The 70,652-nt window shown below is 44.4% G+C and overlaps 2 protein-coding genes across 3 annotated transcripts; both read left to right on the top strand.

Annotated features, from left to right (window-relative positions):
• The first annotated feature begins 10,698 nt into the window (after positions 1-10,698).
• On the top strand, positions 10,699-41,783 carry SMARCAL1 (SWI/SNF related, matrix associated, actin dependent regulator of chromatin, subfamily a like 1). 2 transcript variants are annotated; one of them, XM_026054192.1, is made up of 17 exons: positions 10,699-10,714; positions 11,356-12,335; positions 13,025-13,075; positions 14,709-14,966; positions 15,524-15,574; positions 19,496-19,672; positions 20,802-20,914; positions 21,774-21,932; positions 23,522-23,587; positions 29,252-29,392; positions 34,840-35,058; positions 35,869-35,939; positions 38,204-38,306; positions 38,482-38,664; positions 39,214-39,314; positions 40,765-40,861; positions 41,538-41,783. In XM_026054192.1, the coding sequence occupies exons 2-17, from the start codon at positions 11,459-11,461 to the stop codon at positions 41,742-41,744; spliced, it is 2,874 nt and encodes a 957-aa protein (XP_025909977.1). In that variant the 5' UTR covers positions 10,699-10,714; positions 11,356-11,458; the 3' UTR covers positions 41,745-41,783. The 2 variants fall into 2 exon arrangements, with proteins under 2 accessions (XP_025909977.1, XP_025909970.1); XM_026054185.1 differs by having other exon boundaries at positions 19,496-19,679; positions 20,764-20,914.
• Positions 41,784-46,133: 4,350 nt separating this feature from the next.
• RPL37A (ribosomal protein L37a) lies at positions 46,134-48,121 on the top strand. The gene is made up of 4 exons (XM_026034944.1): positions 46,134-46,153; positions 46,348-46,476; positions 47,331-47,413; positions 47,970-48,121. The coding sequence occupies exons 1-4, from the start codon at positions 46,151-46,153 to the stop codon at positions 48,031-48,033; spliced, it is 279 nt and encodes a 92-aa protein (XP_025890729.1). The 5' UTR covers positions 46,134-46,150; the 3' UTR covers positions 48,034-48,121.
• Positions 48,122-70,652: the final 22,531 nt, after the last annotated feature.

Raw genomic sequence — 70,652 nt, 5'->3', positions numbered from 1 at the left:
GTTTTGCTGGAGATGAAAGCAGAGAGAAATGCAAGAACAGTGAGTGGGAAAGGTTAATGGATTTACACCAGTGGAAACAGGAGTTGATTTTTGACCCTTGCACTTCTAAGACGGGTTCCCCAGCACTAGATCAGCAGATAAACCTTGGCCTGAAAGGGAGATCTCAGCSTGGCACCTGGACGAGATACAGCGTTTGAATGACAACTCAAGCACCACCGTGACACACTCTCCCAGGGCTTTAAGAACATGTGAAGCGGAGACTCTATTACCTCAAAGTGATGGCCTAGATTTACTGCTTCCTAATGGACTTCATGTTAATTAAGGGGAGATTTCAAAAGCATATACGTTTTCCTGCCGAGATAATTAATTGATTTAGAATAAGATTTATGTAGTTAAGGGGGGTTATAATTACATTTTATGGTGGAGAGAAGGATGTTGCTAGGTGCTGAACACCTTCTGGATGGTGCTGAGTGGCTGGGTTTCCCAGGGGGCTGGAAGGAGTTGGAAATCCTCTTGGTTCCCCGGTGTTGTACAGCTGCTAAGGGCTTGGCTCTGGTAGACTGAGGTATTTGGTATCTCACAGGTAAGTCCTCTGAACAGAAACCCTCAAAAATACCTGTGTCAGAGGCAGTTTGCATGCAGGCAGCTCTTCGCTGCTGTTGAAAGGGCTTCTCCTTCCTATGAGACTTCACCTCTCTTCRTTGATGGTTTTTAGCCCTCAAATCTGATGCAGATCATTGTGGTGATGGGCTGGCTCCAATATCAGCCTTTTTTTCCTTCAGATTAATTTGTTTTCTCTGCACCTTTCTCCCAGAAACTTGCTGTCATTGAAGAAGAGTAGAAAAATACAAGATATTACTCTGGGAAATATTTTCCTCCCTTTTACCCAAAACTCATGAAAAAAAAATGAGCATAAAAATGACCTTCCCTTCCTGGGATCTGTTTCCTGGGAGGTCAGATGAGTTGCAGTTGGTGTCTGCCTGGGCTGGACGCAAGCCAGCAGCTGCCCTGCGAGTATCACTAAAGCCCTAGCCTTGGCAGTCAGTGAAGAGGTTTGGAGACCAAGGCCACAACAGRTCCCAGCCCCACAGAAACCCTGAGCTTGTCCAGCCTCCTCATTTCTTCCTGCTGACCAGAGACTCTCCACTCCCCCAACCAGGATGCTAATTTTGAGCATCTCTCTGTTTCCATCATCTCCACGTGCCTTGTCTTTACCAAAACAGGATCCCCTGTCCTGTGAGCCCTTTCCTCCCCACCATCCTCCTTCCTCATCATGTCCCCTGACCAGGATCTTGGCTCCTCTGGTCCCAGGTGTGGCTCCTCTGGAGCATCTTACCACACACTCAGGCCTTCTTGACTAAGGGCTTGGATAAACACCTGACCCTGAAAGCATTTAAGCTATGTGAGGAAGCACTAAAAATTCTTTGATTTCTACATGGAAACTGAGGCATGGGAAGCAAAAACCACCTCTCATTTGGGAGAGGAAACCCTCATTCAAGTCAACAAMAAACCACTAGGTGGGAAGCTATTTCACTTCATAACAAGACTCTTCTGTGAGCAATTTGCACATTCTCGTGTCACGTGCAAAAAAGCACAAACACAGAGCGAAAATCTATTTCTCTTGCCTCTCTCTATGACTGAATAACCACAGAACCTTTGTTGTGTGGAACTTTGACTGCTGTTACTTATTGTCCCCTGGAAACAGGCAGCTGGTGGCCCACAGCTCCTCTGCTGCGGCCTCCTGAGTGGAGGATTACATCCATCGGGGGACACGCACAGCAGGAACGGCAGAGTGACTAAGCGCCAAAGATCTGGTGTTTGTGTGGAAACTGGCAATGAGAAGGCAGAAAGGACACCCTGGAGGATACATAGTGCCTTAGCATAAAGCAAGTTTCCAGCGTGTTCTAAAATTGAAGGTTTCCACATGGAAGACACCGCCCGAACTTGAACCTTGTGATCTCCGAAGACAGCACAAGCTACGTGAGTTGAGGCAAAGCCCTGATACTCTTGTGTCTGCCCCGTGGAATGACTTGTTAATGGAACTAGGGATCAAAAATATAGGAGATCTTAGCACAAAAAGCTCCCAGTTTCTTTTCTCTAAGGCAGAGCTATTCCTGGGGTGGCACTGGCAACATACACTCCCATGAAATTGCTGTCCTGATAAGAACTCAAGTCCTGATGTGCCAGGAAACAAAAATCAATCTCCTGCTCTCTTCCCTGACCACCTCCTTTCTACATTTTTCTTCTTGATTCATTTTTATTTTCACTGCTATAAATTTTCCAGGTCAGTGCTATGTTCCTTGCTTGTGTGATCTTTGCATACCAGCAGACTTATGTGGAGAGAGGAGTGGAGACCAAGTGCAAGCCCATCCATCCTGCTGACACTTTTATTTAGCTAGTTTCTTTCCCCATCTGCCATTGCTCAACTCCCTGTGTGCAATTGTGTGGAGGGAGAGGGAAAGGAGATGGGTTACTGCTAGAGCCACTGAAGTCTCCAGTCTAAGGTCCCTCCTCTCCTTGCTCCAGCCCTGCTATCCATCCCTTCTCTAGCTCTCTCATGTGGCCTTTGGGGAAAAAAAAAATATATATATATATATATATATCAAATAAAAGTAATGAAGGGATTTAAGTGCTGGTACAAGATGCCAGGGTGACAGTCAGGAAGCTGGAGCCATCTGCTAAGCCCAGACTGAGCACTGGTGGCAAAGCCAGCCGTGCGGCTGCCTTGCTGCCGGCTGCATCAGGGCTTTCCCAAGCTAAAAACACCAGCATCCRCAGCCTGAGCTGGGCTCTCCGGCTGCAGGCACACACAGAAGCACTTTGTCTGTGGCTTGGGCATAGAAGGGGACACTTACCATGCACTAACTATTAATATTTCATAGCCCTGATGACCAGCGAGAGGAGAGGCAGGAGTGTTTCTCTAGGCTCACAGTTAACCATGCCCTTCCTTCCGAACGCGCCAGCTCAGGCTAATCATGGCACAAAGTCTTGAAAGACTTGGACTGAGACCTTGATTATTCCACTTAGTGTGTATCTGCTGTGACAACTTCTGGCAGCTGTTAAATATCTCACCCATTAAATCATTCAGATAGAGGATTTTCATTTTCCAGCAATCCCTTCTTCTCTTCTAGGAACTAAGCCTCAGGAACTCATGACCCACCAGGTATTTGCAAAGTGGCATGCGTGCAAAATGCACTTCTTTTATAGCCGTGTTGCTATCACGTAGCGAGCTTGTTCCTGGAATGAGCATTGCTTAGGAGTTGTCAATACTTTAATCTGATTTACACAAGCTGTGTTCTCTCTTTCTTCCCTCAAATGAGCACTAATAAGTTCTCAACCTGGACAAATCCCAGATAGCAGGATCAGTACATTGCAATACATCAACTTTGTTGGTGAAATCAGGGATGAAGCAGGGACAACAGAAAATGTTTCTCCCGTTTGTTCATTTTTAATTGTTTGCAAATGGCCGGGTGCCTCTGAAGCATGACCGTGCCCTGTAGGAATACACTCAATTGCTTATATTACTGGACTCCAATTAGGGAGTTAGTGAAAGTCTGAAAAATTTCCAAAAAAAAAAAGTTATTTTCATCCATGTGAATCTTTAATGCCACATGGTGCCATGCCCATAAATAAAAACCTGAGAGTATGTGGATATTCAGAAGTAATTACCAGATATTTTTTTTTTTGTCAAGATATCCAAGTTCAGGCTCCACTGAATGATTTTCAAGATCTGATCTTTACTTGTTGGTGCACTGAAAACTATTTGCGGGGCAAATGAGGGGTTAGTCTTTGTCCTCCAGGACTCAGATGTYACTTCACAACCATATGATGTATCAGATGTTGCTAGACATGAATGTCACTGCTTTTAGCCTCAAAATCTAGCAGCATGATGCCGTGCTGTGATGCAGTCACAGTCAGCATCTTGATTTTATTTGTGTATTGCTTTGCAATTCTCTCCAGGAGGGCTAAGGGTCCAATTCTGCAAACGACTCTGCAAAAGAAGAGTCAGCTCCAAAACTGCTTGCAAACTTGGACCCTTAAAATCCAACAGCAGCATTCTCAGAACATGGGCAGCRCCATCCGCCCTAACGAAGTTGTATGGAAATAATGGCAATTTTCAAACTTTTTGTGACCTCAGAGGCAATGCTTGATTTCTCTGTGTTGCGGGCAATCCAGGTGGACAACAGGGAAAGAAGCAAGAGACTTGCTGAAAACCCAGCTGCTGAGCTTTGATTTTCCAGGTCAATACATTTCCAAATCTTTTTTTTTTTTTTTCACTGATATTGAGAAGGAGAAAACCTCACTCTTCCACAGTCTTAAATCTACCTTAGGCAAGATCTTTTTTAAAGGAATTTATTGCTTGCATGTGTGGAGTGTGACTGGGAGACCCACGGTGACCCCATGCCTCTGCATTATCCTCCAGTTTAAGGAAACTCCATAATAACGAGGAGAGTTTCCTCACTATCCTGCCAGTCCATGGTAGAGCTGCTAAATCAGAGTCTACATAGCAAAGCTGGGTTCTGTGACAGGGATGTCTGTTTTCTAGGAACTACATCAAGAATCTCACACAAACTCATTTCACATATATCAGTGAGGAGCCTTCAGACAGCAAGAGCTTTTATTCCTCATAAACCTGAAGCAAATGCAGGATAAGAATTCCTCATTGACCTTTGAAGCATTTCTGTCTTCAAGAACAGCATCATCTCAGATTAAGAAATTAAAACGTAAAACCACTCTATCAGCAAATATATATCTATGCATTAATATGCATAGATATGTATGTCAACTCAATGTGTATATTGTCTGTGTATGTGTGTGCACCTTTACATGACAACAGATCCAATGAGACAACTTTTGCACTGATCTACTTTCTTAATACAAGAGCTATAGAGAAGTCACTGAATCTGAAAGATGGAAAACAAAATGAACCACCAGAAGTAACTGTTGTATAAAAGAAATGAAATTTATTGCTTCAAGATAATACTCAAGATCAACTAGCTTATGGGGTTAACATATGGACATCTCCTATAAAATGCACTTTCACATAAAATGTGGATCTGCTCCATTGTAGAGACAAAAGAAAAGACTTAATGGACAACCTTATTGAATGGGAYCAGTAGTTCCAATACTGTTGCATAATGAAGCTAAATCTCACAATCTTTCTTTTTTTTTCTTTTTTTTCTCTGTTTTGTGTTTTTATGTTTTTAAATCCTTCTAACTAGAGCTGGTCAGAAAAAAACAGCAGTCTGTTGAGTTCAGGAGTAACACCGAGTTTAAGTGAACTTCCTGTGGGTCTCCAGCGATCTCACTCGGGGTGYTTCTCATGGTGAAGCTCATGATGTTGCATAAAATTGAGCTACAGTGTCAAACTATGTCAAATGGGAGCTCCTAATTGAAAATGGACATATTGGAACACATGAAAAACGCAGAAACTGTTCCTTGTTGTACAGCATAGACCATCTATTTGCTGTACCAGCCCCTGGAGTGGTTTATGCCACTTTCTTCCTTGAGCTGTTTATGCCACTTTCTTCTCCCCCATCACCCTACAGTCAGCCTTTTAAAGCTGAAAGTGGCTGTAAATCTTTCTAAATGCCAGAGGATCGTTTGCAAAAACATTATCCATCTTAACATCATGTCAAATTTCTGAATGCGAATGACTTCTTCAGTGGGAACAGGCCTATAACTTAGAGTGCTTCTCATTTCCTGAAGCACTGGAATTGTGCTGCTCCCTAATGTTATTTTATTAAGATGCGATTTGTCATCATATTGCTGAAAACAAGATAAAATGCAGGCTAATTAAATTCCTTATTTAACTTGATGAGCATCTGCTTTCCATAGTCACATTTTTTAAGCAGAACCTTTACATCCGTTTCTTAGGATCTGAGATGAAATAGAGAAATACCCCACCCCTAAGAAGACATGTGCATTCCTATTGCTCACAACCCTTGMTATTTATGACAGATGTATAGCAATGCCCAGGCACAGACGCCCACTGTGCCTCATGAGCACGTTGTCCTAACACTTCAAGTGCACTTTCTGTTGTGGAATAATTGCTATCCCAAGGAGCCCAGTGGAAGWCACTGAGACAAGCTGGGAGCGAATACTGCAGCTGACAGCAAGTGTTTTCTAGATCTGGCTGCAAAAAATATACCGAATTTAACGAAAAAATACATTGCGAAACCCTTTTCTATAGCAGGTGAGATCCTCAACATAAAAGAAAACCATCTCTATTGGAGGAGAAGGCTTAATAATAAGCTTAACTTAAAGCTAAGTGTGCACTGCTTGCTAAGGCCAGAATCTGGCCACTTTTCCATACATTTTCCATGTATTTCACTCATGGAGGTTTCCTAGATGAGAGCTGCCTACATTATTGGATGAGTGAAGACCAAGGCAGAGGTCTGAGTCCACTGCACTGAGTCCACGTTCCTTATTAAAGCAGTGGTGCTGTTTATATGGTGGATAGGGGCACATGGTTATACCAGAATCCATCTCAGGACCAGGGTTTTAGGACTGTCTGTGACTTGCTGGGGCTGTCTTTTGGAAAAGCCTTYGGAATCAGCCCATACAACCCACACAAGTCCAGAGTTGCTTTGCCAATATCTCTTGGTCTGCAGCAGGCTTTGAGGCCCTCCAAGGAGAGACATTGCTGCTGTGCAAGGGCAAAGGACCATTAATATTACATTGGTGGTTAATTATTTAGCATCAGTAACCTCTGAAGCTCCTGCTTTAAGGATTTATCTCTATCTCTGGATCTCACATGCACCAGGAAGAGAAAGGRCAGAGAACCGTGGGTAGTTTTAACAAACAGAAGCCCAGAAGTTGGCTTCACATCCATACTAAAGCTATAGGATTAGCTGCTTATTCTAAGCTTGAAAAGCAGGCCAGTAAATTAAGCTCCAGGATAGAATTGAGAGTGCAAGTTTTGTTTCTTTAGCCTGGTTTCCTACATAAACAAAGCTTACACAATTAGGTTCTCTGTGTGTATATGTGGGCCTCCCTTTTTAACTTTGCATCCTTCAGCCAGTTCAGAGAAACAAAACAAAGCAAAAAGAAAAAAAAAACAGTTGTGTAGACCAGAGGGATCTATGCGAGCCTGAACTCAAATTTATAAGACATTGAGGGGTCCATATTGCTATTGCTCCCCAGAACTGGATCACACTTCACTTTGGATTAAATGATGGTGAGACAGAGGCTTTGGAAACCCTGTTTGCACTTTGATGTAGGATTTTGTTGTTGTTGTTGTTTTCTTTTAAATCTTTGTTCCAGGTGCCAAAGAACTGTCGAGCACACCTGGGCTGCGTCCCCTAAGAGCCTAAGAGCTGGCTGGACCTTGCAGCAGCCGTGTGAGCGCGGTGGAGGCCTGGCAGCAAAGCGAGGGCCATGTGCTGGGCAGGCCATTGCTCTGGACTGGAGCTGCGGAGAGGAATCCGGCCAAGAAGGACAGACGGCAGAGAAGAGCCCCTGCAATCTGTTGGAGGGGCTGTATAATAAACAAGAGCAGGAAGGCTTCAACACGCCAGGGAAGAGCAAGCTGGGTAGATAAAGGCAGCTGCTTCAAAAGCGGGAAGGGTGAGTAATTTTCTTTGCACTATCTGGCCAAGGAGCAGGGAAAGGGGACAGGTCTTCACTGCATTGGCTGTCAGAGTTGGGGAGCAATCCTCAGATGCTAGAAATGCTCACAGAAAAATCTTTGCAGGTTCCCTTTCATCAGGGTTTTAAGGGTGACTCTCCAAAATTCAAATTTTTATCCTTGGTGATACAAAGATGCTCAAAGGGCTTGAATCGGGGTTGAGCTGTGATGGTAGCTGGGCTGTCAAATGGAGAGGCAGGTCAGAGWCCTTGATGTGCTGAGGTGGAGAGTTAAGTGGACAGGATTAACAAGTAATAATAAAAAAAATAAATCCAGGGAGAACTGCCATGGGTGAACATGGGGTCAGCCACTGTGCCCAGGTCAAGCCCTGAACCCAACCACCCATGGGAGCTCTGAGCTGGGRCTCTGGCTTCTCATTAGGAAGACTAGACCCTGCTGAGGACCCCAGACCAGAGAAGAAGGAACATGGCCCCTCAGCCATGGTTGGGTGCTGCAGAAAGTGTTCAGCTCAGACCCTAGCCACCCAGGGGACATGGTTTTCCTAAAGAGAAGAAGCTGTGTCAGTACAGAGACCTTTCCTGCCTTCTCTTTCCCAAGACCTTCTTTGGAGATCCAACCTGTGCTTTCTCAGTCTCTGTTCTCTTGACTGGTTTTAGCTGGGAAGAAGCTGATAAGGCCTTTGGGTTTGGGCTTAATTTCCCTAAAGTGTGTGAGTATAAGTACAGTACTAGCTAGTTGAAGGCTAGTGTGCATGGCTGGCAATGGTGTTGCTGAGCTCATTGTGGGATTCTGAACCTGAGGGCTGTTATTGCAACCTGAACTCTGTGTTTCCATTTATGTCCCCAGGCCAGGGCTGGTGAGGAGATGCAGCAGTGACAACCACAAAGGTGCGTTTGAAAGGGGATGGGGCAGATTGTGCACGTTCAGCACAAGAGCAAGTGCGAGAGCAGCTCAGAAGATATCCTCAGAGGAAGAACTGAGATATGCAAGTGCGAGAGCAGCTCAGAAGATATCCTCAGAGGAAGAACTGAGATATACCAGAACAGTTCCAGGATCCTGAGCTACTAATATTTCAGATATTGGCTGCTGTTTGTGCAAATGTATGATACGTGGCCAGGCAATTTTGGTTTCTTTTGGCAGCAAATAATCAGGAYCAACCAGTCTAGACCATGAGAGGACCACTACACTTTGAGTATGATTCAAATGATGTTTCCATCACCTGGTGAGAACAGTCCTGAGAAGCCTGTTTCCCTGAGCCTTTTTGTGCTAGCTGATTTAGTTCCGAGGAAGTTGGAGAACCATCCTGCCTAGGAGAGCTGGGATCTGATCATGCACCCTCCCTGACCTARTATGTGGAGGGTGAATCCAAACCGTTGCTGGAAGCATGTTCTTATTGGAAGGACACCTGGAGCGCTACCAACAAGCTGCTTGCAAATGGCCTCTCATTTTGTAGGTCTGTTCTCTGCATGGCTGGACTGTTCCTTGTGCCTTGCTGAAGTTGTGCCATATGGAGCAAATGCTTCAACGTCTGTCCATGTGTCTGCCTGACCGTGCAACCCAAGAGCTCTTCTCCTCCCTGCAAATGATGCTTTTATCTCATTGTCCTCAAGAGGACAGTCCCACTACAGGCTTTTCTCCACCTTTCCCAAGCCTATTTTTTCCCAGCTCTCCCAAAGTGTAAGGACCATCACCAGAGCTCTGGAACTGGCTGCTGGGGAGAGAGAAAGTGGCTTGCAGGGTTATCTCTGTGCTTCATCCCTCTCTTGCCTATATGTGACACTGGAATTGGGTTTAGCTTTGAGCAGTGCAAAGTGTGACCAAAAAAAAAAAAAAAAAAGAAAGCAAAAAAAAATCTCTCATCCCTTCCTTTCTTCTCTCTGCCATTTAGGCAGCTTGAGTCTGGGGAAAAAAGGCAACTGCGGAGGATCTGAAATGAGCCTGCAGGACTGAGCATCCTCTCCTGCCACGCTCTGCAGGACATGCAGCTGCCTTCTGGAGGGCAGGCCAAACTTTTACTCTTTTCATGCCTTCCTGAGCGAAGCCAACACAAAACCCTGGGTGCAGATCTCTGCTCAGCACCGTGGCTTTCCTTCAAAGCTGCTCGCTTGCTCATGCTCACGTGTGTGTGATTGCTGGGTGAATAACAGCACTCCCAGGCTGTGCGGTTTGTCAAGCCTCACCTCACCCTCGCTGCCTGCCTTGTTTTCCGCAGGCTGATGCGCTCCTGACTAATGGCAGTCACTGCTTCTTAATCAGAAAGCAATTTAAGGATAACCTTTTTTTTTTTCTTTTTTTTTTTTTAATTAACAGTGGGAAGAAGAATGAATAAATAAACTGTGAAGCAGCCAGCTGGCGGCTACGTCCCTCGTGGAGAGGTCTGTCAAGGGAGAGAAAACGTCACCTGGGGACAGGGAGGGCGGGTTGGAGGGCTGCGGTAGAGGCGGGAAGGGTCTGAGGTGCTTCCCAGAGACTTTCAATTCAGCTGCAGCCCTGTGGTCGCTCATGGGGGAACTGCCTTGAAACACGCAGGACGGACACCGGGCGCTATACATTTCAGCCCAGTGTATAATTAAAACCCYGAGAAGCTTTTTTAATCAGCATTTTTAAATGGATGCAAATAATTAGCTCATTGTGAGGTTGCTGCCACAGTACTCCATGTGTTAACCTTATTTTCAAGAGCGGCAACTTGTGATGCCTGGCAGCCTGAATGGCTACAGACAGGGGCACCACGCAGGGCAAAGCGATGGCCCATGGTGAGCAGGAGAGCCCAGGCATCCCGCACGTTGATACGAGCGAGGCCCGAGCGAGAAGGGGCTGCTGCGACCCCAGCCTCACACCTCGGGCCCCAGAGCTGCGCTTGGCGCCCCTAAGATGGCGCGGGTAGCGAAGACTACATTTCCCAGCGTGCCTGGCGGCCCCGCGGTGCACCTATTTCCGGCGTGCAACGCGCGGCGGGGTGTTTTTGACCTGCGGAGCGGGGGCTGTCGGGAGTTGTAGTCCATGTGGCTGCGCGCCGGTCGGCGGGAAAGCGCGGCCTCTGCGGCCGGTGGGTGTGCGGGCGCCCGCGGGGCCGGCCGGGCCGCAGCGCAGCCCGGGGCCATGTGCGGCGGCGCGGCCTGCGGGGTGGGTGCCGGGCGAGCGGGGCCCGGGCTGCGGGCGGGGCTGAGGGTGTTGGGAGGGGAGCGGGGCTGGAGCGAGCCGCGCAGCGCAGGGGAGGAGGGCAGAGGATGGAGGCTGGAGCTGGGCGTAGTGAGGCCTTATGGTGCCCCTCAGAAGGGCCCWGAGCGGCAAGAGGAGCTTCCTCAAGGCAGAGGATGAGCCTGTCCCTTGTGCTAAGTGTGTGTGTCTGGGAGCGGCCCATCGGCAAAGATGGGCTCAGGTCCCCTCTTTCATGTGCCAAAAAAATGAAATATTTCCTACCTAAATCTGTACAGAGATTAGTAGTTTGGCCTCCATTTTTAGGGCAGCTTCTGTGCTGCAGGGTCTCCCTGTGCTTGGCCCTTTCACCTGAATGGCTAAGAGCAGGAGTTGGGAGGGATGGGGCCCCAAGTGGGCACGGAGCCCTGTCAGGGGGATTCCCCTTTCCACACATCCCCTCTCTGCAGAGCTGCCCTGCAAAACCCAACAGCCACTGTCAGCATCTGCTTGCAGTTGATGGCTCAGCATTGCTCGGGCATCTTTGCGGCTGTTGTGTAGGATCAGTTACAGTAATACCTGATCGCTAGTGATATTGACYAAATTGAAGCTCCTTTTCTCTTTTTTAGCTGTACTTTTATAGGCTGGCWTCCAATCCTGTGAAGAAGCAACTGCCCCGTGATTAACTGCTGATCCAGTTTTGATTAAGGATTATTGTTTGAGTTGTTGAAGATGTCATCAGGCCTCACGGAGGAGCARAAGAGAAGGATTGAGGAGAACCGCCAGAAGGCCTTGGCTAGGAGAGCAGARAGACTAGCAGCTCAGAAGGGAGGGCAGGTGGGGAGCACTGGACCTCACCTGAAAGAGCACAGTCTAAGYAATCACGGAAACTTGAAGCAAGAAAATGATCATGTCAGGTTCATTAGCCAGCACCAAYGGAATCCAAACTGTCCTGTGGAGCAGAAGAACCATCTTCATAAAGATGTTAATCATTACACTGCAAAGCAACAGATGGCTGGTTCATACAGAGAGCAACCAAAGGACGCGGAACAGCGTTCAGAGGACGCGGAACAAGCGAGCGGTGYTAAACAATTCCCTACAACGATCCCAAATTCTCGGAGTTGTTCCCAYCAGTGGAACTCAGATGCTGATGGCCAGAAACATGGTCAACAAGCTTTAATTAATCTTGGTACATTCCAGCAGTTCAAATACTGTCCATCTTTCAAAAACCCTRCAGAGCCACCTCAGCCTAGATTAACTGATAACTGGCACCCTGGTGATATTAAAGATTTACCAAGTCAGAACAAATCTGCCATTAAATGTGTTTTGCCACCAAGCAGCACCACTCCAAGCGGTTCAAAAATGCTAATAAACACGGGCAGGTCAGAAAGGGAGCCGGGAGGTGGTGTCTCTCAGGCCAGTGGTAAGATGCAGAGGTTGACCAGCTCTGCAGGTGCATGCTCTGCACCTGAAGGTGCCTCTCACAAGAGAGCACCCACTGTTGCMAAAGGAAAGTGTGTGAAGTATGGGGAAGACCGATTCCAAGTTGAAATAGGGTATAATGCCGAACTCATTGGTGTGTTTAAGAAGATACCAAGCAAAAACTATGGTAAGAATTGACTGTTTGTTCGTATCTCTGCTTTACATTGGATCAAAGCTGCAGCATCTGCTGGGCCATAGTTGATATCTGCTTTTAGCAATGCATCTGCTGCTCGGGTGGAATATGGAATATTAATGAGGGACTGGAGAAGTAAAGGCAGTTGAAATTGGAAAGAAATTAAGGCACTAAATAGCTTGAGCTTGGATTTAGCCAAGAAATCAGAAATCCTGCTTTATGAATCATATTCTGAGATGTTTAGTGGTGCCAGCTGGTCAGGATCTTTTGGGAATGATGAAAGAGAAGTTACTCATAAATTAGTGTGGAGAAAATGGTCGGTTTGACTTCAGCTGCAGTTTGGAGTTGGTGCACTGATTCTGATAAAGTGAGTAGCTGACTATAGTAAACCCTGCACCTTTTCTGTTTGTTCTTGATTATTGTTATTATTACAGTTATTATATTTTTCTCCTTTCCACACATTGCTGTTTTCTGTTAATGTCAGTTGCATTCTTCCCATGTTAGTATCAATGTGCTCTCTGCCTTTTTGGGGGGCCGTATATCTGTAAACCTGGGCATGCTGTTCAGATGTGTGTGTGGAAATGTTTTGAATGAACGAATGGATTGTGTGTCTTGCCTGGCACAAACGTGTCACAGGACTACTTTCTTCTAACCTAAATGATTCATATTCTGCCCTATTTTAGATCCTACTACGAAAAAGTGGAATTTCAGCCTGGAAGATTACAGCAGTTTCAGTAAGTAGACAGATTGCTGAATGATTTAAAAAAAAAAAAAAAAAAAAAAAAGATTCAAGTCTTGCTCCCTACTTTCCCAACCCTAATTATTATTTGGCTTTGCCATTGTCTGGAGTAATAAAAGAGATAACATTGTATTAAAACAGAATGCCCACCTTTTAGGTATCTGGCTCATAACATTTTACTGAGACTTGGTTGTTAATTAAAATAACCTTTTTTTTTTTTTTTTTGATGTAATCTACATGTCAGGCATAGTGGGTTTTTTTTTTTGTTGTTTTGTTTTGTTTTGTTTTGTTCCCCCTCCCCCGCCACTTACTAACTGAATATTTCAGGATGCAGCAAGTCTGATCATAGGAAAACAACACAGTTGTGCAGGTGCTCCATATGAGTTTATATGGAGAACTAAGTGTTCCTGTGGCTGATACTTATTTTGTGAGTCTGGTCAAGTATTTTCTTTGTAAACACCACTTTATATTTTATCTTGTTTTATTTTATTTTGTTTTATTTTACTGTTTTGGGTGTCAGAAGAAGAGAAAAAAAGGGCAGCTGTTTAGGGCCCTGGGTGAGGCTGAATACGAAGTTGCCTTTGTTTGGCATAACAAGAGTGGCTTTATAGTTTTCTCTCCTGACATTTTGTTCTGGAAAGATTGAGAGATGATACAAGGCACACACTTCAGGTAAGCTTTTCAAAAGCCCATCATATTGAAGCCTGTGATAAATCACTATTGATTTCAGTGGGAACAGAATTAGACCTGTGTTGAGCACTTTGAAAAACCCACAGTTGAGTGCTGGTATTTTAGCTTCCCATGTGGGTTGCCACACATTTATAATTTAAATGCTTCTGGTTTGCTTGAAATGTATCAAGTACAGATGAGAGCAAGTCTCTGCACCAAGTATCTTGCAAATGAAGGGGATGGGTTTTAGAAATTACCTGAGGCTTTTCTTTCCTTAAAGATATCAAAAGTATGAGTTTTCTACAGAAAATCCCTGATGACAAGTATAAGACAATGTGATCAGCCCTACCTATCATTATAGCATGGGGAAAAAATACCCTGGGGGATGAGGACTGATTTAAAAGGGTCTTGGTCTGAACTTGTCAGTCTTTAAATGAAAAAGCAGTTATTTTTAAACTTTAGGCTGTTAGTTTTTTTCTTATTGTTATTTGGTCCCATAGTAAATTTCTTTCTTTATGCTACAAACATGCACTCAAGTATAGAAACAGATAAAGGATTTTTAAAAGTTAAAAAAAAATGCATTTTCCAGCTTCTGTCAATACTAGGAACTAGGAATTGTAGAGGTGGGATCTAGCTACCTGCTGCTAAAACAGGGACATTCAGAATCTTTTGTTTGATACAGTGGGAGTAGAAAATCTACTTCAGTGGCCTCTGCTGTAAACAAGACTTTCATTTGATGCTCTGAATCTTATCTTTGGAATGGGAATTTCCAAGAGCTGTGTTCGATCTGCAAGTAAATTATTTTAAAGTTTGATAAAATCCAAATGATTTGTTCATGTTCATGAAGGTCTGTTGTCCTCATGTACCTTCTTTTCCTGAAGTGTCCTGTGCATCTCTAGTCTATTCGTGGTCTTAGTTACTCATTCTTTCCTCTGCATCCTGTGTTTTTTTTTCCCTAGTTGAAGCAGCAAATCAGCTTTCCTCAGTAATTTTGGTACCATTAGAAGGAGAAAATGCTGGAAACTTGATGTCAAACTCTCATTTCATCAGCAGAACTGATACGAAATCGCTTKTGAAGATCTGCAACAACTGGAAGAAACCCTCAGCCCTTGTCAAAGGCAAATGTGTGCTGATCTCCCGCCTCCGTTTTGAGGTAGATATTGGGTATTCTGCAGAAGTGATTGGAGTGTTCAAACAGATGAATTCCAGAAATTATGGTGAGTGTTTTTTGTTCCTTTAATCTGGGGAGATTTGGGGTTGGGTCCCCCTGGAGCTCTGTGAGAATGACAGAGGAGAGAAATTGCACAAATTCTTGCCTGTGCGGTGTGTTATGCTCAGAGGGCTACCTCTTTCATATCTTCCTTTATACAATGCTGAGAACATCCTTTATAGGGTATGGAGAAACAAATGAAAGTGACTGTGTTACTAACTGTAATCAGTCTCGATAGAAACCTTCATGTGCTGCCTTCATGCCTTCTCACAGTGAGAAGAAAGTGGTTACTGAAGTCCTTGGGCAGATGGGCTAATTACAGTGGCTCACTGATGGAACTGACCTTGGCTTGTTCCAGTCCCTTCTAGATAGATATCCACACTTCAAAGTCCTCTTCATGCTGTTTGTTAAATATGAAGGCAAATGGGAGAAAAATGATTGCTAGACAAGATAATAACTATTTTAAGGCAATTTTAAGTGTAGACAGTATGAAAGGACAGCACTTTTCTTACAGATATTGTCAAAAATTGTTTTTTAAAGGAATGTTTGTTTTAACCGTTGCAGATATGAAGACCAGAAAATGGAGTTTCCTGCTGGAGGACTATCCCAAACTAAGTGCGTAGCTACTTTTTTCCTAGCAAGGGCTACTTTCTGGGTAGGAAAATGAATTCTAACTGAATTTCTTAAGCTAGGCCTTTGTACACTGGGGAGATGAGCTGCTAATGAGCCACAGAGCAGGTGCCTTCTCATTTTGTCAAACGTGTATGAAATTTTCAGTCCAAGAAAACAGCATAAAAGTGTGTCATTAATGGCAGTCCTTTTCGGGACTTCAGACCCTCCTCGTCAGGAGGGTGGCTCTGTTGTATCAGTTTCTGTACAAATATTTATACACAGGATTTAGATAAAGAAGAACCATATTCCTGCGAGGGTGTCAGAGCCCTGGAACAGGCTGCCCAGGGAGGTTGTGGAGTCTCCTTCTCCGGAGATCTGCCAAACTTGCCTGGATGCCACCCTGTGCCCCGTGCTCTAGGTGTCCCTGCTTCAGCAGCAGGGTAGATGGTCTCCAGAGGTTCCTTCCAAGCTCAACCATTCTGTGATTTGTGTCGRGGAATTTCTCTACATTTTCATAGAGGATAAGAGATATTTACTCTAGAAAAGTAGTTTTGGTTGCCCATAATGTACTGCAGCTCGGCTTGAACTTAAGGAGCGGCAGTAGGGATGGGCTCCTCTCTTTCCCTTTGCCAGATTGGAAGAGGGAGGTATTGTGGCTGCCGAGCCTTCGTGTCCTTATAGAAATTCAGTCTTACTCTCTCGTCCATGCCAGTCAGCCCGGCTCTTTGCTCCCTTCTGTGCACAYATCAGTTCTGAAGTTGGCATAGCCACTTCTTGCTCAGAAGAGAGCACAGAGCAAACACATGTCAGACTGTTTTATTGCCAACTCATGCTTTAGTTTGCTACAAGACTTAAGTAGTGTGTATGGTGTCATGCTGTTTCATTTCACACCCAGCAAATTTTCTTTTCAGGTCAAGGCACTAGGTTTTCAAGTCTACTGATGATTTCTGTAGCAATCAGTTCATCCACAGTCACTGTCTGGGTGCTCACTGCCTAGSTGATAATGTTCAGCCTCATATTTTACTTCTCGTAGTAATTGCTTTGCAGGCAGCACACAACTGTTAGGTGTTTAGTTGATGTACCAGATTGGAATCGAGGTCGCTTTCCTATAGCTGAGTTGACTGTGGGGCAAACACTGCTCGCTTCTCTCATTGAATGGTGCAGATCTGCTTGAAGTAGATGCTCTCTGCAGAACTTCATCATGTTCTGAAATGCTTCAGTGCTAGGTTGGTAGGTGCCTTAAAAAAAGGCTTTGCAAAGAAATCTTTCAGAGAGTATCATTTTCTCTTTTCAAGTGGAATCAAAGTGCTTAGTGTTGCTACAGTGTTCATTTCTGGGTAGAAGCAGACTAGCAGAATTCTGGCTTTTTGCACCTGTACAGTGCTGGTAAAATTGGGACTCGCTGAAGTGAAACATCAACTGTTATTTTTGAAAGATGGACGCCACTTTGCGGAACAATCCAAGCTCAGCAGTGAGCTCCCAGCACAGCTGCTTCTTAGCTTTGTATATTAAGTTCGTACAGTGCTTTGAGATGAAAAACATCAGTATTAAGTATTTTATAATTATTATTTACCACTCTGGGTGGCCTGCTGTGTTTGTCTTAGTGCTTGCGTGAAGGAATGCTGCTGCAGTTTGACTGGGAGAAGCATTAGCAGATACTAGGCAAGATGCTCTGCACGAGTCCTTAGAGAGCTGAAATGCTGTGGCTTAGAGTTGTACTGCTCCAGCATTGGCTCTTGCTTCCACTGGATAATAAAGTATGTTTAATAATTGAATATCTGGATGCTGCTATGCTGCTTGCCTTAGGAACACTAGCTGTAGTTGTAGGCTTGTAAAATAAGCAGCTCTTTAGCGTGAGTGCAARTGAATGTGTCTTGGTGGAGTCTTTATTATGGAATTCCAGGATTAGGATGTTGATAGTCCCCAGTTTCAGAGAGTTGATGATCTTGCATACTTTGCAGGAACGGATCAGTTGTTCATGCAGTGGGATCCAGTAGCACGTGCTAGGCAGACTGAGCAAACTTAGCATCTCCTGGAGCATATAACTCATTTCCATTAGTGCAGTGTTTTTCACATTATAGGAAATAGTTAAAATCCCACAGATTTAAGGAAAAAAAAATCYGAAGATGCTCTTGCAGGATCTTATTATGAGGGTATTTGAGGTTTCCAACACATGCCTTTTTGAGGAACAGCATTAACTTTGTGCCTGTTCATTTACCTACTTCAAAACAACACTTTATTTTTTAAGGCTRGTTGCCGTTTCCTGCAGTGGTATTTGTTAGCTGAGAACTGTTTGTGGAGGTTAATGTCTCTTTGCCTAGTTGCTCAGTCATCTTTGTCTAAAGGTCACTTCAATAAAAAATGTCTGTTGGATGATTCATGCTGGTGGCAGATATATCTTAATCACTCTCCCAGCTCATGTACAGAACAATAGCAACAGAATTATCAGTGAGCAAATTGTAGCAATTATGCTAACACATCGCTCAGTCTGTGAGCGTAATAACAAGTTTGTGCTGTACTTCTCGTGGAGAGAGTTCCTGCTATTGAAGAAGTACAAATTAAACTGGAGAGTTAAAAAAGTTTGAGCTATTGCCCAGCTGCGAATGGAAATCTTTTCATATGTATATTTCTTAGAATTGCTTTCCCCCTTCATATAGCAGGGGTCCATTCTACTGCTTTCCTTTTGGAGATAACAAAATACCCAACTGAATCCTGGAAATGCATTTTCTAGTGTTGGAGTATATCTTAATTTCAGTTTGCGTAGCTGTGGTTATTTTTGCAAAAGCTGTTGTTCTGTATCTTCCTGGCTTTATATACAAACTGAGCACTAAACAGAGAAAAGATTGTTTTCCACAATAAAGTTTCTGTGCAYATGTTGCCAATTTTTGTGCCTACTGTGGAGATACCTTTTGTGTCTAAGACAGCGGCCAAAGACTGACTACTAAATATGATTTTCCTAGTCTCAGCTCAAGCTCATCTTTTAAATGGGTTGTTGTTGTTTGTTTTTTGTTTTTGTTTTTTAACTCTTTCTGGGGCGGGATAGGAAAGCTGCCAGAAGGGACTGATATAAGATTGTCTGGGAGATAAATTGTCCTATGCTTTGCTTGTTATCACAAGGCATAAAACTTAAAAAAAAGATGAAGGCCTCAACATCTTTGTATGATGGAGGATCCTTTGATTGCCTTTGGTTTGACTGGAAAAGTTCTGTGCTGCAGATGATGGTGAGGAGCTGCATGGGCGAAATACCAGTGGTGGAGGGGTTTGAGTGGCTGCCTGTGAGCAAATTCAGGCTGCGAATTACTTTCATCTGGGAAAACTCGGAGCTGGGATTTGCTGCGAGTGCCACATCCCCAAAGGATGTCTGGGTGGTATTGGGAGAAGTCTGTGTGAATTGGGGGAAGAAYAGGAGAAAAGAGTTTGCAAAACTGAATATATATGGTCTTCTTTAGGTAATTATCTCAGCTTCTGATCACGTGCTTAAGGTTGCTGGAGACATCAGATTTTAATGTCAATGTTTAATGCAAAATCCCAAAGCCAAGATGAAGATGCTCCAGCCTTGTAGGCACTGCAGAGCTTTTTGCTTAAATCCCTACTTTTATTCCTAAGTGTGTTCTAAGCTGTGAGCCATGTGAATAATGCAGTTCCAACTGCATTAGCAGCAGTCACCTTGAATGATGGCATCAGGCATTTAATTCTTTAAAGCCAAGTCTAAATACAAGAGGCAGGGATGTGATTCATCATGTGGCGCTGAAATAGACTTACGGGAAGCAGCCAGGCCAACATCTGTGTGTGATGCAGTGCTTACCTGAGCTGTCTCAGGGCAAGAAATATGTTGTTGATGGGGTCAACAGACTCACTGTGACACTGGCAATGTAAGCTGTATGTGTTGTCCCTTCTGATAACAGGCTGCTCTGTTCGTTGCAGTGGAAGTGGTGCAGAGTCTGGCGTCAGTAGAAGTGGAGCCACTGCCCAGTGCAGTGATACAGACCTTTGCTACTCAAATAGAGAGATCCACGTCRCAGACAATGGACTTTCCTGATGCCGACCTTTCAAAAGTGGACTCCAAAATTGTGACGAGCCTCATGCCCTTTCAGCGGGAAGGTGTGAAGTAGGTCCTATCCATGTGCAGAGCTAGTCCTTTGCCTAGAACTGGGTGCTCAATATTGCTAGTCTGTTCTCATCATCTTGCTTGGAGGGTTCCACATCTCTAGAGAGTCTTGGGTGATTGTACTCTGGGACTTAGATAAACTCACCATGAGTTTAAAAAAAAAAAAAAAAATTTTTTTGAGTGACGTACCTAGTACATACTGCTATCTGATTTCTCTCTAGAATTTTTCATGATGAGTCAGGTAAATAGTAAAGTTATTCAGATAATAAAAGTTATTCAAATAGTAAAGTTATTCAAATTATGCTTTGATCTGACTCCCTTGCTTCAGTATGTACCTAAGTGTCCTATGACTTTTTGATTTTTTTGTTTGTTTGTTTTACCCAATTGCTTTTTTAATATTTTAATATTAGGTACCTCCAGGAAAGTTTCACTCAGGCCATGAAAAATTAAAAATGATTAAATAAGTAATTGYATGTGCGGAGAACCTTTATAATATCCCTACTACCTATAGTCAATAGGTTGTTGACATGAAGAGGCAATCCAGAAAATTCTTTATCTGATACTAAAATAGCATTATTATTAATAGTGTTTTCTTAGCATGACTAAAATGAACTTTAAGAACATAAATAATATAATGAAAAGAATGTGCTGAAGTCTTGAGACTACTGCTTGTATGAGGCCAAAGTTTCTAAGAGCTGGACTGAGCTCCAAGCTTTATGACTTGTGTGCACACACTCGTCTGCATGTGCATGTGTGTGTTGCTCATTTGCATTAGGCTGAGCGAGAAGATCGGAGTTTACTGAAGAAAGCAGATCACTTCCAAGAGATCCACTGTATAGATTTAATYTGCAGAGGCATCTCTAGTTTTCAGGTACAATGGTGCGGGCTGAAGACACTATAGTTGACACTATTCAATGTTGTGTCCTCCRTGGTTTGCAGGATTTAGTTCTGTTCCCTCTTCCTTATTTCTTCTACCAAGGGCTCCTTGCCTGCTCTAAGCAGCTGGTGAGTTGTTTTCTTAGCTGCAGGGACAGGCTTTAGACCATTTCTTTACTCTTATGTGTTTCTTCTCTCTCTTCCACAGTTTTGCAATTTTAAGAAAYGGACGTTTACTTCTTGCAGATGACATGGGCTTGGGCAAGACTATCCAGGCGATCTGCATTGCTGCTTATTACAGAAACGAATGGCCCTTGCTCGTGGTGACTCCTTCCTCCGTGAGGTTTACATGGGCAGAGGTACTTCTACAAGTGAAGGGACTGGGGCAGGGATGCAATTCCCCGCCATCCCTGCTTGTGTAGGGACCAAACCTTCATTGCCAGTTCTCCTCAGAGAACTGCAGAGTGGTTGGTACCCTTGGGGGACAGAATTACAAGTGAAATGGTGGATGCTCAGTCTCTAACAGCTGAGTTTGGGGAAAGATCTGCTCCTTGGGTATGTGCAGCATTTCAAGAGGTGGTTTTGAATAAATATCACCCAATGCATTTCAGTTGCTGTCAYAGAGCAGCTAGCTGGTGAGATGTCAGCTTGATAGGTTGATTTTTATTTATTTATAGCAGGACCAGGAGTGGAATAGGTGGTGGGTTTTTTGTTTGTTTGTTTGTTTTTAACTAGGAGGAGCTGTATTTCATTGTGGCTGTGGAATAAGTGCTGCTGTAGTGTGAAATATTTACTGCCTGGAAGTCTATATTTCACAGCCTGTTGAAAAGGAAAACTGTAAATTTCCCTGCCAGCAGTGGTCATTGCATTCCTATTCTGGCTCTGAGAGTAGCAAATAAAATTGTCAGGAGGTTATGTACATTTCTACTGCAGAGCAGAGCTGCTTTTTCAGTAAGAAGTAAGAATTTAAACCCTTTCAAGTTTTCCTGGTTGCGGAAGTGGTTTTGGCCTTCTGTGCTTGAACTTCCTGCTGGCAGTGTTCTTGGCTTGATGTTGGCTGCTTAACCCTTTTGTGCTCCTGCTTATTTTTAATTGTGGATGGTGTGGCCCCCTGTTCAAACATTCATCGGGGGCATAGTTACAATTTGTGGAGGGCTTGGGGATCCTGAAAGTGAACATGAGAATCAAAATGCCATTAGTTGCTCTCTTCTCTTCCAGGCATTTCACAGGTGGCTTCCGTCTTTGAGTCCAGATAGCACCAATGTCATAGTGACTAGCAAAGACAACCTAACAGCAAGCTTGATTAACATTATCAGCTTCGACCTCCTCAGCAAGATGGACAAGCAACTCAAAGATGCTTTCCAAGTAGTTATCATTGTAAGTGTTGCACTGTGATCTCTGGACTTAATTGCATGCTCTAAGTGGGGTAACCTTTGTGTTGTACAGCAGAGAAGTGCAAGGAGGCCTTATTYGGGACTGAAATTATATTGTAATTGTGGCTGTGATCACAACTCTGTTCATAAGTAGTAGTAGTAGATTACTCTGAAACCTTTTAAGATGACTAATAGAGTCTCTTTGCCTTTTTGAGTCCTGAGATTTTCTTTTTTGCTGGATATGACACTGCTCTGGTTTCCTCATGGCTGGGCATGTCCTTTGGCATTTATTTTGTAAATGACTTTGAAAGCCATTTTTAAGCTTTTTTTTTTTTTTTTTTTTTTTTAAGGAGCTGTGGCAATAGGCGTTCCTCTGGGTATCACTTAGTAAAAATTCAAAATATCTAGTATGTCAAATTCAGCTTGGATCAATAGAGGCTGAAAGTGCTGACATATTTTCTTGTGAGCATTCAGTGTTCTCAACCTGGTTATCAACAAACAAATGCACCTGTCCCCCAAATTAATCACAACTGGAACTTAATAGCGCTTGTGTTTCCCAGCAGTGACTGGGAAAGATGGGAACAGAGTGACCTGGGAGACCAGATTTCTCATGCAGGGGTTGGTTTTCACTGCCCACTCCCCAGACCCTCCATCAGGAGGGAGGAAATGCAGATCGTTGATTTGTGTTTGCTGCTGTTGGAGGTGGAGGGACTTGAGCTCTGAGTCTGTTGCTCTGGTCCCTTTAACCAGCCCTGAGCTGACAGGTCTTCCCTCTATGTATTTACATTGTTAGGATTTCAACACTGTACATGTTTTTATGGATGAGAATAGTCCTACTGAGTGTCGTGCTTTTTTGCTTTTTCTTCCAATCTTCTTTTGCTGGTGGGGCCATTAATGTAGCTTATTTGTTACCTCGGAGGGAGAGGGCTGTGCCTGGGAGGTTAAACAGTTGTACTGTCCTGCATGCATGGCTGCTTGCTCATCCACACGTGGCAAGATAAGAATGTACCCTTGGAGGGTGCCGGTTACTTTTCTGTCTTAAGTTCTGCCTAGCTACAGCAGGAGAAATGGAGGTGTTTGTTTGGAGCTGTTTGGGGGTGATGTCTCAGGTAGGAGGCCATTATCCACCTGGTGAGCCCTATCAGCAAAACAGCTGGATCCTAATTAGATTTCTTTTTTTCTTGTGGTTTTCATTAACCCTTTTGTTTAGGGAAGTGGCAGTGTGGAGGCCTCCTGTGTTTGCTGCATTTAAAGGATGCATTTTGGCAAATGAATATGAGTGGTGGAAATGGTGTTTCTCCTTCTTTTCCCCTTTCCTCCCCCCTCTACTCGCTCACTGTGCTTGTTTGAAATTCATGACTTTAAGATTTGATTTCTGTTCCATTTGCTTGCAACCGTGGATTTTAGCGCAGGAAGCCCTGCTGCTCCCTTGCTTTCTTCATGTTCAGAAACTGATGTCCCAGCTCTTGAAACCTCCTCTCTGATGACAGCCTTGTAATATTAGGTAGACAAGGATGCTGGGAATTCATTCTTTATCCTGGAGCTGGACTGTGGCTCACAATTCTCTTCGTTTTTGTGCCTGTTTTGTTTCAGGATGAATCTCATTTCCTAAAGAACGTGAAAACCGCACGCTGCCGAGCGGCCATGCCTCTCCTCAAGGTGCGTATGCGTGGGCCAGACCTTCAGCAGTCCATTTCCRAGGCTCTCTGTTCCAGGTGTAGGARTGAGCAGCTCAGATCGGCAGTTGTGCCAATGAAAATCTAGGTAGCGCTATCCTGACCCAAGAGCAGGCTTTTTCTCTGTTAGTTGCTTCTCCCCACGTGAATGTTTGATAGTGAGGCCCCAAAAAAGAGATTTAGAGCTCCTTTGATCTAATCCTGGTAGTGCCACTTACAACCAATTTTTATTTGGGAGATTGTTAATAGTAAGCTAAAGGTTGTTGTCTTTGTAATGATAACCTCATCATTCTATTTAAGGGTCTAATACTTTTCCTCTGCTGGCTTTGGAAAGGCTTCTAGTGCTTGGAAACTGAGTAGGAAGGCCCAAAGTATTGGGAATTTCATGTACAGTACCTGGGATCTATGTCCTAAAATGATGATGTTTCCCATGAAGTAGCAACTTCACCTCTCTGCAGAATACTCATAAAGCAGCCTCAGTTTTCTGTGTGTAGCTTTGTAAGGATCGTTTTGCCAAAATTATCTGTGGGCTACAAGATATCATCCTTCACTCACTTATATCCTACTAAATGGAGATTACCTGCCTTTGTGAACCTACTGAGAATTTACTGTTTTGTGCTGTTGCATCAGTGGTCGTACAGAATTGGGAGCTGGTGCTTCTGAAACTGAACGCTTTCAGGAGACTGAAATTCAGGGTTTCGTGTTTGCACCATACTGTAAACAATATGTGGTAAGAAAGGACTGGAACCTTTTTAAGAACATTTGCTATTAGATACCCAGAAAACTAGGCCAGTTAGTAGGTTTGTCCTCAACTACTAGTGATGTAGTGCTCGCTACTGACACAGAGCATCACAGCCGTGTTTTTTCATTGGAAAGAACAGTCAAGATGTGGGGAGTTTTCATTACTTGAATGTTAGGTTTAGTAACTGTCCTGTGTTGTCTGTATCAAGTTAGCACAGCAATGTGACAGTAAAATAAATAGTCAATATAGTAAAAATGGGAGCATTTTAGTATTTTTACACGATAATATGAGACTATTGGATAAGACCAATTGATAAATGTGCTGCTATTTGTTGCCAGATGTTTGAGACTGGAGGATAATATTCTTGCTTCTGCTTCCTTCCATTTAAAGGACTAGAATAGTACAAGGGAGCACAAGGCAGGAGCTCAGAAGATACCAAATACAGCTGTGTCTTAAGGCAATCCCTTCAGTAGGGATGGATGCGCCAGAAGCAATGTCAAGGTGTGCCAGTAACCTAGAACTGCCTCAGTGCCACTGCCCAGCATTAACTGTTGGTGACCTTAACCTCCTCTAAACTTTCTTAAATGGCCATAGTTAGTTGTACTTCCTGTGAGGTTCTCAACCCTCTAAATAAATGAAAACTAAGTGAGGTGCCTGAAGGCATTGAAGTCACAAGAGCTCTGATTTTCCTGGTCAACACTGATAAAAGCCATGCAGGGGAAATGACAATTATTTGTTGTCAAAAACAAGAACTTTTTTTCCTCTGTGTAGCTCTCRATGTTTTTTATGACAGATTTTGCTTCTAAACTGATAGAAAATGGGGAAAGTGTTGCTTGAGGACAATGGGAAATGTGATCAGAAASACTTTTTGCCTGTATAATGGCCTCAAGTATGTGGTGCCACGTTCCCTACTTGGTAGCTTGACCCAAATTACTATCACTTTAGAATAAAGCATATGGATGYGCATGCCCACGTGCCATTTTTATTGACCAAAACTTGAAGGGAGGAACTAAACGTTGCCCAAACAGTGCAGTAGAGTGAGCTGAMATAGCAGCAGCAGGATTTCTTACTCCCTGTGGATGTGCAAACTCGTGGACTGCCGACTCGTACACAGAGGAGAATTCTTCATCTGCCTGTGTCGAGTCAGTGGTGGAGTCTGTGCTCAGCCTGTGTACATCCCTCCAAAAATACGGAGGCGTGTGGATTGAAAACTGTAATTGAAAACAGTCCTTTGATGTCTTGGCATGTGGCAAAAATCCTCTTTCACACTCGGCCAGCTTTCATGCCAGCTGGTCTGTGCCAGCAGCTGTGTGAGATCTGTCCCCGTCCCTGATGGTACCCAAGGAAGAAAGAAGTTCCTGTGTTCAGAAGAAAGTCCCTTGCTCTTGTTTCCATTCATATCCCAGCAAGGCTAGTCTCATGTTGCTTGGCTTTGGCTGAGCCGGTGGCTAATCTCTACCCCTGATCCACATGTGTGACAATCAATAAGACCTCCTTGTCATCTTCTTTTTTGTTTGTGTTCTGTGGTGATTTTTTTTTTTCAGGCTCATGCTTGGGAGTACMTTCTCTTGAGCTTACTCTCAATACTGGTTGTTTCCTACGACTCTGCCTGACTTTCGCTTCTCCAAGGCAAAAAATGTTGTCGTGTTGCAGGTTTTATTTTTGATTCCAGCACTAGACTGGYCCATAGACATGAGCATTGGAGGGGGATTCTCTATGCTACCAGTATGCAGAAAACATCAAAGCCCCAGGGGAAGTAGATGAAGAAGAAACAACAAAGTAGAGGCTTTTCACTGATCTGTGCTGGGGTCTGCTGGGGACTTGGGTGAAAATGATTCTGCATCCTTTGACCAACCCAAATGCTGCGTTGTCTTTGTTCTTCTGTAATTGCACGAGTGTCCCAAGGCAGTGGAAATTGGGGAATGTCCCAGTRGAATGTGGATAAAATTTTGGAAGCCTTCTAGAAAAATTTTAGTGAAAAACTGGTTTAGAAAACAGAGAAATAAAAGTAGTACCTAATCAAAGGTTCTGGTGGCATAAAGTGGACTCTTTTCCCTTGTGTTCCGTGTGAGTTCTGCTCCACTGCTCGTGTGTGCGTTCCTTTGGAGCTGCTCTTCAGGTTAATAGCATGATGTGCGTCCTGATATGTGCAGGTTAAGGATCTCTGTTTCTGCTACGGAAGTCCAGATACACTGTGGAACTGGAATCTTGATACTCTGAATGTGCTTGTTTTAATAAAGAGATGCTCAAAAATAATAGAGGGAAATAGGTCAATGCTGAAGGTGAAGAGGAAAAAGCAACTTCTCCCTTTCCAGTGCAAAATAAATAGCTGCTGTCTTTAGGCATTAAAATTCCATAGGAGCTGGATAAAGAAACCTTTGCTAATTGTCACCCACCGAGAGAAGGACCTTGGTCCTGAAATCGGAGAAGCTGTGGGCCCTCCAGGCCTGTGCTGCGYCATTAGCTCTGTTCACAATTTCCAATTCCCTTTCCTTGTTAAGTAGGGGAAGTCATTGTGTCTTCTCCAGCTGTAGGTGCTTGTCACCCTTGAGCACAYGTTCTGTGTTGGAGAAAGAGGTGCTTATATTTTGGGGATACCCACTAGAGGATCCTTCTATGAAATACAGGTTGCTGTCTCACCCAAGTGCAGAAATGAACTGTTAAAACAGCTACAACCCTTTCCCTTTATCAAATTTTTCCTTTTTATCAAGTGATTCTCTGTTGTTTAATGGTCACTCTGAAATTTTTCATTGGTCAGAATAATGTGTTCTTGTTTTAAGCAGTTTGAAAAGACCAAGTAAGCAACTTTGGGGATACAGGTAATTGTATATCCTGAACCAGTCACTCTTTTTTTTTTAAATAAGTTGATCTGTTAGCATATGGCAGAACTCATGCTGTGAAATTCATTTAAAACAGAGAGAGTCATTGTATGTTAATGAGGCTCTTTGCATGTTCAATTATTTCTTTGTGGCATAACCACCCCACTCACACCCTGGAATCAGTTGGGTGCTGGATTTTGACCTCTAAAGGAAGTGTCTCTCGGGGGGGTTAACATCTCATAAATTACTCTTTGACTTTCAAAAATGACTTTTGTAAATGTTGTCGCAGCTGGGGAATTAAGTCCTGGTTGATGTATTGTGTGCACAAGTACAACTCTACAATGCCCCAGATGTCTTTTCTTGCACCTTAAATGGGGGCTACAAAAGAGGTCTCCACTAATCATGTAAGTGTCCAGGTTCCCTTGACTAATCACCCAGGAAAGTAGCTATAAGAACAGTCACRGGGATAGGTGACAGAGGTGCATTCTGGTGGGAAAGATGACACTTCAAACCTCAGTGGCCTCCTGCCAGTCTAGTAGGAGGAAGTTTAACTCGGAGGTTGTCTGCCACTATGGAACTAGCTGGTCTTGCCTTTCAAAAGATTCCCCAGGCTGCTGTCAGTGAACTCCTCAAAGACTTCTGCAAAGCAGCACGTATTGTCCAGGCTCTGCTCAGCTCTACTCTACTACCTTCGTTTTAAGAACTGACCCTATTTCTCCTTTATTATTTTCTTCTCTCGTGGGATCTCATAACTTTTGAGCCCCTGCGACCTGCTCCTTTACTGATTGGCATTTGTCGTGTGTGAACTAACACTTGCCTTCTCACACATGAAAACTTTTCTCTTACTTACTTTAATAAAAATACTGCATAAAAAATGTAAGGAACTGTCTGATCCTGTTGGTGACCACATCTCCTTCTSATCTGCTTGGACAGAGGGGGAAGGGAAGTCCCACTTTGCCAGCCTATATATAAATGCCCGATAAAGAATCCCGAAATTAATTTCCGCTAGCTGATCTGTGAACTCTTTTTTTTCCACGAGATTTGGATGGCGAGTGAATGAATCAGCTGAATAGATTGGGTGGCTGGTAGATCTCAGCGAAATGATAAAAGAATTTCATTTTCTTTTTCATTTAAATGTGAATGAGCTGCTGGTACAGATGTCACTCAAGAATCTCTTTGTTATTTTAATGATCTGCATTAAACCATTGCAGGAAATTACAAGGCATGTATAATTTAACTACTATATGTGAATTTACAGCAGTAGAAATTCGTTGCTCTCCTCTAATAATAGAGTTATATAATAYTGGAGGTAARAGGGCAGGAATACATTTTTGGACTTTTTTTGTGGACTGTGATGTAATCTTTTTCCACTTTTTTAGAAGCAGCTACTTCAGATAACTGTTTTTTGGCTTTCCCTCCTATCTCCTGTACAAAGCATTGTTTGTACAATCTTCTTATATGTTTCTTATTTATTAACTCATATTCTAGCATTCACTTTGGTTGCCAAGTGGGCATCTTCTGGATCAGGTTTAAGCAGCATTGTTGTTGTCTTCTTGCTAGTAGAATTTAAAAGAAAAATATAATAGAACTGAAAGAAAAGGRAAAAAATCCAGTTTATCTAGACCCATTCTGCTTCCACGAGCGAGACAGTTTGTTCATGACATGCTGTGGCAGGCTTCTTACAAGGACACTTATTCTGGGGGTGAAGATGTACCTGGGATGGGTTTGTGTCATAYTCCAGCAACGTTTGATGCCAAATAAATCTTTGAGACAAGCATAAGAGAGTGATGTGTCTAGGCGGTAAATACAAATTCTCAAAGTAGCGTCATAAAAATAGGTGTCTCCTTCCCTTCCATCGTGTGGATGGTGAGTAAGAAGCTGTTCCTAGTASTGTGAAGCACTGTCCTGGAGCATCTTTAGACAGTGAAGGGCAGGAATGTTTTTGGAAGGTGACAAATTCTTTCTTCTCTTTAGTCTACCTGAACAAAGTTCTGGGGGGTTCTCCTGGGGCAAGGGGGGTTTCTTCTAGCAGGTGGGGCTCCTGCTAGAAAGCTGTGATGAAAATGTTCTGGYTTTGCTTTCCCAGGCTGCCAGGAGAGTGATTCTGCTGTCGGGCACCCCTGCCATGTCGCGGCCCGCGGAGCTCTACACGCAGATTGCGGCTGTGCAGCCAGCCTTCTTCCCGCAGTTCCACTGCTTTGGCCTGCGCTACTGCGATGCCAAGAAGGTACTTCAGTGTGGGGCAGRGCCGGGGGTCACTCTGGGGCACTGCAGCTCTGCAAACTGTTTGTTTGCCCTGGAGTAGAGGCTGTTCCGTCCTCTCCTTCTTGAGTGTGATGTTAAATGCTCTTCTTGAGAAAAGTCTCCTTTTCACTCCATGGCAACGTTTTGAAGGCTCTCAACCTGAGAAGCTCTTAATGTTGCAATTAAACAGTGGACCCGAGATGTGGTGGCACTGACATTTCATTTCAAAACCTGCCCAGAAGGACCCTGAATTAAAAAGCTGTGTGACAAATTGGTCATAGCTGGGGGAAAGCAGCCTGTTCTGAAAACACCTCTAGGGTGCTTTGAATGCACRAAGTCATGGTGGGCTCTTTGAGCAGCTGCAGGATTTGGCTAATTGATTAAAGAAAACAGGTTCTAGACTGGGTTAGCAATTGTTTAACAATGCAAGACCTTTGTTGCATAGGATTTTGGATTTTATGCCTCCAGGTAGGTTAAAAAGTGACTTCTGGCTATCTTTGTATTCTACCCTCTCTTAATTCAGGCCATGGACATGGTCCCCAACATAATTTTAAAATATATTCTTTTCTGTTTACCAGCTACTGAACTGTAGTTTGAGCAGAGTTCCTGAGTTCTGGCATTGCAAGATCTCAGCTTTGCAAGGAAGCCAGGACTTGCAGCCACGATGGCAAGTCTCTGCCTTGCRCTTTACACATAGGCAATTCATCTGTGGATGAATTTGCCATCTCCAGGCAAATCCTGTGTGCGTTGGAAAATGTGTCACTGGGCGTGGAGGTTTTGCTGCTGCCTGTTGTACATTGAGTCTCTGGGATCTTTTGTGTTGCGTATATAGAAACAAAGAAGGGAAGCAAAGTCACWAGTGAGTCCTGATCTGGAACAAGAGCCCTCTCTAACTGCTGCAGGGCAAGCAGATAGTGATTAGTGTGTGGCCTAGAGTGGCTTGGCAGTGTGAGCAGSAGCCTGCAGTGCCCAAATGTGACTTGTTCTGCTTTGTTCTCCAGCAAGCCACTTGATTTCTTGTGCCTCGTTTTCTGTACAATCAGGCAGTAACCATCTGGAATAGAAGCTGGAAATGCCAAATGACCACATARCGCACCAAAAATATTTACAAAAAAATGGCCCATCACCAGTGTATTGTACGAAAGTAAATATGTCCACTTGTAGGACTTTTATATGTTGTGTTTTCTCAGATTTTCTCTGATGGTAGCTAATGCGTGCCAAGAAGACGCCATTAAGAAGATTTATACAGCCATCTCATCTGAAGTCACTAAGTTGCCTTTTTCCTAGATCTAATGTCCATTTTTCCTTTCACAGCCTGCTTAGTGCTGTTGTATATACATCCAGATGTGCAAGATACATGAACAATTCATTAGTCTTGGTACTGACACTATTGATGAAGGTGAGGTTATTTAAAGTGCGGAATTGCAGGCACGGAGCTTTAGGTCTGAAAGGTGACAGCRTTCGTGCTAGCAAAGCGCTGCTGGCTTTCCAGCAGAGAACAGAAATTTCTGACATCTCCATCCGTAGTAGGAATCATGTGGAGGAAGAGCTSAAAGAGAGGGAGGGAAGGAGGGAAAGGGATGCATGTTCTGCTGAGTTTCATTATCTTTGCTGAAAGATCCCTGCCCGAGCAGTGTCCAGAATGGCTCCTAGAGGGAAACAAAGGTGTGCAGAAAGAAAGGTTCAATTGCAGCGTGCGAGCCTGAATAGGCTTGGAGTTTCATAAACCCTTTGAGGGTAAAGTTTTGCATGAGTGGCTGCTGCTTCAATTACAAGGCACACGGACCTCAGGTAGGCTGTTGAATTGATAAAAGAAATAAAATTGTTCTGCACAATCCACGTTGTAGCAGTGTATTCTGTATAAATGAGTTTCCAGCCTACAATGCAACTCAATGTGGAGGTCACAGTTTGCATCAGCTCCCCTTCAAAGCCTCTGCAGGGCTGCTAGTACAATTTTTGTTCCTCAGTTTGACCCAGCTCTGCCAGGGAGTTGAACATTGCTRTCTCCTCAGTGTTCACTTTAGACAGCTAATGCTAGTAAACGACAGAGCRAATTTAGAAAGAATATTTTTATTTGCAGCAGAAAAACAACGATGGTAAATGGAGAGATAGGGCTAGGTTTAGGWAGGTTACTTCTGAATATTGGGTTGTGATAGATCTGCTCAGCTAAGAGTGAATGGAACTTGCATTTTGATTGTAGTATGTCCCTCATACTCCTTTTTGTGGTTCTAATCCGGAGTGGTGTTAGAGCTGCTTCCTCCCTTAAGAACTGTTGTGGTACTTTGGTTTTCATTATTTAGACAGATTTTTCTTTGTGCCCTGAAAGCGGCTGTAGGGAATGGTGTTGCACAGAACCAGAGAGGTTTTGTAAAGCTTTTGAAGAGCTCTCTGGATGAAAGGTGCTATGCAAAAATGTTTTGATATTAATAAATCTGATTACATTGTAAGATTAAATACAAGTTGACAAACCTGAATCATTCATTTTAAAACCATATCCTGATAACTTTCCATTTGAAAAGATTGAATTTCATGGCATAAAATTGCTACCACCTGACAGGTTTGATCAGAAAAGACATAAAAGTTTATCAGTTTGCAGTTCGACATCTTAGCGTCTCTATTATTAAAAATGCAGCAACTGAAATGTCACCTGGTTATTTGCAAAATATCTTTAATCTGTTTCTCAAAACACAGCCCATAAATTCATTTTTCAAACTGGTTGATACTGGCAAATATTAAATAATTTCTATATGAACACAGGCTCTGAATTGGTGAGAGTTTGGCAGCTTCTAGCACTGTAATAAGTTTACTGAGTCATGTAAGATGCTGTAACACTTTGGTTAGAAAATCACAATTTGATGCATTTCTTCTGGAATGTTATGGACCAAAGTCAGACGTGTATTTTGGCAAAAGAAATCTCTCTCTCTCTCTCTCTCTCTCTCTCTCTCTCTCTCTCTCTCTCTCTTTTCACTAGGATATACTGAAATATATTTTAATAGTTTCAAGAACAATTTTTTTTATGACTTGCTAGGCACAACACAAGACAACCCTGTTCCCTGTTTGCAAATTGTTCAGCAGTGCAGTCACCATAGAAGAAACACGAAAATTGGACCATAGTGCTGGGATTGTGCCTCTGTGTGCTGTTCAGTATGGCAGCGGGCAGGGTATGTGCTCTGCCTGTGCCCTTTTCTTTCAGTTGTGATGTTACTCTTTTGGAATGGGTTGTCCTAYGTGGACACTACCCCATGTATCGTTTATTATAAAAGTGGAAAAAAAAATAATGGGCTTCATGAGTTGAATGACACTGGATTCCAGCTGGGTCCCTACATCTGTTGGCCCTGCGATTTCAGGAGCTGCAGAAAGGGGCCCCAGGACTGTAGCTCAGTGCTGCAGCACTCCTAGGGCTCCTGAGCCCAGCGAGGACCTGCCGGCTTTCCGTGCATTCCAAGGGATGTGTTTGCCCCACGCTTGTGGCGCACTGCAGGGTGCAGTGCAGCAATACCTGCGCTTGGCTTAGATCCACACGCGTTTATTTCCTCTAGCTGGGCACCACTCTGCTGTTTCCAGAGCCGAATTARTAACTCCACAGGACCCAAACTGGCTTTGTGTCTAGGGCTGGAATTCTTGCTAGCTTGAATGAAGCAGCTGCAGGTAACGGGGAGATRCTGTAACTGTGCAGGACCAGATTAAATGCAGCGGTGGCTGTAGGTGCTGGAATCCGCAGTTGTTCGTGGTTCAGACCCGTGCAACATGGCAATAGCATTGCACGTTTTTATATGATGTTTCACACAGAAGAAGGAACACTGACTTCTGAATATCAGTGAGGTCTTAATTGTCTATGACCCGTTTGATTTCTTGCTGTGTGTCATGCCGTATTTGCCTCCCTGTTCCATCCAAGCACCATCTGTTAATAAAGTCACTATCTGTTAATAAAGTAATATTACTAGTCCCGGTTGGTATGAATTTTTGTCTCCTCCATTTTACAGTTGGGTGGAGGTCATAGTGAGGGTTTTGGAAGTTTTTCCTATTTTACTTCAAATTTCCCCTTGTAGATAATTTCTCTTGGGGAAGACAAAAATGTGAAGTATTTTYAAGCTTAAAACTATGATGACAATGAATATGAAGTAATAGTGGAATAGCAGATGAAAATATTTGGTGCAGAGGTTCCTCCTGTTCCTGTTTTATTCATGTTATTCATGAGTATGTATGTGTATTTATGCATGTGTAAGGGTTACTTTGGACTGCTGCTCAAAGAYCAGAGCTTGTATTTTTAGTGCCTCTTTTTTTTTTTTGGTGATGTTGCAATATTGCAAATGGGGCTTAGAATTAGAACTATGGGGAATATATACATATAAATATATATAAAAATATATAAATATCCCAATGGGWTATATATATATCCCCATATAAATATATATATATATTTATAATAATTTTCTGTTTTACTGTAATTTTGCTTTATTTGCTTTTTTTATGAAACTTCATCACGAAGCTACCCCTTTATCATTTAAGTCCGGGTGAAAATCCTCATTGGTGTCCTGTCCAAAAACATCTTGTTGAGAGCTGTTTTGGTTGGGGAGTTTACCGGGTTTGGTGCCACTGCTCGTCATCTTAGTTATTCTTTCCTGGAGAAGAAATTATGGGCCGTGAGGTTACCAGAGGGAGAAGCGATGAGCTAAAATTAATGGCACAGATGTATCTGTTTGTGCCAAGACTCATGAACTATGRGGCAGGTGTGGAAGTGAGTGCTTCAAGAAGGAGAAAATAAAGGGTTTTTTCAGAGGAGCTTTGAAGTGATGGTACTTTGAAGGGATGGTACTTTGAGTGAAATATTTTGAGCCAGAAATTATTTATGTTTCACAAGAGTTGGAAACCTCTGAGCCAAACACGATAGCAATAGAAACAGAATGTATCAGGGAGCAGATCAAGAGACAGGTCACAGTGTAGAACAGTCGGTTTTGATCCTGCATTTACTGGGCATGTCAAACAAGTAGAGGGGCTTTGTGAAGGTGTTTGGGTGGAGGATCTTTGTCCTCGTGCCAGGAGAGAAGATTTTTGTCTTAAGAAGACTTTTCTTCTTAAAATGTAGTCTAACAGCTGCACTGAGTGCTGAAGGCCTGCCTACAGACAGAAGCAGAGAACGGAAGTATCTTCCTCTTCCTGTGAAATTTTCTGGCTATTTTCAGACAGGGCRGTTGTTTTTTGCCTGAAGGCAGTATTAAGCATATGTCCCTTTTTTTATTATTATTATTATTTATTTATTTATTTAGGAGGAAAGATTCCCTATAGTTTCCCAATACTTCCTGCTGATAATCAGCTTTTTGCCTTGTTCAGTTTTCCTGCAAGTTTATTCCACTGTCACATTGCCTCCARGTGAGAAGAGTCTGTCTGTTTTAAGTTTGATGCTGATAATTGTGCTTTGATCTTTGCCAGATGCCGTGGGGTTGGGACTACTCTGGATCATCCAACTTGACGGAACTGAAAATCTTGCTGGAAGAGTCCATCATGATCCGGCGTCTGAAGTCAGACGTGCTCTCCCAGCTCCCAGCAAAGCAGCGCAAGATGGTGGTGGTGGCTCCCGAGGGCATCAACGCAAAAACCAAAGCTGTCCTGGCAGACGCGGCAAAGAGGATGGCCAAAGGATATGAAAGTGTAAGTCAGAATATTTTTGTAAAGAGCCATTGGTACTGCAGGGGCCTCTGGGTAGGATGAATTTGCTGGGGTTTGGTGTTTTTGTTTTGTTTTGTTTTGTTTGTTTGTTTTAGGACTGAATTAAAAACATCAGTGGAAAACAGAATCCCCTGTTCCGAAGGAAGTCAGAGCTATACCCTCCATAGATGGACAGCAAAAACCTGCTGAGAGCATAATTTTAAATGAATATCAAAACAAATTATCTTTTTATTCCTCTTTTGATTTAAATACTTGGATTTTTTTCCTTTCTGTCAAATACTATTTGCTCTTTTTTCCTTTCTCATTAGTCCTTTGTAATAGTCTTTTTATGCTTCTTTTGCTGCTGGGCTGACTCTTCAGCGTTGCCTTGCATCCCATGCACCTTCCCAAGCCTGTTGACATTGTGTCGTGGAACACATCTGTAGCCAAAAATGGGAAGAATGCACTTTTACATTTATTTTTCCTCTGTGCATGGCAAATGCTTGTCCTAAGCTTCTGCTTTTCTAATGCAGATCTATAAGGACTTGGGACTGTTTCTTGCCATTTTAGTTGGGAAATGCTTTCCGAACTAAAACTGTATTTGTGATATGCTTGTCACCCAACTTGTAGGAGTTGAGTTGAGGATAGGGAGGGAATTGGTCGCMGAAATGTGAGGGTGTGAGTATCAGCCGAGTCTGGTGGTAACAGAAGCACCCCCCACGTTGTGTGATTTAGGCTGAATTATTCTAGGATCTGTAACTAAGAATAAAAGGCAGTTCTGAGACTCACACACATTTATCTTCCTCTCTGCAGAAACAACAGGAAAAAGAAGCTCTTCTCCTCTTCTACAACAGAACAGCAGAAGCTAAAATCCAYTCAGTCGTGTAAGCTGCATGTCTGCACTTCATGCTTACCTAGCAAAATGCGTGTTTCCTCTGAGAGCAGGAAAATGGTGCCTTAGAGATAACAGTGCAGGGACATGAAGCACAAACCTAAGCCAGCACAAAACAGAAACAGAAAAACACCACCAAAAAAAAAGATTTAATTACAATGTACTAAACATTTGCTTCTGTCAGAGTTCCTAGGCTGAATGAATCCTTTTGATTTCATTCTAGATATGGATCTAAACAGTGTCAGTTGAACCATCTGAAATTGCTCAGTGTCTGGGACTTGGATCAAGTTCCCTAGTGTTCAAGACCCTATTTCAGTTTAGGGAGGGATGGAGTAATGAAACCRAAAGTATCAACAGAATTTGAGGAAAGCAAACGCTGCAGTCCTGTTGCAGCAGAAACCCTGATCCAAGCAGGTTATGAGAAAGAGTGAGCTTTAGTTTTAGTGGTTCTGAGGGTATCACGACCCCTCCTGGCTTAGCTCCTCYACAGAGCTTCCATGGGACCTCAGTAACAAAAATTTTCTCCCAGAAGGGTGCTGTGAACTCCCTGGGAATAATTTCCTTCTGTGACTTTTCATGTCCTTTCATTCCTAGCCTTTCTGCTGGGACTGTAAAGGAGTCATATTAGGTCATTTTGTATGACTTTGTAATAAGAAGGATGCTAATAGCATGCCAGCAGTTTGCTGCTCATGGCCTTCTGAATATTGGGACCAGCCAGTGTGCCCTGTGTGATTTCACAGTCTCAGACCTTGCTGCAGAATCTGTCTTGTTTGGCACAGTGCAGCAGAGTCCCAGCTCTCGTTTCTTTAGAAGAGTTTCTTCCTTTTATGTTAGTGAACAGTTAGAAGAGTTTCTTCCTTTAATATTCAGTTGCAAGGGTGAACTGAATATAAAACTGTGAAGTGGTATTTACTTTACTCTGTAGACACTGAGAGATAGGAGACAGTCCTCTCATTTCTGGGATTTTAGTACCATTTAAAATATCACTTACTAGAACCTGATCATGTGCAATGACATCCAGCTATCACTGCTATCTTAGGATCATCAACAGCCCCCATGCCTTGTTCTTGATGACAGTTTTTATGGGGCTACTATGCCCTTTAATGACTGGACATTTGTTAAATGGGTGTGTGAGAATGAGGTATTCAATAATTGTAATGTCTTGGCATCTGGTTGCTGGACTGAATGTTCATTTTGATATTTGTTTTGGTTTAAACCTAGCAGTCTCCCTCTTCTCCTAGATTTCATTGTTAAATGATACTATCATAACTGGGATCTGAACATCACAGAACACAGGGAGTTGGTTGCAAAGCTCTGATCCATCTTAATATAGTGCTGGAAATCCCACTTGGTGTTTTCTGCCAGTTGCTACTGACCTAAGCTGTGTTGTATTTAGCAAAGAACTTGGTAATGCTTATTTTGGCAACAGCTTTGCTGTTCTAAAGAAAAGATGACATTTCTATCATCTGCTCTGATGGCTGTCACTATACTTAGTTACACATTTTAGGCTTTTAGGTATTTTTTCAGGCTTCAGTTCATAGCTGACCTGATTGCTTTGTGAGTTACTACATAAAAGCTGAAATGCAGAACCCATTTATGCGTACACTATTACACTATTAGCCCATGGCAAATGCCAAATGTTTTGATTTAATAAATCCTTTTTAATTTGATTTAGAAGGAACCTCTCATTTTTGTTATTTCTCATTTGTCATTGGCTGATATGCATAGTTTCTAAAAATATTTATAGCTTGTTAAGCTGTGGTAAATTGTCAATTTGAAGAAAAGCAGCTTTCAGGATATCCTGGTGCCATGTGTTTAGAGGCCTTTTCTTCTAAAATGAACATAATTCTAAGTAACCATATAAATAATATAAAAAAGTAAATGGGATAGTCAAGTAAGAATAGGTGATGTCAGTCAATTGTCWGTGAAGTCATTTTTCAGTTAGGATATAATCAGGGGGTTCTAGGTCTTACTCAAGTATAAATACAGACAGCTGTCTGCCGGTGGTCTAAAAATGACTGGATTTTTCTWCAGACTTTTTTTTTTGGTTTTAATTCGTAGGGGATTAATATGCTACCTGCACATTAATTATTTTTTTTTATGCTAAACTGGTTCCTGATTTCCATGCATGGATGAACAGTAACTTTTAAATTTGTTGTGAGTAAAGCCTGTATTCTCTCAGCACATAGTTCAGAGTTGTGGATTTTGTGGTGTTTTTGATTTTTTTTTTCTCTTTTTTTAACCTCTTTAATGTAGAGAATACATCCTGGAGTTACTGGAGAGTGGGAAGGATAAATTCCTGGTGTTTGCTCATCACAAGATAGTGCTGGATGCAATAGTTGCAGAGCTAGAGAAGAAAGTAAGTGCTTGTCTGAGACTCATTAACTCCATCACTATTTAAGCTTGACAGTTTATTTCACTTTCCTAGCMCTGGTATGGGGAAGGGAAGCAAAGCTCCTCTAAAACATGAAATGGGGGGACAGGAAAGGGGATACAAGGCAGCTAAGTGTCTCCCTCCTGTGTCTTTTTCTCAGCGTGTYGAATACATTCGCATTGATGGCTCCACTCCGTCAGCTGAGCGGCAGTCCCTGTGCCAGCGGTTCCAGCTCTCAGAGAAGCAAATTGTGGCTGTCCTGTCCCTCACTGCTGCAAACATGGGCCTGACGCTGTCTGCTGCCGACCTGGTGGTGTTTGCAGAGCTCTTCTGGAACCCAGGGGTAGGGAACGTGGGCACGATGCTGCCTGCTGAGCAGAGATGGTGTTGCTCAGGGAGGAGAGGTGCTGGTCCTCTAGGGTTACCCATTTCTTCTCCCCATGCTTGTCTCTGCACACCCGACTGCCTGGGCTTGAGCCAGCGAGGCTGGTCAGACAGCTCACTGGATGGAGAGGGTGACCTGAAAGAGTCAGCTGGTGGAGGGCAGTGCTCTCTGTCCGAGAGCGTCTCTGCATAATCCTGTGTTACTCTGCAGTCTCCAGAGTGAGTCCTGCATGAGTGAGCCTCATCTGAATTACTTAAGTCCCACTGACTGTCTTGAGGAGGAGGGTTTAAAGCAGCTTGTGAGAAGTGCTTGGTACCAGTTATGGGCGCTGCCACTCTKGGTGACTTTTGGTTTAGTCTGTGCTGGGGGTTCCAGGTGTTAGCAGGATGCAGACAAAAAATAGTCAAGAAGCACAAGAAAGGAGAGCTCCCTTTTCTACGGGTCTTATGTTATTTCTTAAAGGCTGAAGTTCTCACTTTATTTTCTTTGTCATGTTTTTACATAAAGATTTTGATCCAAGCAGAAGATCGGGCTCATCGAATTGGACAGACGAGCTCTGTTAATATTCACTACCTGGTGGCTAAAGGCACAGCAGATGACTTCTTATGGTAGGAAGTGCAGAGAGATCCTTTTGGTTCTCTCCACCTTTTTTCACTGTTGCTTATGTGACTTTGTTGCTTAATGTCAGTGGTGTTTTTAAACTCTGCAAGGGGAGGAACAGTGATTGTGACCTGGGGCTGCTATGAGCTGCTGATGTAGCCTGGCCACAACAGACATAACCAAGTGGGTGGCAAGCAGGACAAAGAAAGGGCTGTTGAGAGAAATTGTAGGAGAGCAGATATATCTGACACCTTTACAGGTTCTGGGTAAAGAAAAGCAAATGTCTTAGGTACAGCCCGGAGCATTCTTATGCTGGGGTACTGTGAGGACTAGCCAGCTGAAAGGAACTGGGGATCATTTGRTGTATCATCATGGGTCAAGTCTTGAGTAGCAGTCTGGCTGCCAAGTGCTTAGGCAGGGGGCTGGGAACCCTGCAGGTGACCTGGAGCAATGCTGCTGAGCTGCCTGTGGGGAAGCGTGCCCTGGGCTTCATGGGCTGTGCCCAGGGCCGTCATGGTGCAGAAGTCACTGGGACCAGGGAAATGGAGGTTCTGGGGAATCCTTAGTGCTGCAAGGGAACTGACCTGCACATGATGAAAAGAAATTATTGCCAGCTGGTTCATTGAAAGTCCAAAATTACATCTTTATTACCTCATTTAAAAGAACAAGCGAACTGAGTGAACTTGTGCGGTTCCCAGAATATCTCGATGGCAAATAATTATAACCCCACAATGTGGGCATCTGGAAACTGATGCATTGCCCATGTTTCACAAAAAAGTTAATGACAGTAATTCTGTGTTTATTTGTGAAATGCTGTCCATGCAGTTATTAATGCTTAACTGGAAGGAAAGTAGCTTTTCAGAGAAGGACAGTGGCATCCTTTTTAAAGGAGGGAGAATGAGAAAACAAGGTTATTTGRTAAATGTATAATCTTGCTGCTCTGGTGTGATTTTTTGTTTCTTTTGGAGCGTCCAGTCTGGAGATGTGGTTGGGGACCTCTCTAGGCCTCTTGGGCCAGTGTTGTCTCCTCACTGGCTCACAGATGGATTCTTCCCACTGTACTTTKGAGATAGCCCAGAAATGCTGATGTGGCTGTTCATGTGTGTTGCCTCTGCCTCTCTCAGACACCGAACGCAGCCTATGGAGACTCCCTTTAACTGCATCCTCCTGTTCATATCATTAGTGTTGCTACATTCAACTGCTTTTTTCCTGAATGTGTATCCCCTCTAAATTAGCCTGAAATCACRTTCTCTTCTTGTTTGTTACTTACTGGATTGATCAATATCCATCAAAAATAAGATCAGGACAGATTAAGGAGCTCACAAGTTCTTGCTGGAAAGTTACCTTTCATATCTTTGTTGTATCTTTCTTCATGTAAATGACTGTGTCTGTCTGGATGATGGTATCTTGCATGTTATTTTCATTCTTAAGAGTAATACCTGCATTTATCACTCCTAGGCCAATGATTCAAGAGAAAATAAAAATCCTGGGTGAAGCTGGTCTTTCTGAAGCAAATTTCTCTGAAACAGCTGAACCTACTGATTACTACCCTAAGGTAATTACAAGTCCTGGAAGAACATCAGTGGTCCCTGGGAGAGGCAAATGGACTTTGGCTTGTGCATTTATATGGCTAGGTGATTTGCAGGCTGCCTTAATAACTCTTCTGCCTTAAATGCCACAGAGCAGACTCTCCAGTGCYTTGGAGGCACAGGCAGGGATCGTGAGAGGGAAATGCAAAAATCGGGCAGGGCACAACTGGGTAACACTCCTGACACCGAGGCCTTCCTCTTGGGATCTCCAGCTGCCTGCAGCTCTCCCAAGGATGTTACGGGGTGAAGGAGGATCTCTATTGCGAGGGAGTAAGTCCTGCTGCCATTGATCACGTGTGATCAATCTGGGGGATTGTGACAGAAGTTTATATAGAGAAGGTGCTTTTAAAAGGATATTTCCTCCTCTTTGAAGATACCGTGGTGTTTTGCATACATCTCTTCCACAACAAGGAAGGTAATGGTGTGTGACTTTATATGGGGTTCAGATTCAGACAAGACAAAATTCCTTCTGCAGCCTAGCACCCAGCTTAGCCATGTCCTTTCTGGAATTCTATCCTTGAATTTTTTGTTGGCTAGTGAATCTGGAAAGGGGTAACGGAAGTGGGAATGTTGTGTTACTGTCTCTTGCTGTGTTTTTGTTTGGCAATGCATATGCACATTCTGTCTATTCTAATTTTTCAGTCAGATCCAAAGCAGAAGACCATCTATGACCTTTTCGAGAGGACCTTCTCTGAGAACAGAGATGACGCTGATGCAGCTTTGCTTTTGGAGGCAGCTGATGCTTGCTTTGACTTTGATCCTCAAAGTGCCTTACAGAATATGGAAGGAGAGAGATGTTCAGCGAGTCCACCCAAAAAACGGCGTATTGAAGAGTTTTTTAAAGTTTAGCGGTGGCGACAAAACAAAAGGCAGCTAAGATAGGTTATTTTTATTTAAAAACAGGGAGGGAAATCAATGTATTTTTTTTGAGTTTGCAGAAATAAAATGACTTTGAGTAAGTTCTCCTGTATCTCTAGTCTGTTTCATCTCAAAGGATTAGGAGAGAAGGCTGCCTGACAGCTGAACRTTTGCCAGTTAAGCCCATGTCTCTTGTGCATGGTGGCTTCTGGCCTCATCTGCTAAATCTTGCTCCAAGGTCCTGCTCTATGGCTCGTACTTCTTGCCTCTTGGGAGGGTGAACGCTGGACTGACTGGCAGTCATTGCATCCAGGGAAGTGGTGTGTGCGTGTACAGGAGAGTGAGGAGAAAGGGGTGTATGCAGATTTCTGTTCTCTCTTTGTAAGAGCAGAAAAAAATATCATTCTGAACTAAGCTGCTTGTATTAAACTTTCTTCTAATGCACAGCTCCACAGCTTTGGGTGCTTTCTTCCATTTTAGAATTTCAWATCCCTTTGGACCTTAAGCTTAGTGTTTATCTTCAATATAAACAGTGRCTACAGGGTTGATCTCTCCAGGGACATTTCCTTTGAGCTTTTCCATATATACATCAGAAGGTAAGCTCCTATGATATTTACTTACAGGTGAATCACCACTTGTTCCATATGGCATTTAGGCTGGTGCCCTAGGACCTGTTATTCCCTTTCCTTACAGATCTGTRCAGGCTACACCAAGAGTGCTAAAAGCGGCACCATTGCTTAATGCAGTGATTAAAAGGCCTGTATTTGATTTTCAGTAGTTTTCATTTCACTGTCAGCCTCTGTGCCACCTGAGCAAAACTGCTTTTCATCCCTTTTAAAATCCCAACCCATGCAAGTAGTCTGATTCCCTCTTCCCACAGTGTTGCCTCTGCAAAACTTACAGAGGCCACTATGGATGTAAAGACAAATGGCTCTGTGTGTCATGAGTAGTTTTATGAGGTATCTGCAGAGTCATCTTTGATTTCTTGTGTACCCTTTCCAGTGCAGTGTAACATGATCCCAAATTCTTGTATTTGCTCATTCTGATCTTAGTACTGGAAAATATTTGGTAATGGACTACCATGGAATATCATGCAAATGGAACTGGGGAGTAAGGGAGAAGCTGTAATTTCATGGATATTTTATGGCCATAATCTGTGGAGGGGGCAGGAAGAGGAGGGGAGACAAGCTCAAGGTTTGCATCTAGCTCCTGAACGCCAGGAGGTAGCATGCTAGGTAGGGAGGGTGCTTGATTATGAACGGAAACCAGATGCTGGCAGAAAGCCCCTCTTTCACTCTAGAGGAACAAAAGTTTTGTGCTACAGTATAATGTGATTGGGCTATTTATTCCTGCATTAAAGGATTTGATTTTCTTGTTTACAGGAAGTGTGGTCATGGAAATGCCCTACAGACTGTCCATGCAGTAGTGCTGGGTAGAGGCTGTTGCAGTGTGTTCATGACAATCCAAAAGGTGCTTTGATGTGTGCACAAGTGAAGAAAGGGTAKCACAAGAAACACGTGAGTGGGCAATACTCTTAAGTGTTTCTAAGCATTTTTTTTTAATTAGCATGAAGAATTTAATCTCCTTCTAGAACATGTGATCTTTGTTTAGGGAAGGTTGTTTTGAGTTACAAATAAGAAATGTTGCTATCTGCCTACTGGAAGGAAAGGAGAAAAAAAAAAAAAGGAAACCTTATTTGTATACCTGTATTGTTCTTTTCTTCCTTGTAAAGCTACAGAAAAAATAATATRTATTTTTTTCTGAATTCTGCAGAAAGTACCCTTGGAGAATTCTGCTTCTCATAAATTCATTCTTTCCTATCCATATATTGATAAATCCTAGTAGAAGGATGCTAGGTGCACCTCTTTGATAACAACCCATAAAATCTTAGCAGGATTGTTGAACCCATAAAATCTCAGCAGGATTGTTGCAGTTAGAGAAGTTCTTCAAGTACACTTGAGATTCCCTTTATCCTTGCTAGATTGAAAAAGGAGAAAGAATCTCTTACAGAAAAAAAAAAGTGCTTTTATTCATTACATCAAGGGATTGGAAAAATTYTACATGCTTTTGTTAGCCCAATTACACTATTAGTTTCTCATTAGTATGATGAGGATATAGCCAGGACAGTATAGCCAGAATATCTCGGCATTGCCTAAAGCCCAGTGAAGTCGACAGAAGTGCCTGAGGAGAGTTCTGTGACRCCTGTGGTTTCCCTGGTCCTTCACGCTTTGCATCTCAAGGAAGATGCCTTCTGGAGTTCTTTCATCTTAGTTTGTTATTCTGTATGTTCTGGGAGCTCTTTGAAGGCAAGACACTCTCCTGCATGACCTAGTGCATTAGGGTACCTTGGTGCTGGTATCTTGGTGCAACACACAAAAAATATGCTGATTAATCTGCTATATAGGAAACACTATTATGGCAACCACGACCACCTAGTCTGGAGTGTTTGAGTTTGGATGAACTCAGAACTGCAGCCATCTTACTACTCTGCTGGGGCAGAGCRTGGGTTTCAGAGCATCTTACCAGGACTGTTTATTTGCTTGTACACATGTATCTATTTTCTCACCTGCTTAGTGGACAGGCATCTCTTAGAAAGGATGACCACAAAAAAAAAAAAATAAAATGGCCAACAGAACTTCAGCAATGGAATGGAGCAGTTTGAGCTACTGCTGCAGTATATATGGCCAGACTGGCCACTTGCACAAGAGTTCAAGGTGGAAAATGGACAAAACAACTGTGCTAGCCTATCTGCRTTTATCAGAGTCACTTGGAAACATGCTCTTATGTGGTAGTGCTGGGTGATGTCTGCAGCCTGGGAGAGCTGGATTTGGGCATGAGCAGAGCTGTCTGTAGCGCTGGTTGACAAAGGCAACGATGAGGCACTGTTCTGGTGCAGAGAACTGACTTTGTAGATACCGACTGGAGAACAGCAGTAGATTCTCCGTCCTGGATGTGTTGGCTGACGGGTGACTTTAGCAAGTAGTCAAAGGAATTTTTTTTTTCCCTTTTAATATGTTGGTATTTGAAGATATATCCTGTGAGTCACCATTATGACGAGCCACTGAAAAGGGCAGCTGTGCTCCTAGGATGTATTGAAAGAGAGATTTCCACCCAATAGAGGGAGATATAAATGCCATTGTGTAAAGCCCTGCTGAGCCTTCATCTGGAGCGCAGCCCTGGTCCATCACCTCCCAGAAGGGCTCGTTCAGGCTGGAGAGGGGCTGCCRGAGATGGTCGGGACCGCAGGGAGCCTGTCCCACCTTGAAACAAGAGCCGAGAGGGGACGTGAGGTCTGTCCATGAGCACCTCACAAGTACGAACAGGCAGCTCGCCAGGATGGTGTGTGAAGGGGCTCTCTGCGGTGGCTGTGACAGCGGGACATCACCGACCCCAAAGGAGGCCACGTTGTGTGTGTTCCCGTGCCCAGAGCAAGGAGGTGAGCGTTGCTGCTGCCCCACAGCAAATGCCTAGGGGTGGTTTCACCTGCTGAGCGCAGCAGTCCGTGCCGCTCTTTGTGCCATGCAATGAATTGCGGCTGGTTTTGAGCGTTAGGAACCTCTGAGCCTAGCCAGGTTGTTTCTTAAGGGAGGTTAACGGGTGGTTAATCCTGTTAGGAGCACTGTGGCTTGGTGGTGGCGCAGGGCCTGCTGCTCGTGCATGTCTGCTCTGGGCACATGAGGAATCCTTCCCTCCCTGGTCCGTGCTGCCCTGGCCCTTTTATTTCTGTGTTCATGACACAAGCGGACGATGTTTTTTGGGGGTCTGTGGGCCCTGTCTGGGCCTTGAAAATCCACTCCTRAGCCTGGGGGGGCCAGGCGGCTTTACAGCTGCTTGGCTTGATGCTTAGTGACCAACAAGGAGATCTGATACCATCTATCTGATTAGCTTAAAATCTTTATTTTGTGGCCTGGGCTGTCTTAAGGTTTAAAATAATCTTCCATGCCCTCTCTTTCCTTCTAAAGACTCAGTCTTTTTCCTTCTGAGCTTGATTTTTTTTTAATTTAAAATAATAATAAATAAAAAAGGGGAGGGAAACAGTGGTTGTGTTCACTCTTCCTAACCTCCTTGGGTAGAGAGGCCGAAGCTGGGGCTGATACGGGTCTGTTTTACAACTTGGGCAGCGACCCCACACAGCAGCCTGGCCCTGTCTGAGGATGTGTCCCGTGGAGGACTGAGGTGTCACCGTTTATCAGAGGCTTAGCTTGCGGAATTATGAGGGTAAGGGAAGAAAAAAGGGAAAAAGAAAAAGGTTGCTGTTGCTCCCCCTCAAGGCGAGGCGCCCATAGATCCGCAGTCCGTCCCGGCCTTTTCCTGCGCCGCCATCCCCGCCCTTCCGGCGCCGCCSCCTCATCCCGCGCGTGCGCAGCGCCGCCCTCCTCTTACGGCCCGCCGGCAAGATGGTGGGTATCGCTGCGGCCTATCCGCCGCCATCCGCCGCCATCCGCGCCCGCGCCGCCGTGATGGGGCCCGGCGCGGGCAGAGCGGAGCTGCTGGTGGCGCTGCGGGCCGGGGGCGCGGGGCAGGGCGGGGGCGGGCGGCACCCCCGGCGCCATGGCGGCCGCGCCGCCGCTGATGGCGCTCGCTGTCCCCGCAGGCGAAGCGCACCAAGAAGGTCGGGATCGTGGGCAAGTACGGCACCCGCTACGGCGCCTCGCTCAGGAAGATGGTGAAGAAGATCGAGATCAGCCAGCACGCCAAGTACACCTGCTCCTTCTGCGGAAAGGTGAGCGGCCCCGCTGCCTTCTGCCCCMCTAACCTAGCAGCTTATTCAGGGGAAGCAGAAAACCTGCCTTTTTCCGCCTTTATTTCCTTTTTTTGGTGGCAAGCTATTTCATAGCCTATAGAAGTATCTGTGTGCTGTATAGATCTCGATTGGGAGGAATGGTTTTATTCTTTTATACGTGACTAAAATTCAGTTTGGAATTACAGTCTTGATAGTTTGAGAAGCCCCTCAGCTGCTTTTTCGTCCGAGTTAATTTTTGTTGACACTGCTGATGTAGGTGGCTTTAAGTATCTGGAAAATGAGAAAACTTTCCACTTGTGCTTTGTTTCTTTTTAAGGTGTCGAAAATTTTTTCATCTGAAAKATTTTAGATTGATAATTGTATTTTCAGTAGTAACATAAACGTATTAAGGCAACGTATTGGGTTTTTTTTGCAGTATAATAGTCTTCTGTAGGTGAAAGGAATTTGATAGCTATTACTCATTCTTTCGATATCCTATGAGAGATTCCAAGTTAGAGCAATCTGTGGATGTCTGTCTGTGGATGTCTGTCTAGTAACATGGGTGTTAAGTAGTAATAACTACTATTTTTTAYCTGTCTTATTTTGAGTCTAATTCCACTACCTTTTTTTTCCCCTTCTTGACATTGTATTTAGAAATATGTAATGTTCTAAATGGTGTGAATAAATACATTGATCTTTGCATGTTCTAACTTGCTGTGTAGTCAAGGCTGTATTATTTGATGCTGAAATCCTCATCCRAAGTTTGTTTCTTTGCAGTAGTTCTAGAGTATAATGCTATTATTTCGAGCTGATGGAGAGCATGTAGTTATTGTTTTTGTTTTATTTTTTTACAGACTAAAATGAAGAGGAAGGCTGTGGGTATCTGGCACTGTGGTTCTTGCATGAAGACAGTTGCTGGTGGTGCCTGGACTTACAAGTAAGGAAATGTAGCAGCTTCTTTGTTTCCACATAACATTTTATTTGCGTGGTATGGATTTGTGTGGTATATGACTTTTCTGATGGTGCTGGAAGAGAAGGAGCAAAAAGGATGGATGGCCCTGCTGAGATGGCTATCACGGGGCATAATGATGTCATCTCTTACCTGARGATTATTTTTCTTTCTGATCCTTAATTAAGTCCTTATACATCTTTCGAGTGCATATTTTATTACTGCAGGTTTTTGGATATTGTGTCTGTGTTTGCTGTTTGAGATGTCTTGTGGTGGCYGGGAATTGGAGCCCACCTCCGTGTTGGGTTTTATGTGTATACTGTAATTCGGGTTCAAATGCAGCTTGTAAAATGGTGTGTGTTTCCTTAGACATAGGTGGCCTGCACTTTGTCATGGAAATCAAAGTGGAATTATCCCCCTGCTTGTTGACAGTGCAATCAAGCGATAACTATTTAAAACGAATAATGTTTTGTCTAAAAAGCAAGGCTGGGGTGGGATGTGTTTCTGCTGCATGTGCAAATGACTCTGCTGCTTCTTCTTCCAGTACCACCTCTGCAGTGACAGTCAAATCTGCGATCAGAAGACTGAAAGAATTAAAAGACCAGTAGAAGCTGCATCCTGTTCTCCTTGTGCAAAAAATGTATTTTTTCCATCACTGTAAGATCTGTCCATTGACCAATAAAATAAGGACTGGAATGGTGTCATCTCTTTTCTTTCCTGCAGAAAGCTCCATCTTTATACTGCGCTCTGTTTGTAGGTACAATTACAGGTGCACTGATAGCTTTTATTTGATGGTTGATTAGTTCTTGTTACGGGTTAAGTTGTTTAAAAAAAAAAGACTTTTCAGTTTAATGGTGTGCTATGGTTCTGTTGCTTGATGAATTGGAGGAAAACTTAGAGCTGTGAAGAAGCCTGGGACACCTTGATCAACCGTTCATCTTCCCCTACTGTGAGGGGAGAACACCTTGATAAATCCTTCATCTCTGTGCCTSAGGGAAAGGAGAGCAAACATGAGAGGAGCAGAGAGATGTGAAGGGAGAATATACCTGCCTCTCCTGTCCTTGGGGTCAGGCTGCAGGATGTGGAGCCTGGCTTGGAAACTGAACTGGCGAAAGAGCCAAGAGCAGCTACCTGCTCCGTTGCTGTCACTGCTTTCCTGCTCTGGCTTCCTCTACTCCCTCCTGATGAGGAGGCTCCTGTGTCTGTGTGTTCAGGCCCCCAGTCCATACTGATGTGAAATGGTAAAAGGTCATGCTGAACCGGCTACTGGGACATCCAGTCTTTAATTTTTCTCTGCAATTTATCTCGAGACTTTCAAGCTAAAGATACCAAAACAGTTCTAGAGGAAAACCAGTGAGCAGGTAACGTAGTGGCTGCAGTTAGTTAGCGGCTTCAAGTCTGTCTTTAAATGGGTTTGGGGTGGTCGTGTGCTACAGCAATGATGCTATTAATGAAGCGGTTATCTTTGAAAGATGCATTCGGAACGTATTTTGGCAGAGAAAACTACTTCCAAAGCTGGAAAAAAGTATGCTGCTCTGGTAGTATTTCAGATATTTGGCTTCAGTGTTGCTGAGTGGTGGGTTTTTTTTCTTTTAAGCAAAATCAAATACTCAAGTGCCCAGCGTTGTTCACAATAAGCTGTGTGTCTGATGTTACCTGCTATAGTTACTTAACGTGACTTCCATCTCCAGTTGAATGTCAGGATGTCAGGAGCATGGAGGCAAGAGGATGTGGCAAGGGCAGCATGTGTACAGCTTTCAACATGTGTCAAYTGTGGCATCTGGGGGGATTTTAGGGATATTGGCCTGTCATATTTGAAACATTTCTGAGCAGAAAAAAAAAAGTGTATGAAATGGGTGCCTGATGGGGAAAGCCAAACTGGTTTGTAAAGAGCTGGAAGGGGGATTGTGGTCTTGCATTGGACTGGTGAGTTTGCATCAGGAGGGTGTGTGGGGAGAGGCGCTCTGGGGCACTGCTGGGTTTTGGGCGGCCCTCTCCAAGGCAGCTCCTTCCTTGTCCTGCTGGGGTGGGTCCTGGAGCAGCCCCAGCAGAAGAGATGCCGRGTGTGAGGGAAGGGGATCCCGCCTTTGGGGTGGAATTTGCTCCCTGTGTGAGGGAGCCCGCGCCCTCACAAGGGCTCCCTTCGCCCTGCCTGTACYGCAGGGCCTTGCAATGCCCATGGCAGCGGGTGGCTCCCTGTGGAAGCATTTTCATATATCCAAAGGAATGTACACATGTGGATTTCTGGATGCCAAGAAAACAGCTTTGTATCCYGCTTGGACCCCAGGAAAGAGATGGAGAGGAGACGCTAGTTGCCAGATCACTGGGAGCTGAGGGAGTTCAGGGGATTTTGGCCACATGTCTGTACACCACGCTGAGAGTGCTGACCAGGAAGTTTCTGAGCAAGGGCAACACCGTGTGCTAGGAACACAAAAGTAAAGACACCTCCTGTTCATGGTTTCCTCGTGGTGGTAATGTGCAGCTAGYRGAGGCAGAGGGAGACCTGGTGCCTTGAGGATCTGGGGGGCAACGCTATATTTTTATTGAAGCTGAAGGGGAGGTCCAAGGCCATCTGTATCAGATGTTCCTTCTGGAGCAAAACGTTGCAGGGATCAGTAGTGTTAAGGGAGTCAGGGGGGTGATTCACCTGATGGGGGACAGTCAGAGTGGTGTCTTGCTGGTCTGCCAAAGAAAACTGCTGCTCCCTCCTCGGGAGAGATGCTGATCTCCTGCTTAAGGGTGACCTGTTTTCTTTCTGAAGTTCTAGGGCTACTAATATTAGTCCTTTAGCAGCAAGATGGTTAATGTTCTCTGGAGGAGTTCRGTGCATCTCATGTCTCTGAGATTGTAACTGGTTGAGCGGCAGCTGCACTTAGGGACACGCTACCCCCGGACAAGGTGCCTCTGCAAACYGAGAAGCATTTTGTATTTTCCTTCTTGTTTTTGAGCTTGTGTTCTTGGATCGCTCATCCATGCCCTTCTCTTTCCGRTTCCCTGAGTGTGGAGATCTGATTCTGTGCTCATTTCTGGTGTCTTCATTAATGCAGTGATTCTAATTACAGTGCAGGCTTCTCATTAAAGCCTATCCGACTGCTGTGAACTTAACAGCTCATTAGCTGGTGCAGAGAATGCATCTTCACTGCCTCGATAACTCAGGGTGATTGCATAGGTTGTATTTCATTTAAAGTRACTTCTGCTGCTGCTGAGGAAGATGTTGATTCTCTTCCAGATTGATAAATGTAGGGGATGGAAGCCTGGCAGGCTGGAAATGGGAACAAAAGATCAGGATGGGGTTTGGTCTCAGGGGCTGTGGTACCTTCACCTCTCTTGGGCATGGGCTTTTGTATAAAGTCAACCTCAAGGGCTGTCCATAGACGAAGGTACAAGACGGAGGGCCTGGGAAGGATGGAAGCAGCTGCGGTGGGAGCCGCGTTTGCCGGCAATGCTGCGAGCGGCCAGCGGGCGACACTGCCGCTCTGCGAGTCGCGGTCGCGAGGCTGCTGCTTTTCCCGTTTCCCCCTCGCTTTCCTTCCCGTTTTCCCTTGGCTTTCCTTCCCCGCTCTGCTCACCTGCACGCCTGCTGCTTGGCCTCTTGGCTCAGTATTTCTCTCCTTTCTCTTCCTTCCTCGCCCATGACAGACCACAGCAGTGCTTTTCCATTAAAAGAGAGGAGACATCAGGAGACAAGTAATGGGGAGGATGGGGCTGGGGGCGTTTTGAGCAGCTCTTAGGAGGAGCTGAAGGGTTTTGACAGAACAAAGGCAACTATATTTACCCTAGCAGATTTTGCTCTGTCGGCTGCATGATTTGGTTAGGTGATCATCAAAAATTTTGTTGTTTCCTTTGAAAATCTAGGCTGAACCCCCCCCAAATTCTCAGCAAATTTAATACCTACTTTGTTTCCTTGTAGTTAAGTCTGAACTTTTTTTCAGGGACTTGAATATGTCAAGTCAGGCTCTGTACAAGGATGGTACAAAGTGCTGGCACCTGTCCTGAAAGTTTGAGCTTAAAGTAGCGTCTTATCCATCGGCATTGCTGCAGCTTTGGGAAATGGAGGAGGGTTTGATGGAAAAGGAGACTTTGACTGATTGTTCTGCAGATGTGGCTGAGCAGGTCTGACCTCAGGTGCTTTTGAAGAGCAAATGAGAAGGGAGCAGCTTTTTCAGAACAATTTGTCCATCTTGCAAGGGTTTTGTATGTGCATGCGTGTATTTTTTTGCTTGTTTGTTTTGTTTTGCAGTATCAAGGATACAACCAAGGGAATTGGTGGGTATTATCAGGGTGACAGGCAGGTGCTTGGGCTACTCAGTGGCCCTTGGAAACCAAAGATGGAAATGCCTGAGGGCAGCTGTCTTTCTGATGTCCTTCAGTTAAGCACTTGTCTGCTTCTGAAAGGGGAAGAAATGCCTGAACTTTTCCCTGTTTGAGCTTCCTGCTCCCTCCTGCTCACTAGAAGCCTTTTTGGTCTGTAGGGAATCTCAAGTGATCTGTAATGAACTAATGTACCACAGTGCGTGGGGGGAAAGACAGGCACCATTTGTATTTGTGTTATGTTTCATGGGAAGGACTGTTGGGTCCTGGGACCCACGGGGCTGCCAAACCTCAGTCACAGGTGGTGTTTGACCCTTGTGTGTGTCATGGCTTGGAGATGGTGTCAACTTGGGCCATGTTCAATGACCTCCTATCAGGAGCTTTCAGGAAACCTGATGGTTTTAAATAACAGATGCCATGTTTGAAGGAGCAGATCCTTGTGCAATTTCTAACTTTAACAAACAGCCTTGCAACTTATTTGGCTGTCTTCATCCTTGTCTGAGATCCAGGGCCACCAGTTGCTTTCCTGAGCTCCCTCTTCCTCCCCTATGCTGTATCTCACAGAGGTTTACAGCGGTATTTCAAAAACAAGCGTGACCAATGCAGGTGAGTTGCATTCCTTGGCTGATATAATCTGTCCTGGAAATATTTCCTAGGTCTCTCTGGAAGGAAGAAGCTTTGGGGATGCAGTTAGTTGCTGCCTCTGCAGCTCAGTGTTGGCCTGTGGGAGAGTCAACCACGTCTGCAGTGTGATGCAAGTGCCAGTTTAATGGGCTACAAGCTGCTATCAAATTTCATGTGCTTCCAGTTGCTGCTCATCTCACCCAAATATTCACCAGCTCCTCCCTCTGGGATTGCTGCTTTGGTGAATGGTGGTGCAACTTTCCACCGAAGTGGGGATGCTGCCATATCTCTGTGCTTCCCAGCTCTGTAACATGCCTTGTTTAGAGAAGTGATTCCTCAAAARATATTCTGAAGTGACATGTGGTGACAGGAGACTTAGTATTTCCAGTAACTCAGGGAAAGAGTCACATGTTTGAAACTGGCTCCAGCAACTGCTTTGAAAAGGGGCAGTTGCTCTCGGTCACATAATGTTCTTCAGCATATTTGATCCCTAATGGATGTCTTTTGAGGCACGGAGTGTGGCAGAGTTGTGGATGTGCCTCAGGTGCCCTTATTAGATGCCTGGGTGCATTTTGAAAATGTCTGCTTAGAAACTGTCTAATTGCTATTCCACACATTCAAAGTGTGGTGGGGTGTGTGTGTATGTTTTTTTCTCCCCTCTCTTGACAAGGCTTTGGCGTGCCTTGGATTGCTAAATATACTTTCCTCTTGCAAATTGTTGGCAGAAAACTGTGTAAAGGAATCACGCCAAGCAGTCTCTTCAAATGTTAACAAGCTCATCGGTGTGGCTTTCCCAGCACAGGGTACGTGCTCTTTTTTCTTCCTCTTTTCTTTTTTTGAACTGCCCCCCTCGCCCTTTGCAAACCCCCCCTCTCTGTACAGCGTTGCTGTGAGCACGTGAACTATGGCAGCTCTGCAAGAAATGGTTTCTCTACCTAGAGCTGAGAAAGGGTTTTGCTTGGCGTTCAGCAGGGCTTACCTTACAGCCCTGCTAAGCCTGCTTGAGTTGGAAGTGTGGATTTTGAGGTGCTACTGAGAATCACGTTCTATTTTTTCTCCTTTGCCCTGTGCTGCCTTTTCTTCTGTTTTTAGCAAGTTGGAATGTATCCTTTCATGGCAATGGTAGATTTGATGTCTGTCGTTCAGTAGCCAATTAGCAAGTGAATGATGTTGCCTGTATTCCTTTTGTTTCTACCTTAGTGCTTTCACTGATCTACAAGTGGCCCTGGAGCCTATGGTCAGGCCATGAAATGCAGAACACGGTTCAGAGCTTCAGGTGCTGGCTGTAACAAATTGCAAAAGCAAAGACAGGTGGGGAAAGGAACACGAAGTGACCAAAAGCTTAATGTCTCCCTAAAAGAAACCACCTCCTTGGACTCAGGCATCTGTCAATGTGTCCAGCTCCAGACTTTCCTTGAGCTCCACCTGAACCAACCGTGCAGCAGTAGCGGTGTTTGGAGATCTGAAAGGCTGAATCCCCTTCAACCTCACCCACCTCATGTTTCTTCTCGCTTAATTCACCTCTTGAGTGCAGCTCATCCTGCTGTCCTGTAGTTCTGTCTCCCCGGATCCAGAGGCTGAAGAGTGTTGCTGTGGGAAAACATCTGAGCTCCCCTCAGTGTGGGCTGTGCTGGCAGCATCCCTCAAACCTGAGGAATGCACCTGATTTTCAGGGAAAAAAGTATGAATTGGAGTTCCCTCAACAGCCTTGCTGTGGTGAGCACTGTCAGGGCTGCTCCTTGTCCCTGTGGCAGGAGAGAGAGCTGGCCTAGGCTTCTTATTTCTGTGTAATTGCACATGGGCTACAGCAGTGGCTTTGGCCAAGGCTTCAAAATACGTATTCGGTAAAAGATTCTCAGGTCTTTTTTCTGCTTCCTGCATCCTCTTTTAGCCTTCAGAAATCTAGTGGAGTGTTTGTGTTCAGATAGAATCACGGAATCATTGCGGTTGATTGATGTTGGAATGGACCTTTGGAGATCATCTAGCCCAACCTCCCTGCACAAACAGGGTCAAGTAGAGCACGTTGCACAGGATCATGCTCAAGTGGGTTTTGAGTATCTCTGAAGAAGGAAGCTTCACCACCTCTCGGGGCAGCCTATTCCTGGACTCCGTCACCCTCACARTCAAGAAACTCTTCCTCATGTTCAGATGGAACTTAGTGCGCTTGGATAGTGCTGCTGGATTCCTGTGTGTTCAAAGTCTTACCCTTCCCTCTCCCCTTTCAGCCTGGAGGAGAGAAGGCTGGAGTGGGGTGTACAGGGGGAAGCTGCTACAGATGAAACCAAGTTTTGAGGGCATGGGATGGTCAGAGGGCTGTAAACCCAAGGGCTTACCTTGGCACAAAACACGGCATCAACTGTAAGAACAGTCCAGGCCAAATACCAAATAATGATTATCTGCTTTTCCTCTAAGGTGCTTTTTTTTTTTTTTTTTTTTTTTTTTTTTTTTTTTTTTTTTTCCTGCTTCAAGATCTTGGTCTATTGCCATGACATGGGCCCATCAACCTGCAGGACAGGTAACAGCTCCTCATGGATCCTGTAGCTCTCCTGTTAATGGTAACTTTTCTTTTTTCTTTTAAATATAGTTTGTCAAATGGAATATTTTCAGCCTTGACTCACTGGGCTTTTCCAAAGGGGCCTCTATCCATGCCAAGGAATATTTATTTATAACTCATGAGTTTGGTTTCAGGAATTTGCTCTGTGACCCCTCTCCATTCCTTTGATTAAAATCTAATATTATAAGAGGAACATTGTATTCTGCAGCCCTTGCCCATCCTGAGACAAATGACCTGCAAGTCGCTACTTTGTTCTCTAGCTCAGTCAGTTCTGGAAGGGCTTCAGCTCTTTGAAGGTGGGAAGAGGCAAGATGTTAAGAGAGAGGACCTGATTATTCCAAAGAGCTGTTATTTCACAGGAATGAAGAGGTGGCCCAAGAGAGCCCTTGGCTTTTTCACTTAATAAAGTTCTTCCAAGTCACCATTTACTACTGGGCTTCTCCTTTGAAGGGTGAAGTTTTAAGACAGAGCAAGAATTTCTGATTTCCTTGCTATGAGGGCCAAACTGACTGACAAACTGTCTGAAGAAGTAACTTGGTCTCAATCAACCACATTTTTTTTTTCCATTCAAGCCATGGGGTGTGAAATTATTTTTTCTGTAGGAGACTGAATTTGAGATAAAAGAGAGAATCTGTAAAAGAAGTATTGAAGGGGGGGAAAATCCACCCTTTAACTGTACAGTAGATGCAGGTCATGTACAGAAAGAAGGAAGCAAATATTCCATGCATTAACTGATTTTTAACCCCAGACAACTGAAACAGTATATTCTGTGTGCATGAAGAATAGTACAGAAATTAATGCAGCTTGCTATAGCAAACAGATGCTTATTCCAAAATCTGCTGTTTTGTATGCTATAAATCCTCACGGGCCTCAGATGAAGACCATGCTGCTACCTCTCTAAACAAAGAAGAAAATACTCAAAGGATAAAATGATAAATCAATGCCTATCAGCTTAAGGTAATGGGGACTTTTATAGTGARTACTTGAGCATAATAACTTCATGTTGCTCACTTGAAATTTAACGACAGTAGAGTTACTGCCTGCAGTATCCGTTCTTTCCTAAATGGTAGACATCAGTATTTAGACTGGTTACAGGATCACAGAATGGTTGAGGTTGGAAGGGACCTCTAGAGATCATCTAGCCCAACCACCCTGTTCCAGCAGGGACACCCAGAACACGGGGCACAGGGCGACATCCAGGCGGGTTTGGAAGATCTCCAGAGAAGGAGACTCCACAACCTCCCTGGGCAGCCCGTTCCAGGGCTCCGTCACCTTCACAGGAAAGAAGTTCTTCACATGCAGATGAAACTTCCTGTGTTTCAATTTGTACCCATAAGTGGAATAAGACTACTTCATTGATTAATGATCCTGTTCTTCCTATTTCTGTTACTCCCCATGGCACATTTATCAATAGGACCACTTGGAACCACTTGCAGGTAAAGGGAGGCTTGAAAATGAGAGAGGCTGTAGCTTGTGGTCTTGCTCTAAATCAGCTGTGTTTTTACCATTCAGAAACCAGCAAAGATGAAAGACCTTGGGTCAACCTCTCCATTCTCTTGGAAAAAAAATATGAATACTTGATAAATTTTTTGCATTAATAAATTCCATTTGTCTTACAAAACAAAGTTTGCCAACTACCAAAGCAGGGAAAATATTTTACATAACTCTGAGTACGACGTCTAAAAGGTTGCTATGAGCCTGGTTTGAACAACTCTTTCCACATCCCAGACTGTGAAGGAATGCTAAGCTTTGCACACGCTAGGATCACACTTGCTCTGTGGATGATTGAGCTTTTCTGCTGGCAGGTTGATTTTACTGCAATGGAAGTGGCAGCTTGGCTACTTTCTGATGAGTGGAGTCTAGCAGGTGAGAGGCAGGCCATGGAAAAAGAGGTGAAAGCGTGAATGTTGCCCCAAAGCTGTTTCTAAACCCAAAACAATGTCCCTTAGTGCACTGTGGGAATATTGCTATAAAAGGCATGAAAAGCACAGCTGTCTACTATTATTGTTTTGTTACTAATTTTTTAAGAGTGATGATGATTAACCAGCGGAGTGGATTCCCCCGGGATGTTTTTTCAGTCTTGACTACTGAGACTTTCTGATKCTCAGGCTGGGGACGAAGGGCTGGCTGTTTCTGTTAACTATGACAAGGCCTACACAGCGGGTTGCATGACACTGCTCCTGTTTTGCAACAGGTTATGGATCATGGTGATCAACTGCAGTCCCTTGGTGGACTGTGGCAGTTTTTCCTTGCCCCTTGCAAGCCCTTGTCACTGATCTTCGCTATCACCTTCAGGAGCGCAGAAATATGAGCTGATATGAGTAGAGAAGGAGATCCAAGCTTCAGGTTGAATCTGAGCTCTGAAGCTCAGTCTCAGGAAACCAGGAAAGGGACTTTATGTGCAGAGTGAACACCCCTTGCCACATGTCCCTTGGGCAAAGAAGCATGTAATTAGCAGAAGTGACAGCTCCAGGAAGTTGTGAAGCCAAGGAAAGACTATTTGACTCCTTTCTGATCAAACCTCTGCTGGAGAAGCAATTCCACCTCAGTAAGTAGGAGGCAGTGGAATCTGGGGYGGGAGAGCATTCAAAGGGACAGTTTCCTGGAGTAGTAATACCATGACGTTAACTGTACTCTGTAGATATGCTCCTAGCTCATTAGGTGCTGTCAGTGGCTCTGAGGGCTGTGCTGCCATCCAGAGGGACCTGGACAGACTGGAGGACTGGGCGGCGAGAAACCTCATGAGGTTCAACAGGGGCAAGTGCAGGGTCCTGCACTTGGGGAGGAATAACCCTGGACACCAGTACAGATTAGGGGTCGACCTGCTGGAGAGCAGTCCCGCAGAGAGGGACCTGGGTGTCATGGTGGACGACAAGTTGACCATGAGACAGCAGTGTGCCCTGGTGGCCAAGAAGGCCAACGGGATCCTGGGGTGCATTAAGAAAAGCGTCTCCAGCAGGTCGAGGGAAGTGATCATCCCCCTCTACYCAGCCCTGGKGAGGCCACATCTGGAGTACTGYGTCCAGTTCTGGGCTCCCCAGTACAAGAGGGATGTGGAGCTGCTGGAGAGAGTCCAGCGCAGGGCTACCAGGATGMTCAGAGGCCTGGAACATCTGCCCTATGAGCAAAGGCTGAGAGAGCTGGGYCTGTTCAGCCTGGAGAAGAGGRGGCTGAGGGGGGACCTGATCAGCGTGTATAAATACCTCAAGGGAGGCAGTGAGGAGGAGGGGGGCGGCCTCTTTTCAGTGGTGGGCAGGGATAGGACTAGAGGAAATGGCTTCAAACTGAAGCATCGGAAGTTCCACAGGAACTTAAGGAAGCATTTCTTCACTGTGAGGGTGACAAAGCACTGGAATAGGTTGCCCAGAGAGGTTGTGGAGTCTCCTTCTTTGGAGATCTTYAAAACCCGCTTGGATGCAGCCCTGTGCCACGTGCTCTAGGTGACCCTGCGTGAGCAGGGGGGTTGGACTCGATGACCTCTGAGGTCTCTTCCAACCTTCGGCATTCTATGATTCTATGAAGAGTAAAGACAAGCAAGGGGCTGAGATTTGCCTCCCTTGACAATCCCAAGGCCACTCATTCTTTGGCCAGCTGAACCTCAGAAACATTCCAAACAYGTGCCCTGTTCCAGCCTTTTAGGATTCAAGTCATCCAAACAGGTTAGCCTCCCTCTTCCTTCCTTCCCAGGTCTCTGTCATTCTTGTCCTGGGTTATCTGCTTGGATTGGAGGGGCTGGAGTTGTTTTTATGCTCAACTGAAGTCCACATTTGGACACCYCCTCAAGGGTTAACTCACTGCAGGTTTTTTGTGCTTACACTTGTTCATGGGCCTCCCTTTGCCCTCTAGCACCTAGTGAGACTGTCAGAGAAAAAGAGGCAACTAGAGCCTCYGATGTCTCTGTTAGCTCCAAGATCAGACAATGCCGTGAGTTAAACCATACGGAGAACAAGAGGAGGGAGCAATTCTGGGTGCATGAGCACRGACTGTAGCTTGGCTCTTTGCAAGTATCAACCCCCCCCAGCTCTCAGTGCTTGGGCTATGTGTGTCAGGAAGATATGCTGTGGCTACAGTCAGATGGCAAGTGGTCATCACCTCTTGGAAAAACATCTGAAACGGTTGACTAAGGATTTATCCTGAATTGGGGTTAAAATTCATATGTGAATCCCAAACAATGTCCCTCACGGTGCTGGGGGAATGTTGCTATAAAAGGCATGAAAGGCCCAACTGTCTACGATTATTGTTTTGTTGTTAATTTTTAACAATRAGGGTAATTACCCATTGGAACAGATTCCCCTGGGGATATTTATTGGTCTTGAGTATTTAAGCTATGAGATCCTCGGAGCAGAGACGTGTCTAGGGCAAAGTGTACATACAGCACCAAAAACCGCAGTGCCTTCAGCCATGGCTTGTGCAAAACTACTTTCAATTGTGCTGCAGCAGTCTAGGAGGACACGTGTGGCCAGACACGCTGTCTCAGCAGAGGGGTGTCAACTCCTGCTGGCGTGGCAGCAAGTCTTAGGAAAACCTGGAGAGCCCTCAGCGCCTGAAATCTTTCTCAATTTCATCACATTTGTGTTTTACAGTAGAATGTCTATGGATGGATGATTTCTTAGSCAGTCCCTAGCTAAGAACAATTAGCATTTGTTTTAAGAAAGTGAGACACTTAGCAAAGACTTTCAGCAGAAAGAAAGAATAGCTCTTGGCCAGCAAGGACTTTTTGTTTGGTTCGTTTCTTATTCTTCCTAATGGACTATGCAAATATCTTCTCTTTCAGGAATCAATTCTAGAGCAAATGGAGACTCATCGCTAAATTATATCTCTGGGCAGAAAAGCAATGCCAGGCTGGTTTGCTGGTTTTGTAATGTAGGACACAGACCTCCTTGCCCTGTGTGCAGTCATGCACAGATGCCCTGGCATCTAATTAATAATTTCAACACAGCTGCCAAGTAGAAAACTAAAAAGCAAGAGACAGACAGAGAGTCGACTACACAACAACACAAAGGTTTAAAGTTCTAGGAAATTTCACTATGTGAAGTCAAAATTCCTGTGCATTCAGACTCTGTGCACAGAGCCTGTGCATTCAAGGGCTCTGTTGTTTGCTGGCAGGCAGCTCTCTAGTTTAAATACCAAGACTCTTTCTGATCAAAGCCCTGGTCTCCTAAAACATCTCCTGTTTGATTAGAGTTTTTTCAGCCTTGAAATGCTTGAGTATTTCAAGTGAAGGACGATGATGTTGGGCAATGTTGAGCTARGAAAGTTTGAAGAGTTAAATGAGAGTTTTTCTCATGATTGTGATTGAAGAGACTCTGCTGGATGGGGCCAAGCGGGGAAGGAGCAGATCTGATGGACAGCTCCAGGACAGTCTCAGAGAGCAGATGGGGGGACATAGCTAAGGGATCTGCAGAGCAGAGGTTATTCGAGCATAGTTTTGCAGTCAGCCATACCCCTCGAGAAGACTGGGTCTTAACTTTTCTAGATGTGGAGAACACCTCACCAGGAAGTCCTGGCGGCCTTCCCTGGAGGGAGAGCCTGTATTTGGCCTGTTTATGGCATAGAAGGACTTTTCTTTAGGTTGAAGATTTTTAAGGATGGTCTTATTAAAGAACAATAACAGTAATATCTGGTGAGTTAGGTTTTCCACTCCTCATGCTGCTAGCCCTGGGGAAGAGCTGGGGCATGCAGCATTGTTGGCACAGCAAGAAGTACCACAGCTTTCAGCAACTGAACTGAGCGCTTGGATTTCTTTATGCTTCTTTGTGCTGGGGGCTCTCAGAGACATGAGGGGAAGAGGCCCGACTGCAAGTTGTTTTTCTGGGSCATGAACTGTTTTTGTTTTGCATGTTCTCCCTCTCTTCTCTGTGGAGAAAGCCTGTGGAGCCACATGCTCCTAACTCTTCCCATTTACATCCACAGTACTCTGTACAATTTGTGAGGTCAGCAGCACCGTGATCTGTGTGGTCGGGGACTAGCAATTGCCAGGGGAGGGCAGGCGAAAATGATCGGCATTCTCAAAATGTGACCTATGAGGAAAGCCTGGAGGATTTGGAGAAGGAAAAGCTTTCTGAAGAAATGTTTTGTCTTTAAATATACAAAAAAGTTGTTGCAAGAAGAAAAGGTCTCATCAGCTTTCTCTATCAATGCCAGACATGAAAAAAAGTGATGGGTGAAATTACAGCAAGGGAGGCTCAGGTTAACTGTTGGTTGGCCAACATCGGCAAAGGAGATCTGATGGCATTGCTTTGAGTCAGGGTTGGAACAGAGACATCCATAGGTCTCCTCTATTCCTCCCAGCATTAAGTGTGGCTGTGCATTGGGGGAAAAGAAGTGGCATAAATGTCATTGCTAGAAATTTTTAAGTTGAAGGTTAGACAAACCCTTGTTAGAAGTGACTCAAGTAGGGCAGATATTGTCTGTAAAGGGAAAGCAAACTGTCCTCCCAAGGTATAGTCTGGCTTTGGTTTCAAAGAAGAGCAGACTCTTCCCTTCAAGCACTGAACTGYGAAGGCAACACGCTATCCATACACCACTTTTGCCTGGAGGAACTTGAGCCATACAGAGACCTGGTATGAGATAAGGTAAGGGATCCTGGGAGGCTGAGCAATTTCATCAGTAAAAATGCCTCATGTTCACCCTGCTGGGTTGTGGGTCTTCTAAAGGGGGAAGAAACCAACAGTGTGCATGACTCACRGCTTATTTCTGAAAGACCCAGTAATGCTTGGTTGAATCACCAAACAAACAAGGGCAGAACAGCAAACAACACCCAGAAGCCATGGCCTCCTTCCTCCACTCCCATTTCAAGATTTTATTACTAACTCTAAACCTTCACAGTCCTTCTTAGGAAGGTATATTTAACAACAGGTATGTATCACCAACCTCATCTCTTCCTCTTTGCCTTGAGCCTCTCTGCACACGAAATAGTGATGGGGGGGCCTGTACCTTCTTGCACTTTTTGTTTGTGTGGAAGTCCCATGGGCTGAGCATGATTAAATGGCTGCAGTCCTGTAGATGAGAAATGCGTCACAACCTGGCTTGGAAAAGATATTGCTGTTCCCTTGGTTAATGCATTTGTTTAATGCCTGTTCCATGACGCTGTTTCTCAGGCTGTTCTTGCAGGTTGTGTCTATGTGTGTGAAATAAGCTAAGAGATATTAGCCTAGTGATTCTTGTGTGTCTAAGTTAGGCCCAGTCCCATCTCAAATTGCTGCCTTTTCCCTCACCTTTTGCTCCTGTCTGGAGACTTTCAGTTTTCTGCAGGACAAATTGCTCTGTCATGCTCATCCCAAGAGGTTAGGTCAAGGCCTCTTACTGGTCCTCAGCCAAAGAAACACTGCTCTCCTACATAATTATCTCCTTGACTCATCACGGCCTTTATCACCACTCCCTATCTCCCTTTTATTTTTTAAAGAAAAAAAGCGCTCTCTCTCTCTCTCTCTCTCTCTCTCTCTCTCTCTCTCTCTCTCTCTCTCTCTCTCTCTCCCCCCCCCCCCGTTGGATTTGCTCTTTCAAAGCTATTGTTTCCAGCTCTTATTTCCCCATGGCTCTGGGGACCTGCAGTGCATTCATGCAGGAATTACTGGGGCAGGCTCTGTGGTCTGTGTTGTGCAAGAGTTCTGACTGTGAGTGATCATTATGGCCTCTTCTGGCTAGTTTCTGAGCTGATGGGTTAGGCAGAGGGAAAGAAATATCTGGCCAGCAGGCTGTATTGTTCATGAGCCTGGTGCTGAAGTACAGACTCCTTCATCAATATGTACTTCATGAGTTCATTTAAGACTCTAGTCTTAGTTACCTCCAGCTGTCCACAGCAGCTAAGTGAGTGGTGGCTCAGGTGAAATRAAGGGACCGCTGATCGTCCAGTTTCCTGAACAGTTATAGTACTAAAAGTTCTCAGGACTGCAAGAGCCTATCCAACAACTACTCTTAAATACCAGCAATGGAGATGCCATCACAGCAGCTGGGAGATTCTGCCAATGAGTGATTCCTGCTGCTGTTGCAAAGCTTATTTCTAGGTTGAATGCGGCCATCTTCAGCTACCAGGTCTTGGGTTGTGTCTGTTTTGTGTCTGTCCACAAAGCTGAAGAACTCTCTTCCTTGTCATTTCTTCTCCTTTGCATAATTACTGTCTTAACTGACTTGCCCTTGGCCATGCTCTTTGCCAGGCTGAATGGATCAAGTAATGCTTTCAGATTTGAAATGTTATCTCTGAACCTATCCCTTATATTTTCCCAGCCTTCATCTTTTCTTCTCAATCATTTTCTTCTCCATGACCTCCAGATTCAGTTCCAAGTTTCAGCTCCATGGGTAAAAAAGGATAATCTTCTTTCCCTGTTCCTGGCTGTGCTGAAACTTGTGGATGAAGTTTCCAGAACCATTTGTATGGACATTTTTACAATGATCAGAGTGCACAAGGATATKTATGTAAAGAAAGACAAGCAGATATGGCTGCCTTTAGGGCTCGCTGATAGATATATCTGTGATCAAGTAGTTCACTGAACCAGTCATTGTCTTCCTAATGTACCTCCTGCCCTTCCCTTAAATGTGGAGATAGGGAGAGTACTGCTTTTTGGAAAGCAGTAAGTCATTTCATCTGCATCAATGTCATCACACCTTTGCAAAGCTCTGACCTCTTTCACTTGTCCTAAAAGCTTTCACTGGTCCTACAGAAGTGGCAATCCCTTTTCCAGTGTTTCCTTCCTCACTTCATTATATCATGGTAAGGATTGTGAAGTCTTCTTGAGCTGAGGAGAAAAGGGATTTTTGGGTGGACTATAGGGGAAGACTTGCCCCAAGGATTTCTTGGGTAGGGTGTGTATGTTACAAAGCCAGCTATGATAGAAAAGGTGATTTGGGATCTGGTATGGGGGTAAYGGGAAGGTGAATAAATGTCAGGTTCATACTCATTGCTTTTCCTGAGTGATTTGTACTTCTGAAGTAGGTTGCACAAGGCATCCTCTTCAAACTTGACATCAAGAGGAACGTACTGAAACAATTTACCTATCCTTGCTTTCAAAACTCTCAGGTCTATCAGTTTATTGCTATCCTGGAAAGCACTGTGGCATTTCTCTTACCGCTGCCTCCATTGTTCCTGTTAAAGAGTGTCATTCATGATGTCTTTTGACGTCGATGGATATAAATCAAATGCATTCCTTTCACCAAAGCAATTAGTGTGCAGAGGGTGTGGGGAAATTGTGAAGTGGTTGAATACTGCGAATTCAAGCTTTCAGGAGCAACAACAGAGCCTGGTCTATAAWGAAAAGAGCAAAGATGTGTCATTGTGTTCAGTTTAGTTATCTTGTTGGAGGATGCAGGTTAGAGGATGTGACAGGGTAAGAATACTGGATCATCAAATATCTTCTACTAAATGAAACCAAAATGAACTGTTTCCTTTGGTATTCTTCTAAATTTCCTTCTTTTTTTTTCTCTTTCTCTCTTTTTTTTTAAACAAAACTCAGCATTTCACCATCTTTCTAGAATTTTCATGGCAAACTGGAAATAAAAGAGCTTGTTTTTTTTTTTTTTTTAATATATATATACATTATGGATCTTTGCTGAAAGCCTTGGAGCTTTTGGTTTTTTTTCATCCCAAACCTGAAAAAAAAAAAAGTAAAATGAGAACAAAAATAATGAGATCTTGTTTTTTTTTTTAGCAGGGGAAACCAAGAACATTTTAACATTTTTCCTCCTGAGCAGCTTACTTAGTTGTTCATTAAGGTACCATTAAAAGCCTCGGGGAGGAAGAAACTCTCCATGCTGAAGTGTCACTGAGGTCGTCTGCCTGGAAGGACCCACTCAAATAGCCTGACCATGGTGCCACTGCCCCACCAGTCCAAGCTGAACAGCCTGACTTCTTTATCTCCCGGCTACCAGGTTCCGGCCCTGTGGGACAGTCACACTTGCATAGAATCCATATGGAAGCCTGTGCAGAGCCCATTTTCTCCACACCTCCCAGSAAAAGGAGATGAAGAGGGTGATTCTGGAGACAGGCAAAGAAGCTGTAGGCTTGCATGGAGTGGACTCCTGTCTATACCATATCTCTGTACATCTTCTTTCTTCAAAGAGCACCAAAAGATAYGGTCATGACTGCTTCTCATGGCTTGGGCTTGAGTTCACCATTCTTCTCTCAGGATCTCCCTGGTCCATGGAGTGAACAACCTCAGTTCATGGAGTGAAGCTGCTTTTAGGGTCTTGCACTAAAGCTTTGTGGGGATTGGACRTGGCTCACAGAGACACTTTTGGGCAAGGCCTCACTGCTGTGATGATGTTTTGGGTTACCAGTGAAGAAGCAAGAAAGTCAGATGCACACSAAAGCATCCATGTGCAGGCAATTCCCCCTTTCTGCAAAGATTGCAAGGCAGTTCTCCCTGCTGCAGCTTGGTTTTCTCTGCTGTGTTCAGAAGGATGGAAAGGGTAAAAGGGGTGCCCAGGCTGTAGCGAGGCAGGGAGGGAGGCCAGCCATCCCATGCACTGGCCTCGAGGGCTTTAACTTCCAGACCACAGTGCTCAGCTCCTTCTCAAAAAGGACAAAGCTGTTCAGCAAAACTGTGAAACTGGGAGGCTTGCGGGCTGAAACGAGTCCAAAAGACATATTAACAGGCATGAGAGGCCTGTGATGAAATAGMTAAGGTATTAATGCAGCCAGAAGCTGGTAATGAATGCAAGAAATGCCCACGTTTACCCAAGAGGTCCCAAAGGTCTCTTGTCCAGAACATTGTGATCCTTAAAGGAAGTTTTAAAAGAAATTAAACTGCGAGAGTAGCACTCCAGGAACAAAATCTGGTCTCTTGGCTGCTCTGACCTTTGGCCAATGAGACCCTATTTGGGAGTTTTACACTGCTTAGAAAACCTGGATATTATCCTTTGAGGGTTAACACCCATGGGCCACTCAGAGCTCAGCTGGATGTGTGCCTGTGCATTGTGCCTATGCACATAGGCACAATGCCTTGTGCCTATGGATGGCATGGGACTTCCACTGTGCTGAAATGCTGGAGTGCTGGTACTGAAATCTAATTCCCGAGGTTTCCAATGAGGCCATGTTGGCTTATCCAGTGGCATGGGAATCCTGAATGCTCAAGTGTTACCTGTCTACTTGTTACACAGAAACAATATACAAAATGCTGCACCATCTCTGCCTATCAGCTGTTGGAGGAGATCCATGGGGTTCAAGGCATTGCCAGTGCAGGCTAAAATGCCAGTGTCATGATTTGACCTTTGTCTCCTCTCCTCAGTRGCCTCTCCCATTCATTATTTCTTCAGTACATGTGGGGCCTTGAGATAGTCCATCACGGCTGAGCAGAACTGGACTGTAAGGAGAAGATGGGAGCTGCAGTGAGAAGAAAGTACAACAGAGAACGCTGGAGGTTGATAGAGCAGCTGAATGGGAGGGCTGAGCATCCGTGGTGCTGGCTGTGATATAGTCTTAAGGTAGCAAAAACCTAAGCAGATTTGGTGGCTCTTCCTCTAAGGTTAATTCTCAAACAGATCTTTTTCTTTTCATCATCTTCTCATGCTGTGGTAGTATTTTGGAACAAGAGATGGAGGGCTTTTTGGTCATGGCCTCTCAGGAGTGGGGGCTTTCTGGTCAGTGCTCCACACTACCATGGGGCTATGCTCACCTGGTTTCTAACCCAAAGAGTTGCAGTAGAAGGAGGAACAAACCTGAGTTTATCTCAGATGGTTGGAAGACAGCAAAATCCTTAGTTATATTGACTGTCTTCTCTACAGAACCCATTTGGCTTGGTTTTTTTGGGTGAGGGGAGGTAGCAAATATTAATAGTTAATTAATAGTTAATAGTCATTCACTTGGCAGTCCCATGCCTTTTCTACCCTATTATGGAGATAGTCCCACTCACTGTGGTAGCCAGGTCTTACCTGTCCCCAGTGTAGCACTCCACATAGCATATCTCATGCCTATGTCTTCTTTAGCCTGATCATCCCTGAGAAGTTGTTCTTTATTTTTTTGTAAATATATATTTTTTGACAGTCAGTGTGCCCTATCGAGGAAGGCTGTTGAGCAGAGACCTTGCAGTACAGTACTGGGCCCCTCAGCATGAAAACACCACTGTGCTGTTGTTTTTTAGTGTACCTGATGTGATAATCCTTAAGACCATTCTTTGCTTCCCTCTTTTGCAAGCCCTGATTTTAGTCCAAAATAAGCTTCCTTGAAATAAAATAATCATTTTCAAGCCTTCCTGTAGAAGCCAAAAGTATTTTAAGTTGGCCTGGATGGGCCCAAACACAAGGTGGGGAGAGGGTCGCTAGGATAGGGGCATTCTAATGATGAAAAGAAAAAATGTGTGAGGAAGGATTAAATCTAGTGTTTTATGTATATTTATTGAGTCAATTTATAAGGTGCCTTTTGTAAAATGCCTTGAGTACCGCATGAAAAACCACAAAGCAAAATATTTAAAAAATCTGAACATGAAGCCAGGGCGTCCCAGTGTACAGCCAGGCAGCAGAGGAGAACCTGGCACCGAAAGAAACGCTCAAAGCGCCGAGCCCAGCACTGGCAGAAGAAGACCCATGTCTGTACAGCTAGATGAGTGTGAAGGCAGGGATCTGTTCCTTTTGGACCAGCAAACGCTGRCAAAGGGATCCGCTCTGTGGGCAGCCAAAAAGGGATCTGCTCCTTCTAGCCCTGAAGTGTGAAAGGAAAAGCCATGGCCAAATGAAGTCCTTACATGAAGGATGAGAAGGTCCTTTGACCGTTGGGTCTACTCCACAGAGAGGCCCTTTCCCTGGGTGAGGCCCTCATGAATCTGAATCACAGAATGGGGATTCAGAATGGGAATCACAAAACTGGGATGATGCTGGAGCTGACCCAGCAGATATCAGCCGCAGGAGAGGGGTGGCTGGTCCTGAGGGCAGGAACGTGGTGGGGACCCACTGCACATGCTGCTGCCTCTGGACCCCTGTCAGAGAGAGCCAACTAGCAGCCCATCACAGCAATTTCACCTGGCCAGRACAAGGAGAGTGCAGATGTTTGCGGCAAGGTCTCTGCTACAGGATTTTCTCGCCCACAGGCTAGGGTCAACACGAGTGTTGACTCTGGCACGCGGCAGTGCTGACCGTGTATTCCTGCTGGACGTGCCGAGCTTCCCCTGCAGCGCGAGGCCGCTGCAGGGCTTTGCTYGGGCCTGTGATGGTGCTGCCATCTTCCCCTCCTGAGGTGGCTGCATGTCAGGAACCTTTGGGAATGCTTGGGACACCTGTGGGATGTGAAGCACTGTTAAGGAAGTGGTTAATAATTTAGAGGACTTTGTTGACMCAGGTGTCTGGGGTAAATCCCTTGAATTAGTGATCACTTTCGAACAGGCACATGACATATTCTGTTGAGGACTGAGACCTCGGTACAAACATACAGGATCTTTATCATGCATCTTTTTCAACGCTTTAAAGTTCACAAGTGGGTTAATGAACTGAAAATGCATAGGGAAGAAAAAAATGACTGTGTAGAGCACTTCAAACTATACGAGATTYATTTCTTTTGAATCTGTAGTGTAGTTAAGTGCCTGATGCAGCATTTCTCCTGCAAATAGTTTACTGTAAGAGAAGGAACACCATGCCCAGGAGGACAGTGATAAATCTGCTAGACACAAGGACATTTCTTCAGGGGCAAAAACATTCAAGATGAAGATTTGCTACAGGAAATACGGCTCACCAGAATGCTAGGTTAAACTTATTTGAAGAGATTATTTTTTCTCAAAAATCCAATTTCCAATGTACCTGATGTGGCTCAGGACAGAGGGATCAACAAAACGTTTTAAATGGGAATGGGCTTCATCACTTCCTTCCCTGAAGTCCACTACTCCCCTCTCTTTCAATGAGAACAAAATATTTTAAACACGAAAACTAGGTAGTAAAACCACAGTTTTCGGCACTTGGGCCCTAGATAGGACTTCAATCTATTTTTTTAGCTCTTGTTTTTGTCAACTGACTGAAACTCAAGTCAGCAAGGTAGCCACTTGGTGAATTAGGACTCTCCTAAGAAGAGCTGGATTTCCTTTAAAAAAGGGGGTCAGACTGCCCACCTTGAGGGTAGTCAAGGACTTTTAGATTGGCTTCTCAGTGCAAAGATGCTCACAGGTGAAGTCAGTGATGGTCTGTTCATCTACCTTTCCATCCACCTGTCCCAATCTTGGAAGCAGAGTGGCAATGAATGTCACGAAGCACAGTCCWTCAGTTCAGGTCCTGTACCTGAACTATGGGCCAACATGTGCCCAGTGAGCTCAGTGTGACAAAAGCCAGCATTRCTCGACCTCTCTTTGTTGCACGTTTTTTGGGTATTATTCAGAGGGTGGCCTTGTCTTGAGAACTTTACAAGCTAACAGCAAAACTGATGTACAGTGTGACCTTTCAGAGGTATGTGTGCACATAAAACAGAGGGATATTTGTGCTAAGGACGTTAGAATAGAGGGTGATACTTGGTACTGTGGTACGGAGTTGTTGGAGCAGCTGGTTTGCATGCAGGAAGATTTGACCTTGAACTTTCTCCTGCAGTTTAAGCTAATACCCTCTATCCCTTAAGCCTGAAAAATGTTCCTCCTGCTTGTTTTAAAAATACATTTGTTTTGTCTAATGTTGCTGGCCAGGGCAATGCTACAGACTCTTGCCTGCAGAGCTATGCGGGTCAGGGGTGGGGAGTGATGTGATTTGTGAGCGGCTTTAGCTGGGCTGAAGTCCCCAATGGAGAATGGAGTTACACTGGCAGAACCATACTTTTCTTGGGACAGTTTGTTTGTAGTTCCAGGGGAAGGTGACTTTACTATCCCATTGTGCAGTGCAGCCTGATAGTGTGCCCTGATAGACTGTCTAGGCATGGGGGGTTGTCTCCCTGTACTCCCTGAGGAAAAAGAAGTGATTACAGAAAAACTGTCTGATTCTGACCCTGTCATCTCAGCACCTTTGCCCTGGTGCATGCTGTGGTTCCCCACTGGGATCAAACCCATGCAGGCACAAGATCTTTTTCACCTCTGCCATCAGGGTTCACAGGGGAGAAGCACAGACCATGGTGCCAGATGCTGCGGCTGAGCCATGAGTGCAACCCAGAGTCAGTCTAGACCCAAGGGAAGTCCAGCTGCCTGCACAACCTCATCAGATTCCCAGCTAAGGGGCACTGCCCCAGTGGGATTGGGTAATTTGGAAGGGCTCCAGCAGAGGATTTGCCAGGCTCATCTCCCAAAGCTCTTCCCAGCTCAGAACAATGGGATAAACTGGTTTCCTAAGCACTTCACAATGTCTGCTCTGCCTTTGCCCTTCTTTGAGTGTTTATTGGCAAAATGGAAATATGTAAGCAATTTCTTTTCTACCCTATGTGAAAATGGGAGCATCTACTTACTTTTAAGGGAAAAAAAAAAAGGGACAATTGTAGCAATTCTGCAAGCAGCAGTGTTGGGTATAGGAGGTTGCATGATCGGTCCCATTTCCCAAACCAGGATGGATTTTCCAGTGAACCCCCAGCAGGAGCAGATCTGCAAGATGTCTTGGGCAGTAGAAAGGTTCTACCTGTCTGAGCAGGTGCCACACAAGAACAGATGCTGCAGAGCCACGCGAATAGTGCTGCGCTTGCCATCAGACTGCTCCTGGTGCTTACCACTGCCACTGGGAATAGCTTGACTGGGAATAGCCTTTCTAGGGCCATAACTTCAATCTGATGGCAGCTCTTGTGCAGCCTGCTGTTACAAGTAACAGGAACTCCTCTATCTTCTATATCCTGTAACAGGATGCTCCTGTATCATGCTGCTT

The sequence above is a fragment of the Nothoprocta perdicaria genome, unplaced genomic scaffold, assembly GCF_003342845.1.
Source record: "Nothoprocta perdicaria isolate Ctin4 unplaced genomic scaffold, notPer1 scaffold_0, whole genome shotgun sequence".
Taxonomy (NCBI): domain Eukaryota; kingdom Metazoa; phylum Chordata; class Aves; order Tinamiformes; family Tinamidae; genus Nothoprocta; species Nothoprocta perdicaria.
This window is presented reverse-complemented; position numbering and strand designations above follow the sequence as displayed.

Bases quoted from the DNA above. Each gene is read 5' to 3' on its own strand.
- RPL37A (XM_026034944.1), top strand. The intron at 46,477-47,330 runs GTGAGCGGCCCC...ATTTTTTTACAG, and splicing joins CCTGCTCCTTCTGCGGAAAG to ACTAAAATGAAGAGGAAGGC. The intron at 47,414-47,969 runs GTAAGGAAATGT...TTCTTCTTCCAG, and splicing joins GGTGGTGCCTGGACTTACAA to TACCACCTCTGCAGTGACAG.